General features: G+C 34.8%; 1 long non-coding RNA gene across 3 annotated transcripts; it reads right to left on the reverse strand.

The window, feature by feature from the left end:
* Nucleotides 1–28,107: 28,107 nt before the first annotated feature.
* On the reverse strand, nt 28,108–52,701 carry LOC118146704 (uncharacterized). Of its 3 annotated transcripts, XR_008476116.2 has the most exons (5): nt 52,588–52,686; nt 35,086–35,395; nt 30,078–30,177; nt 28,498–28,639; nt 28,108–28,288 (listed from the first exon to the last, which is right to left on the reverse strand). It is a non-coding gene; the product is annotated as an uncharacterized LOC118146704 (long non-coding RNA). The 3 variants fall into 3 exon arrangements; XR_013525369.1 differs by lacking the exon at nt 30,078–30,177 and having other exon boundaries at nt 52,662–52,701; XR_004732542.3 differs by lacking the exon at nt 30,078–30,177.
* Between the last annotated feature and the right edge of the window lie 19,388 nt (nt 52,702–72,089).

A 72,089-nucleotide genomic window follows, 5' to 3' on the forward strand; every position in this document is an offset into this window, starting at 1 on the left:
AAGGTGTTTCTATTTCTCCACATCCTCTGCAGCATCTGTTGTCTCCAGATTTTTTAACGATCGTCGTTCTAACCGGTGTGAGGTGATATCTCAATGTGGTTTTGATTTGCATTTCTCTCTGAAGCAGTGACAACAAAAGCCAAAATAGACAAATGGGGTCTAAACTTAAGAGCTTCTGCACAGCAGAGAAACTGTCAATAGAGTGAACCAGCAACCAACAGAATGGGAACGAAAATTTCACAACCTACCTATATGACAAAGGGGTACTATCTAGAATCTACGGAGAACTTAAATTTACAAGAGAAAAACAACCACATCAAAAAAAGGATATGAACAGACATTTTTTCAAAAGAAGATAGTTATGCAGCCAACAAACATGAGAAAAGTTGATCTTCACTGGTCATTAGAGAAATATTTATACTTTTTAAAATAAAATCTTGAATCCCTTTTTTTTGGAAATCATTTGGAATGCAGTATTTCTCTTGACAGGCAGTGCAGAAATTGAACAGATAAGCCTATAAGCTTTGGAATAAGTTAGTATTCTATAAAGAACTCCTTCACATTTAATAAACATGCAGGGTAGGCACGTCATTTTACATGTTATACATGTTTTCTCATCATCAAAATAGAAACAATTAGCCCGATTTTCAAGATTCTTGTTCATGTATCCAGGACATCTTGCTACATCGTAAGCCAACAGCACATGTTTAAATTCTGTTTTACCGAAAATGTTGCTAAGTATCTTTATAGTTAAATCTATGCTTTATTTTAAATATTACTATGCCAAAGTAATTAATGTATCATCACTATTAAGAAATGTTATTGACAAATTCACCTCCAGCCCACCCTATATGTGGTCACTTTCAGCTTATCATCAAGTGCAGGAGGCCCAGTTATGCCTCACTCATCAGGTCACAGGATTCTAAGTAGTGGCCTATCCTTGCCATTTTTAAAATTCATATAACAAATTAATTAGTGACTAAATGAAGAAATGTGAAATGATTATAAAGCAGAATATCAGAGAGAATATTAGTTGTTCACCTTTTCCTCATGGTTTTATGTACTTTGACTTGTTAAGTTTTGTGTAAGCTAGGCAACTTTCAAACCAGAATCTACTGATTTAAATGTTACTGAAAATTGCCTCCACTTTTGCTTTCTACCAACTCGTTGCTTCAGATACTTCTTGGAAGAAACAGACCAAAGATTTCTAAGGTTTACATGAAATCTATTTGGGTGAAATCAATATCAAGTGTCTTTGACATCTTCTCCCTAAGGAGACTCAAGATGAAAAAAAATCACAACATTCCAGCCTGGACTTCATTATGCTTCAAAGGGTCCATGATAATCCTTCCAAAATTTATACAGACTAATTCAAAACCGTCCTTCCTATTTTATCACATATTTCACTGTGGATTTTTTTCAACCACCTACTTTCCAAAATACAGTTTAAGAAAAAAAACCTAGATTATTCAGCATAGTCTTCAATATCAAAACTTAGCAGTAAGGAAAATAAATTGACACAAAATTCCTAACTCCAGACAAAAAATAAAGGTTAAAGAGACAAGTGGACTTATTTTACTCCAAAGATGTGGCTCAACACACACACACACACACACACACACACACACACACACACGCGCATACAATGCCTAGTTGTAGGCAGAACTAGTGTGGTGTTGGGGATGGTGTTTAGAAATAATTATGTAACTGTGTGGTGTATGTTTTGGCATTTTGTGACCCATATAGTCATGGTCAAAAATGAGTCAAAGATGGTCAAACTCTAAAACTTTGGGACAATGCATTTCCTAGCATGGGTAGGGGCAGAAACGCTCCACTTCCATCCTCTTGGGGTCCCAGCTGGGTCTGAGGATTAAATGACAAAAAATAGATTAATAGGAGAAAAGCATAATGCAAGTTTTATGTGGCATGGGAGCCCTCATAATAAAATGAAGGCCCAAAGAAGTAGTGAAAGTCAGTTACTCATATGCTGAATTGGACAGAGCAGCAACTTGCAAAGAAGCAACTAAATTATGCAGGGAGGCTTAAAAAATAAGAGTTATTCTAACAAAGCCTATATAGTATTCTCTCAGTTTCAATTTCTCATTTTCGAAAATGATGATATTGCATTGATTTAGTATTAGAGGGTGTCTTATGTGGGGGAATTGTTTCTTCTTTCTCTTAAAAACAGTACAAAGATCAAAGTGATCATTTTGCACCTGCTGTTTTCCAGGTACCTTTAACTTAAATAGTCAATGTACCAGAGTAATGTATTTTAACCCCATCACACCTGCGTACATTCCTTTGCACCACAATAATAAAATCCTCCATTACTGCCAACAAGTTTGGTTTTGAAGTTATTTTCAGGAGCTCAAGCACGTAAAAGTTCCCCAGCTATTGTCTCTGTATCCTGGACCTTCTCCCAGGAGAACACCACTCTCATAGGGAACTCACCATGCTCTCTTTTGCTCAACGCTCAGTGCAATTGCTAACTAGAGAGAAAATCATATGAACTGGTGCTTTAAGACTAATCAAAGTGTTTTTCTAACCTTTATGGATGTGTTTATTTCAGTCTCTTGACTGAAAGAGTAAAACTGTACAAAATTTTATGCCTCTGACTTTACTGGGGAGTGGAGGAGGGGAAGGGAGTAATACAAAATATTTTCTTCCTTACTACACAACTAAAAGGTTTAGCCAGATGATGTACCTTAGAAATTAATAGGCTTCAGTAGGATCACTATAATACTGATCATGATTTTATTTTCAACCACTGCTTGAAGAAATTTGATAAAAATAACCTAGCAAAAGTTGTTTGCTCAGTGATCTTTAAATGCCCTTTGATTTTGGACTGATTGTGAGTATGAGCCAAGTATGTGAATAGTACATAGAGTCTCAATTAGTAATGCTCTTGGAAATTTTAGCTTTTACTACTATTCAGCGTCAATGAAAGCAGGTCTGTTCTCCTGCTTACACAGAGATATCAATAGATAAAAAAGGATTATATTTTAAGACAGCTCATATCCTGCCTTAATTTAATGTGATAAAGATTTTAAAACACTCTAAATGAATTGAGTAAATTTCCTTCAACAAAAGAGAAGAGATATAAATATCCTCCTTTAAGTTACTGTGATCAACTTATTAATGTAAAGACAAAATGTAGCAAAAATGTCATTCTCAGTAGTAACATCATGAAAAAATGCTAAATATGAAAAGAAAACTCTCGCATTTGACATACCTAGTACAGAATTCACCCAACCAATGAAGATTGGTCCAGATAAGCAATCCTTTCATTTTAGGAAAAAGAATCATTATACTTCTCACAATATTCTGTCAGTCTCACCTCCCACTTGTTTGATTTTCCAAGGCATGAAAATTTGTGTTCATTAGCAACCAAGATAGTAGGTTTTTATCATAAATACTTCAATTGCTAACTCTATGGATTTTATTTTATCATAAAATATTCAAGTTAGGATATGCATTTATTTCTGTGCTCCACAGTTCAAAGTCCTAAGTTGCATAAAATTTCATGGTAAAGAAAAATATTTCACAAACAAACTAAGTTTCCTTTTGCAGTAATCCATTATTCAACATAGAAGAAAGCATTTCATTGGAAGAAATCCTAAGAATGGTAACATTTCCTAGCATAAAATAACAATAACTAGACATTTAAAAAGTGTTCCATATTTTACCTTTGCCACATATTTCAACTTGATTCTTTGAACAGTAACTATTTGAGGATTATTTCCAATTAGATATATTTTCCCAAATGATGGATACTAAAAACCTAGCTTCAGCAAACCATTGAAGCTTTTAACCAAAAGCCTCAACTGACCTTGGTTGCACTGTTATAAATTAAAACGACAATTTTGTAAAAATCTGGTATTTAAATTTCAAATAGTTACCCAGAATATCATTATCATTATACCATTATATAATGATATCATTATATCTATATCATTAGATCATGTTGTTAAAAATCACAACTGAATTTTGTCAACAAAAAGTACAATAACCTTTGACTACAAATGACAGTACCTTTACTTGCCTTCTCCTGTTGATGCTGAATAAGGATAAAATAATGGTTTTAATTTGTTATTTTGCTCCTGGCTCCTTCAGCTCCAAACACGATATTAGTTAATCAGTGCTTTCAGTATTTCATAATGAATTATTCGTGCATATGTGTATTAGATCAATGTTAGGATTTTTCCAGAAGAATGTAAAAGTAAAAACATGCCTCTCACTAAGAGACCTGAAAGAGTGTTTTGCAAATCATGTGACCTACAGTATTAAATTGATGCATATACAATATTAGAACATTTTCTTGCTTCTCTCAAGTGGTTATTAATATTGGAAAGCATGAACGTTAATATTTTATTACCACCAAAATGTGAAGAAATCTCTGTCATTGGTAAAATTATGTATTGTACATCATATTTTTTTAATATTTGGATTATTTTCTAATACATTTAACATGAAAGACTATGACAATAATATTTATATTTAAAAATATATTTAACTTCTTATCTTTTCCCCATGACTAGCTATGTGGATCTGAAAAGGCTTTCAGCCCTTTTAAATCTGCGTTGTTGTTTTTTTTAACCTGTGTATGGATGGGGAATAATGACTGAAACTTTTCTGATTCTTATCCGTGTGTCTTAATTCATGACTTTTGACAACAAACGACTTTCCCCTGTACCCACACTGCTTACAATCTGGGGAATTCTAAGCATGTGCAAAATGTTAGCATTATATATACCAATGTTGAGCCGTTCAGTAAACAGGTACTGGTTGTATAGCAGCTAGGTGCTAGTGGTAACAGTAAATAAGATGAAGACTACTTATGGAAGTTTTGGGGTCCAAAATCTGTTTTCTTTTGAACTCCATCTGCCCTTTTCAGACCAGCCTGTTATAAATTTTGAAACTTTGTGTGCTTCATTGATACATTTGTTTCTGCTTCCATAAAGGTAGTGAATACTTTTAAAACCTAAACCACTTTTAGGTAAGAGAATAGGTACAGTGAGAAAATACCTTTAGGATTACCAGAATTTACCTGGTCTGTTTTAAAAGGTTTATGAGGTACACGTGGGCTTAAGACTCTTAGAAAACCCATTAGGTCTTTCTGAGGTCTCAACAAAGGGTCTTACAAATATATCCCTGGGATCTGTATCTGAGGCCATTTATGACTTGGAGAAAGCTTTTTTCAGAAAGAAAATGAGGATGAGAAACAGTTTTATTTTCAAACCTAGCATGTCTTCACTTTTTTATATTTCCTCTCAATTTTCCATGAAATCTGTACAATTCTGTCTCAGGCTGATCTCTATGCCCTCATATTTTATGACAGACAGCTAAAAGAAATGATTTGGCACTGTCTTTTTCTTGCAAATATTCCCAGTCAAATCATAAGACACCTTTTTCTGTTTACCCTACCATTGATGGTAATCATTGGCCTAACTTTCCAGCAGTATAAAATACTCATTTTTTTCCCCAGCCTTCAATAATATCTGCACACTCTCCTTTAGCTTTTCCCCAACAGTCTCCTTAAGTCTGTCCAGATTCCACCATGAGTCCTGTTGAGTTTCTTTCAGCTTCTGTTTGCCTCTTAATCCCAGTGTCAATGATGTTGTATTATTTCTATCATTGCTGTATTCCACTTCTGGGTACCATATTCTGTTCTAGATATCTATTGATAACAAACCACCACAAAATAGCTGACTTCTTATATCTCGTGCATTAATAAGGCAGGTTGGAGCAGGTCTCAGCTGTACAAATCTTCTGTTTGACGTGGAAATTCACTAGGGTCACATGGCAGTATTCTCCTAGCTGTTCTAAAGAGTTCGTAAAAAGGTCATAGTTTCTGTGTACCTGCAATCTCCTAGCGCAGGGCATTTTTTTTTTGCTGCAGGTGTTTATGTCTAAGCTGACCGCTCCACTGCAGCTCTAAAATGATGTGCTTTTCCTGTAAAAGCTTGGTCATCTCCAGATGATGTGTTATCTGAAAGGACCTGTGCCACTTTTTTTGTTTGATTTTCTGGTTTTTTTTTTTTTTTTTTTTTTTTTTTGTGTGTGTGTTTGTTTGTTTCCTATAATCAGGGTCTCTCAGTCATATGCAATGGTAATAGTTCAAAAGCTGATTTTGTTTGTTTGTTTTAATGCAGTAACTTTAACCCAGAACCCCAGGTGTTTACTTTGCAATTCTCCTAATTAGACTTGCCATCAACTCCACCTGAAATATTTCCCAACCCGACATATCTTTAGTATATCATAAGATCATCTGGTTACATCGTCTACATGATGGAGATGATTTTCTAATCCAACTCAGACTTGTTGCAGACAATTTTTCTTTTTTTCTATTATTTTTATTTTATTTTTTATTTTTATTTTTTGAGACAGTTTCGCTCTCGTTACCCAGGCTGGAGTGCAATGGTGCGATCTAGGCTCACCGCAACCTCCATCTCCTGGGTTCAGGCAATTCTCCTGCCTCAGCCTCCTGAGTAGCTGGGATTACAGGCACGCGCCACCATGCCCAGCTAATTTTTTGTATTTTTAGTAGAGACGGGGTCTCACCATGTTGACCAGGATGGTCTCGATGTCTTGACCTAGTGATCCACCTGCCTTGGCCTCCCAAAGTGCTGGGATTACAGGCTTGAGCCACCGCGCCTGGCGGTGATTTTTCTTTTTTATCCTCTCTCAAATGTGGTAATCTTCTCTATCACGTCGCAAATGGGTCAAAAAATATAGGCAAGTCTAGAATATGTTACCGTTACTGCATGATTTAAATAGGCTTATAAAGAATTGTTCTTTCTTAATAATCAGATGAAATTACTTGTCCTTTATTTGGAGACAAGGTTTTTACTTGCACCAGACTTCTGAACTACTGCTACTAACTTCATGGATACAACAGGCCCCTTGAATTCTGTAAGGTTTTCTCCCACTCTCTGGAGCTTTTTGTTTCAAAACCATCAATCCATCAATACCTTTGGGTCACTTTCTGATCTTGGGTTCATATCTGCTTGGTGTCTTTCACAGAGTAGATCCTTGTGAAATCTTGTGGTGGACCCTCCCATACAGATCATCTCTCCACTATCCAACATTGTTTTCTGCTACTTTCATTCACATAATTCAATTTTATATAATCTCCTGGCTCCTACTGGTACCTGTTGGCTAGGACCTGAAGCTTCGTCAGGATGTATTTAATTTCCTCCAAACACTGTATTGGTCTGCTGCTCATGAAGGAAGTTCATAGTAGATCCTGAGCAAGACACAGATGGTCTTTCAAGACAGAGACAGTTTGATTGTCTTCAAGAAGGGCTGGCATAGGGAGGAGAGGTCATGTGCATGTAAGGACGAATGTGCTATTGTGTAGGTCTGATAGATTCTAGGAAATCTGTGGTTTCAGTGTTTTAGGATGCATCAACTCAGATATCCTTAAAACTTCCTATGTTTTATTCCTTCTCAATCCGGGATCCTTATCTAGACCTACGAATTTTCTGGAGTTGAGAACTGTACCTTCTCAAATTTTAGTGCAAAGGATCACTCCAACATGAGATGTACAAAAATATATACATCAAAATCTATAAAACTTTATTGGGAGAAAGTAAAGTGCAACTGAATAAAGGAAAAGATATATCTAATTTATGATGATATGCTGAGTCAATATCGATAAAATGTCAGTTCTCCTCACATACATCTATAGATACACAGATGGATAGATATCTTTTTTGGTAGACATCTACAAAATAATCCTAAATTTTGTATGGAAAGTGCCTAAAATAACAAATAACTGAAAACATTGTAAAATATAAACACAGAATTGAATAGTTAAAATGATCTTATTTCAAGACAACAGTCAAGCAATGGTCATCAAGAGCTTGTGGGATTGGAATAAAGTTAGTTCAAAGATCAGCAAAACTGAATAGCACTTCTGCACTTATATCTATGTGAACAGTTCATTTTAGATGAACAACAATGCAATATGGTAGAGAAGGAATATGACATTCGGCACATGTTTCTGAAAAACTGAACGTTTATGTGCATGATAATGAATTTTGATTCATGTATCACACCTACACAAATAAACTCGAAAATCACAAACCTAAATATAAAATTTAGAATGCTGTTTTTTTTTTAAGAAAAACCCATAGCTTGGTATAGAAAAATATGTTGTAAGTATAATACCAAAAGCATGATTCTTAACAGAGAAGATATAGCAAATTAGATTGCATCAAAACTAAAAGCTTCTGCTCTTCAAAATAAAATAAAAAGTTCTGCCAGAGACTAGCAGAAATATCTGCATTACATACATATGATAAAAATGAACCTATAGTGTGTAAAATTCAGTAATAAGTAAGCAAACAACCTAATTATTAAATAGGCAAGAGGTTTGAATAGATATTTTACCAAATATATAAGAATAGCATATAAGGACACAAAAATATGTCTTGACTTCATTAGTAATTACAGGAAGGAAAATCAAAACCACAATGAGATGTCACTAAATCTGTATAAGACGAGCTATAATTAAAAATACAGACCGTACCAAACACTGGTGAGGATACAGAAAAAGTGAAAGCCATACATGGCTGGTGAGAATGTAAAATGTATGAACTACTAAAAACAGATGGACCATATCTTTTACAAAACAAAACGAAACAAAAACCCAAACGTGTGACTGCCATGAAAGGGCCACTACTCCGGGTCCATGTATCTAAGAATAATGAAAGGACATGGTATACCAAGACCTGGGCAGAAATGTTCAATGCAGCTTTACTTGTAATAACCTGCAAACAATAAGTGACCAACAAAAAGTGAGTGGATACACAGTTATGATACACCTAGACAATAGAATACTATGAAGAAATAAAGATGGTTAAATTAAATTATTGTTACACAAAACCTGAACGAATCTCAAAATAGTATGCTCCCTAAAAGATGCAAGACAAAAATATATAAGCTGTATGATTCCATTTAAAGGAAACTTTTAAGATTGAAATTAATCCGTAGTGGCATATGTTTATTTCTAAAAGTGAAGTAAAGAAAGAGAAAAGGATGGACTTCATACAAGAACAAAAGAAAATAAATTCGTGTGATGAATATTTTCATTTGCTTAATTACAGTAATACTTTCACTTGTGCACATGTGTCATGTGTTTAATGTCAATTGTATCTCCATACATGTATTTAAAATGTCAGAAGCCAAAAAAAAAAAATACTGCCTACATGAAATATTCTATATTTTTCATCAAAAAGTTTACCCTTGTCTCTTCAACACTTAATTCAAAAGGTGTCTTTTTGAGAGGTTCATATTAACTGATTTTTCTGATACATTCTACTTAATTTTCATGGAAACAATTAATTCTTCTGGCATTCATAGTTAATAAGCTTATAAAATATTCAGCTCAACTTCAAAATAGCAATAACACAGTCAGCTGACATAAGCAGGTTTTGAACAAACACAACTGAATCTTGGTAAGCCTGTAACTCAACGGTTATTTTCAATAATATATACACATTCTAGAGAGTTATGTAGATGCTCTAAGAAGTCAGTCTTTCTTAGGCATCAGTAAGCATATTTTACATACAGATTGATGATAAAGCAACAAATAATTTAAACGAAACACAATTGAGAAATGTTCTATTATACTATGGTTTATAGTCTCATTAAATACAGACTTAATACTTTCATTAAAACATTGACAACGTTTATGATGCAACACTTGCTTCTATTGCTCATTAATCATTTTCACCTTTTTTTAATCATGAGAACAAATTCATCATAGTGGTCAACCGATCAAGGAAAATTCTAGATTATCTCTAATATGTATGCATTACAGAGTTACTATTTAGAAACCATATCCGGTCAATTTTTAAAAACCTATACTATTACACGTGGAATTGGAAATGAGGGCCATACAACATTCCATTTTTAACATACTGCTCAAAACATAAGGAAGAACCATGTATGTTAAAATAAATTTTTGCAAGCCAAGTAACTTCCTGAATTACTTAATTTCTTAAAAATTCAACTATGCTTTGTACAAATTAATGTTCATGATTAATTCCCTGATATGATTATGCTACATTGAAAAGGAGCAAAAGAATAATTTTTAAATCACCCATATTCTTTAAATAAAAATGCATATTTCAGTGCTTTTCTACCATTTTCAGTTTTCCAATAAGAGTTGCCAGGGGAACCTCATACTAAACAAAAACTGCTGTCAAATGGCATCATTAAAGTGAGCTAACATCACCCCTGGGATTCCTCTCTTGGAGGCTCTATTCATTATTTTCTAAATCTGTAAAGCTATCATTTACAGGGTTTCTTTTGAGTACTGACATAAAAAGAAACAATCATAATTTGTAAGATTGTCAGGGGAAAATACTCTTCTCCTCCAAAAAAGTGATGTTCTCAAAGAAGGGAAAGATTACCATATGCCTCAACTATCATTCCCTCAAAAACCTGGACATATATATTGTTGCTTATCAGTTGCTATCAAAAGAAAAGAAAACATTTTGAAACTAAGTCCAAGAAACCTTTTCATAACTGTGGACAGCATTACCTATTGATCTGTAACAAAGGAAAAGAACCAAGATGAAATTTTTTTTTCTCATTTTATTACTCGCTTCGGTGGTTTGAATTGTCTCCGAGAAAAATGCTGAGTCTGCAGGAAACTACAAATTGCCCCACTGATAAAAACTCAGAGCTGTAAAGCAGTCCAACGTGCCACTAAAGAAAAGCTTAGAACAGGGAAAAAGAAGAGTCAAGTAAGAGCATGTCATTTGCTGTCTTTGATCTAATATTCTGTAACTTCCAAGTTGGATACATAAACGAAGAAAGTTGAAAAGGTGGTGGAGGAATTTAGAGAGGGCATTGTTGGGACACAGACTTTGAAGTCCGACTCAAAGTTCAAGTTATCAGGTTCATATTTTCTAGATCACTTTATCTGAATGTCTGTAAATGTTACCTTTCTTAGTCTTATTCTTTAAATTTCAAGAATGGGGATAATAGGGTTGCTGGACAAGTAATCTCCCTAGGGAATAATATAGTGACTCCAAGCTGAAACCAAGTAAATGTTTAATAACTGGTAGATGCTACTCACATTATTAACATCATTGCCAAAATGTACATTAGACAGAGAAAGGATTACTCAAAGTAATCCCTTTACACTTTAATTGAATAATTTTAAAATGTTAAAATTGTTTAAGCAATAATGTCACCATACTAATTTATGCAATTAGGCTCTTCTGTAGCAAAGTACTTGAAGTGATAGTCAGTGCATGTAAAGCTGAATGCTGCCTTGCAAGGAAAGAACATCTCATGGGGATGTGGATACAGCTATGCGGAATCAGTACATTAAAATGTTCTTTGGATTGTCTCTCTTTATTACTTATAATAAAAGATTTTAGTGCAGAAAAGCTTCAGATCACAGAAAATTATAATAAAGCTAAAATTATTTTTCTCCATCAAGGTACTTCCTTAGTCTGACCATTGCCTAGCCCTCCAGCATGGTCACTACTAAGTCAAATACTATCTCCACAATCTGCATCAGGAGGAAATTCTCACGTTTTCTATGTTGTACTTGAAAATGAAGTATTCGTTAAACTTCTTCGGTTTTGATAAGATCATTTTTAAGTGAGAACACTGAGAAAACAGAAACGACAGAACTGGGAATTGTGAGAAGCTTTCTTCAGAAAACAACCATATGCTCCAAGAGATAGAATGCTCTCACAAAGTGAGAGAACAACAGTAAATGGTGATAGGAGGGTAAGTTAGCTCTAGCCCATCACTACTGCAGATCTAAGCTCAAATAATGCCCAAGATAAAACCAAAATTCAATTCTTTCTTCTGAGAGGTTTGGAAATAGATATAAATATATAAAAGTGACTTATTGTTTAATACTTCTCTGTATATTTAAACTCAGGTTATCTACAACTAAAATAAAATTGTGCCAAAGAGTAATGAGAGAAACCTTTATTATATTGTGACTCCTGTTTATTTACATTTAAATAATTTTTCATCATAGTCATAAAAATATGCAAAACCAAGTCAGACAAAATGATATATTAGTGTGCATAGTTCCACTTTTAATGTAATTGATAAAACTTGTTCTTAGTATTAAAATCATGCATATAGTGATGTTACTAGTCGTGGTAGTGATTTGCACCATTTCCATTGCTCTCCCATCTGGTTTGTCAGTAACATGCTTCTAACCTGAAGTAGTGGCTCCACTATTTCCAGCTGGCCAGTGGCCACCCACCTCTCTGTTTTGGTCAGAATTAAAGGCTAATATGAACAAAAAATTGTTTAAAATTTTCAACACAGAAATTTGTAATTTTTTGCATTTTCATATTGTTTAAAACTTCACTTTATTTGCATATCATGACTTTCCTAGATAAAAAGCATTGTATTATTCATAGTCTGAATAAAAGCTCTCTAAATACTTCAATTACCTTTTCAATTATTTTTATAAATTCCTTCTTTATTCTCATAGTGTGTTTAATAAGAAAGAGCTTTTCTGCAATAATTTTATTTATAACGAGATTATCTGTAAAATGAATAGAAATGATTAGTTGTTTCAGTTCTTGAATTTTTAAAAGAAATTAATTGATATCATATTATAATCAAAACCAATATATTTCAGACCTTTGATAGCTTTTGCTTGTAATGGTCATTACTACATTTACTAGTCTATAATAATTCCAAAGTAAACCTGTGACTTGAGGAATATTTTAAAAAAAACAGAAAAAAATATAAATGCACAGTCCAGGAAAGCACGCAATTAATTTTTTCTTCCTTTTACAGTAAACTATTTTCCCAGTTATGGTATTAGGACATTAGAGTAAGGCAAAATTAAAGGTGCAATAAGTAAAAGAAATTAAGAATTCATTTTGTAACACAAATATAATTTTAGTTTAATTTAGTTAAATATAATGAAGTTAGTAAAAGTAAAGTTTTAAAAATATTAATTTAGGTAAACTTTATATTCTTTGTATTTTGCCATAACTGTAAAATGGAGAAATAAATATTTATTAAGGTTTACTTAGTTACATATATTTTTATGTAAAATGACTTTGAGAGTTGCATAGACACCTATGAACAAAATGATTCCTGTGAAATACTATCCCATTATCAAACTTGACTCTGTTTCCCAATCCTGGACACACAAGGCAGCTCGCCATTATGAGAACAAGCTCTAGATTAGACCTCTGAGACTTGACTCAACATCCTGCTCATTATCTGTAGGATTTGGAAAAATAATTTAACCTTTCTCTGCCTTAACTTTTTAAAATGGAATCATCATATTAACAAAATCTAGCCTTTAAATTTGTAATGAGGATTAAATTAGTTACTAATTAGATAAAGTTCTTAGAATGATGATTGATTAGTAGTAAGCATTTATGGCAATATACTGTAATTAACTTCACTTTAGCCCAATCTTAGGACAAGTCAGATTATTTATTGAAAAAACATTTCTAGAAAACCTGTATCACAGTAAATGATAAGGAAAAAATGTCTAGAATTTGTATACAAGTATCCATTATTACCAGTGGCAAATAACACTGCCTGTTTCTCAATATTCTAATAATATTTTATTTATTTTTAATATTAGAAGAAAATAATTTTATTATACTTGCATTTATCAATACAGTTGAGATTTTTGAATAATTTTAATACAATTATCTGATTTGCCCTCCTTTTTCTTGTCATTTTGACAGCTTTTCAATTGATATCTACTTTTGCTTATTTTTGAATGATTTTTAAATTACAGCTGGACCTATATTTATCTGACTTATTTTTAAAGACTCTGAAGACCTTATCTTGCTCACATTTTAAAATTTTCTTCATACTGTATGCTGTGTTTTGGCATGTGGCTGTGCTTTATTTCACAGAGGTAACACTGTTACTCTTATGCTATTCTGTCTTTTCTATTGTACACATTAAACATTCTTTAATGAAATATTATATACATATCTACTTGCATCTATTTCCAAATAATATTGGTTTATCTATCTTTATTTTTCATAAGTCTTTATTGGATATATTGTTGTATTAGTCTGTTTTCATGCTGTAAATAAAATCATACCTGAGACTGGGTGATTTATAAAGGAAAGAGGGTTGACAGCCTGACAGGTTAGCATGGCTGGGGAGGCCTCACAATCAGGGTGGAAGGCAAACGAGAAACAAAGGCAGGTCGTACATGGCAGGATGCAAGAGAGTTTGTGTAGGGAATTCCCTTTATAAAACCATCATTATCAGGAGACTAGCACAGGAAAGGCCCTCCCCCCATGATTCAATTACCTCCCACTGAGTCCCTCCCACAATATGTGGAACTACAATTCAAGATGAGATGTGGGTGGGGACACAGCCAAACCATAATAATTATGTTCAATATTTTGAAAGAGATAACATTTTCTAGTAGAATTTTATAATAAAAAATGGCCAGTTGTCTAGTCACTCTGTGTATAATAAGCCATAGAGAACAATATGAAAATTATAAAACAGCAAAGTCAAGCAGTTATTCTGTAAGCACACTTAATAACTACAAAATATATTGATATAACCATACTAATACATTAAAATGTGAAAAATATATTTATATATGGAATATTTTGAAAAGTGTCTTCTGATAGATAATAAAATATAAGTTAAAATGTTTATGGCAATCATCTAGAAAAAATAAGTATCAGTCCTAAATAGTGCACCATTAGTAATAATAGCATTGCAGACACCAGAATCATTGTCGGAGAGAGGGAAGCATTGTGGATGCATGCACTGCTCACGTTCTCTAACACTTGTACATTTCTAATACTTAAAAATTTCTCGTGATTCTAAAACAAGAAGAAAAATGTAAGACATGAGGAAAAGTGGACAGTGTTGTGCTCATAAGGAAGGTATTGACTCTGCTTCTTCTGAAGGCAATTTCAAGAGCAATTTCAGCCAAAAAATTCCGTAACACTGTTATTCGGGACAAGCCACACCAGATATCATGCCCTCTCAATGGTGTCACAATTCATTATGTGAGCCACAGGTCAGTGTCATCAATAAAACTTACCATCTGTCTTTCCATCCTAACTAGATTCTTTTTGTGTTAACTGGCTGTCGGACTCATTTGCCTGAGTGCTGCTGAAGGAATGTATTCATCCAGCAGCCATTTATCTATCACCTGCTGGGAGTCAGTCACTGATTTAGGTGTTGGGGGAACAGCAGAAAACAAAATGAACAAAAATCCCAGGCTTTATCTTATTATGGGTGAAATGAAACAAACAATAATCAAAAAGGAAATTCATGGCCTATATTGTAGCCTGAGTGGTGATAATCATATGTCTGTGTTGCAAAATAGAACAGTAAAACTGGTAAGGTTGTGTGGTGGAGGTTGCAATTTTACGAACGTAAATGAAGGAACACAAAGTGGAAAGGCAACATTTAGGCAAAAACTTGAATTCTTGGAGATAGAGTTATGTAAATCTGGAGTGGGGAATGGGTATATTTTCTGGGCTTTTCATAGAAGGACATGAGACATAGTTACATATTTATATAGACATACAACTAAGTCAAAGGTTCATGAATTACATGTTTATTTCCCCCTGCCAATGTCTATCGGTATCTGAAGATCGGAAGAATCTCTGTGGTTTTTTTGTTTGTTTGCTTTGAGACAGGGTCTCACTCAGCCTCCCACATAGCTGAGACCACAGGTACACACCACCAAACTCCGCTATTTTTTTTCTTTGTAGAGAAGGGGGTCTGCTTTGTTGCCCAGGCTGGTCCCAAACCACTATACTCAACAGATCCTCCTGCCTTGTCCTCCCAAATTGCTGGGATTATGGGAGTGAACCACCATTTCCAGCCTGAGTCTCTGTGTTTCTCTGTTAACCATACTTTCCATCATTCTCTTCTGTTGCCCAAACAGCAGAGTTAGCCTGTTGCCTTAGGTATTAATCAGGTTGGTTCTTATGCAGGGTTTCTTTTTTATTCAATATTATTTATTCAGTATTTTTTCTGTGGTAGACAGTATTCTAAGTGCATATCCTTATCCTCATACGATTGTAACAATCTGATGAGGGGCAAATTATTATCTTAAATTTGTAGATGAACAATCTAATTGTCTTAGATATTCATAACTTGCTCAGCTTCTAGACTTTTGTTTTCTACAACAAATGTTATCACAGTGCAAACGTGCAATGGCAAGGTTAGCCCTAGAGATTGGTGTGCAATCTGTGTTAACCACACATCATTTAAGTTATCACCAAACTAGAAGTTTAAGCATCGGAGGCAAATGCTATTAAGTTTATGAGGTTGTGAAAGAAGAAAGTAAGCTCTGAGGACAATGTAAGAATATTACCGAACATTCGTAATAAATATTATAATATTGCCGAATAGTGAAATGGGAAACATTTTATCATAGAAAATACATATCACGTCAGTTTCTGCTACCCTAATAGCCAAAATGACTGTTGTCAACAAAAGAGACTGGTTTCAGTAAATACAAGAACAAATGCTCTCTCTCTCTTTTATTTATCTCTATATATGTACACACATATGTACATAATGTGTATTACATATAGATAATATATAATCACATATAATTTATAATTTCTATATAATCTATATATCTAAATATATTATATATTTATAAACTATATATACATATAATCTAAATAGATTATATAATTATATAGATTATATATAAATACATGAAACATACTATATAAAATATAGACTATCTTTAAACATTTTTAGTGACTTGTACGTTTCTGGAGATGGTCTAGGGGGACTGGTATTCAACGACTTTTATATTAATTCCTGTGGCATTCCAGATAGCTTCCAAACTTAAGTCTAAGTCTGAGCAAAACACTGTGCAGGAAACAATGAAATGAATTACATATTTATGTCACACACACACACTTTACACTGGGAGCCATGCTCTCATCAAGGATTTTTATACGTGTACCCTTATTTTAAGAGTATACCTGCCTCCCACTGATAACTGAATCTGCATAGTTGAGGGGCCATGAACATTGACTGATTCTTGGTTTCTGGGTATTTCTTCAGCAAAAAGGAGAAAAAGTACAAGAAACTGATGACAGGAATGTAGCAAAAGCAAAACTCAGTTATGCAATAGCATTGAAAGCAGAGTATCTACTTGTTTTCTTCAGGCATTGTTTCTCTCGAATCTTTAAGAACGACACCAAAATTAATTTGAGGTAGCTATATTCTCTAAATCCTGCTGATTGGCTATCAGTTAACTACTCTACACTAGAAAAACAAGTGATGCCCAAACATAAACGACATTTCAATCTTACTTTATTTTATTTTCAGTTCCCTGTTTGGATTTCCCTTATTATCCACTCCCTCTTAAAAAGATCTTAGCTTATACTTGTTTATGTCTATTAATTATTTTGCTTGAGGATTATTCTGTTTTCTTTCTCTTCATGTAAACGAATACATAGTGGATAGCAGGGCCTATGAATTCAAAAGAATCTCAACGCATCCCATCAACTAATTGCGTTGCTATGTTATGGCAACTGAAAGATGTATGCAATAAAATAAGGAAATTCGAGTATTTGAGAATTGCTGTCCCAAAAAATAATTTCCACAAATGGAAATTTAAAAGATAGGTACAATCAATTAATTATCCAATATGCTTATGAAATCTACAGGAAGGTGTTCATGAAAAACTACATCTTGGCCAACGGAAAATGCCATAGCACGGCTATGGTGTCTTGGCATTTTTCAGTGGGTTACCGGTTTCTGCTTAGACTTTGATTTATATTTTTGCCTCTAATGTCACAGGTTGGGGAGCGTGGAGAGAATAAATAAATAAAATAAAATTCAAGAAATAAAAAATTGACATGGCAAAGCATAGTAAGATTAAAGGGATGTCTGCAGAGCCGAAGGGAGCCTCCGTCTTTTCCAGATGAACAAGAGGCAGTGTGCGGTAGAACCCATTTGCCATCCAGCAAATCCTCAACTTCAAGTAAACAAATATAATTGCTTAATAAGCATCAACGTTTAAGGAGTTGAAATCTAACACTCACAAAAAGTCCAGATCAAAAATTGCACAAAATTAGAATACGTATTTAATAAAATGTGACTATTGGTAAAGGCAAGGCAATAAAAATCCATGTGGAATCTGAAAAGAACAATTCTGTGTTTTATCACATTCTTAAGCAGGCACTTTTTAACCATTTTAAAATTTCAATTTTTATGGGCACATAATAGGTGTCTATATTTATGAAGCACATGAAATGTTCCGATACAGGCATACAATGTGTAATAATCCCATCATGGGGAATGGGGTACTCATCCCCTCAAGCCTTTATCCTTCGTGTTACAAACAATTCAATTACATTCTCCTAGTTATTTTAACAGGTACAATTAAATTATTATGGACAATAGTTACTCTATTGTACTATTAAATACAGGTCTTATTCATTTTATTCGACTTGTTTTGTTCCCATTAACCATCCCCAAATCATCTTGCTTTCTTTTTAAAACATCCTCAGAGAACAGCTCAAGGTAGTATTCAACATCATTGCTAACATTTGGGACCTCCTAAGAGTAATGATGACTGTGAATCCCACGGTGTGAATTATCATGTTAGCAGAGTGGCTCCATGTGTTCTTTTCCAATAGTGCTATATTTGTGCATTTATACCTTATGTGCTTTGTATTCATATGCAGAAAAAAGTCAATCTTATTTTAATTCCGATTTTCTACCATTTTCAAAAACAAACAATATGTCTGAAAAATAACAGGAGGGCAAATGCAGTATACTTCTGTGTTTCTGATTAAAATAAAATGTATAAGATAAGGACAAGAAAGAATATCTTCTGTAACACTGATTTTAAACTGCGAAAATATTAAAGGTTCTCATGTTTATTGCAATGAAAATATTATCCATACTGTTACCGTCTTACTCTGCAAATTAATGAATCTCTGCAAAATGACTAAATTTTATTTCTTTTAAGAAACATTAAGTTATATGAAAAGAGTTCCTATGGTATAGAATCTTTTAAATGGTCATATATTTATGATTTAAGTTTCAAATTTTGGAAGATGTTAAGAAATAGCTACTCTAGCCTGTCAGTATGTGATTCTGAGTCAGGCTAAGCCTTCATATAAATTTCAAACACATTATGTTTAACCATATAAAATATGGCTAACACGTTTTTTCTTTATTGCATTTATTTCAGAAGGTAGTCATGAATTTTTCCAAATGTTTAGAGTTGTTTGACGGAAACACACTCTTTTAAAAGGTTTATTTTTCAAGCCATTGTTATTTCAAGTGAGTTAAATGCCAATTTTGGTTGAGAAAATACAGCTATAAATACAAAAAGGCACATAAAGCCATACTCAAAAGCCAGATGAACTATATTGAGTCCAAAATATTATCAGTTTTATTCTTTTGAATATGTTTCTAAATATGATTTGTTCAAATATATTGTTGAAATCCAATTTCTATTTAGATGGAGAAAAAGTTCTTATGGGGAATACAATACTGCAAAATTGCTTTAAATTATACCTACTTGTATATTGGTATTTTGCTAGGAAAAATCAATGGCAGCAGCCCATTCTTTATAGTAGTTCATTAAATATTACGTCTTGTTCTAATTTTTTTTTCTAAAGATAAAAGAAAGGAACACTTGTATTTTGTTTATGTTGTTTGACTAACTACCAGCTTCAATTAAAATTCGTAGCTAAAAAAAAATAACTTAGCTGGAAACACTCACTCTAAGGTCAAGAAAATAAAAATAAGATATTACTTTTCCTGCTCTAAAGCAATAGCTGGAGTAACTGGAGCTACTGTGGTACCGTAACAGCTGGCGCATTTATATTCTGTCATTATTGTCATTCATGTATATGCAAAATTTGAAAAAAAACACATAGAACACATTTTGTTAATTTATTTAATAATTTAAATAAATAGTGATAAGAAATATATTTGCTCAGAGGTTTGTTCTCAGGCAGTCTCAATATATCATCTCACTTTTTAACCACTAAAGCGATAATTTTGGTTAGTTTTTAATTTAAAACATATATTGGATTCGAGTGCTGTTGTGGGCAATGGTGAAACCGTGTTGAATTACGTAACTGTTAAACAAATGGATTGGGCCTCTTTAAGTATAAAACTTATAATTCATATAATTATGAAATTTATGATTTCATCATTATAAAACAGCCAATTAAACAATTGGAGAAAGCAACCAATTAAAAAATTTTGCAAATAATTCTAAGATGGAAACTCTGAGAATAATATCACAGAAAATTATTTTGTGGTATAAGGCCTTCATGTAAATACCAAACATTGAGGCTGTTTGTCCTGAAGATTAGAAAGGCTGGGAAGAAATTTATCTCAGAAAGTGATGATGAGAGTGCTGAGTGTTGGAAAAAAGCCCGAGGTGATGAAGCAAGTATTACCTTAGGTTTCAGGAGAACAGAGTATAGGGCACACAGTTGCTAACGAAGGGCCAGCGAGCATAAAGAGGGTAGGTTTTATTACGGTGTGAGAAAACACTGCACAGTCCCTAGAACCAGTAAGCCAACACCAGCCACAGTAATATTTTGATCCTTAGTCAAGTGCAATTGTAATTCCAAGGAAGTTTTTGTCATAATTAAACCTGCATTTTGATAAGGGCGTCACAACAGCCATGTAGAAAATAATAGGTATCAGTCATTTGCTCCAGAGTGCTAGAGCTTCCTAGCTGGGCAGGTGACATCTAGGCCAACAGGTAACACATTCAGGCTCTGTCACTTCCCAACTTGGAATAAAAGTTGTTCAGGAGGTCTGGCTTCCCACACTGCTTCAAAAAGTGACCAGGATGCATTTTGGAATTACAGGGGATTTAATCCACATGGAGAAATATTCTGTAAGGGGAAAGTAGGGAACAGAGAGCAGCTAAAGTCACAAATTCCCTGTTTTCTCTCTTTCATGTGCCTTCCAAAAAAGTTGAAAGCCATCAAATTTTTTATAAACTGAAATCAACAACACTCGAGATACATTGCATATGGAAATAAACAGGGAGAAAGCTTAAGTGATGGGGAAGACAAAGGTAACGTAACAGACAGAGGTAACACTGGGCAGGACTGGCTTGTGGGATGTAGTAAGGACGCCTTGGACATGCTGAATTGAACGGGATGAAAACATGGATTTGGAGTGTGGCAGACAGGTCCTGGCAGGAGACACGGAAGTGTGCACCTGCATATATGCAGTGAATTCAGCCCTCATGCCTGGTGTCCCTGCTTAGGGTGACGCAGGGCAATGCCTGAAAGCACTCAGCAAGGAGTGCCAACTTGCACCGATTCAGTGCAGCCTGATGCTGCTGCACATTGTCCAGCACTCAAACAAAAAGACAACTTGATCCATTAATTAATTAAAATCAAAACAAATAAATAAAGAGAGCGCAATGGCATCTCTTTAAGTGTAAAATTAACAGTTAAGAAATTTAAGTGAAGGATATAGGGGTGTCTGTGCTTTCATTCTTCCAGCATTTCTCTAAGTTTATTTTATTTAATAAAAAAAGAAAGAGAATGTAGTTAACCTTAAAGCTTACTATTATGCTATAAATTTAGAGGCACACTAAAAATGACATCGGTTTTATATATATATATACACACACACACACACATAAACATATATATGTAGACACACACACATACACACATACATATGTATGTCTAAAATCAGTCTGGTGAAAGCAGTTTTGTTAAAGAAATGGTGATTTGTTTGAGTGTGTGGAGGATTATGTGAAAAAAGAGAAAAACAGACATTATAGAAAAGTCTTTAGAAAAGTTTGTATCACAAACTTTTTCATTATAGTATTTACATAAATATCTTTTAGAAACTAGCAAATTAATAATTCAATGTTAACAGAAATATTGTCACACATCATAGAAAAGACAATTTGACGTTGTAGCCTAATATATAAATGTTTTAAATCTGTGAAATATTTTTGTATAGTTGGCAATGAAAGCAACCTTATCCAAAAAAACAGAAAAGCTACATCATTTGTATTATATATGCCCACCATACAATACATAGCAGACAAACCTTTTAGCGAAGTTACAAAAGCCTAATATATTCAAAGTAAAATTAATTATATGTTAGAAGACTTACTGTTAGAGTATCCCAAAGGACAATAGCTTTTGAGAAGAATATGATTAAGAACCTTCATATTAATAGACCTCAGAACTAGCTGTTTAAAAGACAGGTCTATTCTAATAAAGATACCAGTTTCAGTTGGTGTCTGGTCAATGTCTCACCACATATTTTAATAGCTACTTAATGAGTAAAATAATACAAAATGTCTTGTAAGCCTTGGGAAGCAGTTGCTGTATTAAATGAAATACTTGCATTTCATTACAGTGAAATGTAATGAAATGGCATTTAGAAAACCTGTCAAAATTAATATAAAAGGCATTGCCTTGTTCCAGTTCTTTAATAAAAAATTAATCCTCATAATCAAATATATTTTTATTCAAATCATTCAAACAAATTATTCTGAGCAATGGAACATCACACACTTGCTAATAGTAAACCTTGACAGTTTAAAAGAGCAGTGTCTAAGTATTCCTTCCCAATCAGGCAATGAAACCAAATAGCAAAATTAACGTAAAACCTTCATCTGTCAAAGACATTATATTTTGAATACAACAGAAAACATCTAAAGAGAAATTATTCATCTGGAAACATGTATTATAAACTTCCTTATCTCTCCACTCAATATTTATTGTGTAAACCAAAAGAGTTTAGAATTCTATAGATGCAATTAGCATATCACCTTACAGTTTTTACCAGGTTAAGCCTTGTCTGTCGTTTATAACACCTTGAATAAGCATTAGTATAAAGAAAAGCCTTTTATGCCAAAATTGTCTGCACTAACAACCTCTCACTCATTGACTAAAGACTCTAATTTAAAATAAATGTAAGTCAATAACTATGCAAACCTAAAGAAAAATTCTAGTCACCACCACCCCCACCAGCCATCTGAATGGACACCTTCTCTTTGCCAAGGGCATTCCAAAGTTAACTGGAAAAATATAACTATTGGATACTGGGCTTACTACCTGGGTGATGAAATAATATTTACAACAAACTTCAGTGTCACATGTTTATCTACATAACAAACCTTCACATGTACCCTTAAACCTAAAATAAAATTTTTAAAAAAGAAAGAAATTGAACAAGCTTCATTATACCCTTTTCCCTTTGGGAATTCAGGAAAAGTTAAGCAGCATTAACATCAAGAAAGCTATTAAGTCTGATTAACATCTACAATTTATTCTCCCTGAAGCCTGTTACTTGAAGGCTTCATGTGCATGATAAAACCTTGGTCACCACAACCCCTTATCATACTCAGACATTCCATTCTATTGATAATGTTCCTCTCATATTTTCTAATACGAAAGTACAATTAATGGCCTAGCTACTGTACTCAGATCCATCACCACCTTCACATCAAGGTCAGGCTTTGTATGAACTGTTCTCTAACCAGTGATTGAGCACATCAGGTAAGTAAGGCAAAGCCTTTCCTGTGAGGCAGAAGATTCCTTGAACATGGAGCTTTGGCTCAAGGACTCTCACAGCTTTGACAAAATTGTTCTAGAACTACCCTGCAACCTGCAATCCCGCTTAGAAGTCTGACTGCCATCCTGGTCTGACAGCTAATGCAGCCTGCTCCACTTCCTTCCCTGTTTAATTTCCTAGGGCAATACCCAAACATATTTCTTGCAGCTTAATTCCATCTTGGTGTATGCTTCTTGGAGGACCTGTACTGGCATTGCACTTGTGACATAGCATCATGAAACATTTTATAACTGAGACTCGTAGACCTACAAATCATTTTAGAAATTATTCCATTTTACACAGGTAAAGAGAAAAAAAGAAGAGGAGGAGAGGCTGAATAAATTTTCCAAGTACTTATAGTTATTGAGAAAATCCAGGACTAACTGTACTGATTGACTATTTTATTTCAAATCTGGTAACTATATACTACTGCAAGGAAAATAAAAATTGTGTCCTAAAGCTAAGAATGATGTCCATATCATCTCTGGAAAGAAAACCCACTCTCATTATTACAGCATTAGGGATTGCTTTAAGCATTCCTATAACCAAGTTACTAATATGTCACTGCCCAAAGGACTTCATGAAGAACTTTATGAAGACTCTGCTTAGGGACTCTATTCCTTCTTAGTTAGATCCTAAATAATGGAACCTTATTTTTTCTTAACACCCTGAATACATTTGCCACAAGAATTCTGTTTTATTTCAACACATTCATTACAATACAGTCATTAAATATAAAATTTTCTCATTAAGGCAGTTTTCAAATGGATACTCTCATTGCCTCCTAAATAAATACTGTAATAAAACAAACATGAGTCTTCTAAAAACAATGATGCCACTATAAACCTGCTTATATTGACATTCATTCACTATTACCTCCTTGAGTCCAACCAAAATATGAGAAGCTAACTTCAACTTAACTCTTTTTCCCTCTGGTGTTCAATATTCATTTTAAAGTCTAATTCTCCTTTCAACGACAAAACTCCACAGAACAAAGAGAGAAATAAGTCACTTTTCTGGAAACTAGCTACTTTTCTCTATGACATGCACTGTCTTATTTCCAACAGTTTCCACATACATAAAAAAAGAGGAATACTTTTTATGTGTTTTATAAAGCCCTTTATTCAGTTTTATTCATGAGAATTGCAACAAAAAATCTACTTAATTAAAATATCCGTACTTTCTGGATAAGAACCATATGTTGTGTAAAGTAAAATAAGAAAAAATATATATTTGATACCTGTCAAAGAATATCACTAATGGTTATAATATGAGATCTAAATTCCATCCCACAAAAATTAACTTCTTATTTTGAAGTTTAACTTAATTGTCAGTCATTTCTTAGGCATAAAATGGAAAAATAAGGAACAGATGAAAAAAAGCCATAATATTACATAAAACATAGTATACATCCTGTAAACTATAATACTTTAAATAAATACATAATTATAATTAAAACTATAGTTCTTACAGATAATATGTATAAGTTTGAACCTAGAAATGGTTGTAAATAATACTAGAAGGAAAACTTCTCACTAACTTGAAAACATATCTGCCTATTTTTTTCCTAATAATTTTGCCTTAATAACTCTAATAAGTTTGGCTTCCTAAATTTTATTTAATAGAAAATAAAGAAACATATGGGTTATCGAGAATTTAGTGTGCATCATACACTGAAGTGTGGATATAGGTTATTTAGCTAAGTTCACACAGAATCCTATGATAGAGATAGTACCATATTCTTTAACAGATAAATACAACAGTTATCAAAGATTTAAGTATCTTGCTCCAATTTATGCAGTTCCTTTCTTGTGTGGTTTAGATATAAATGCATACATTTCTGATTATATGCATATTTGTCCCAATTTAACAGTGATTCTAAGATTGCATTCTAATGATGGACTATTGTTCTTCTAATAGTTCTGAGAATTTTTAAATTGTATGCTTTTGTTTTGAGTATAATATAAAACTGTTTAAGCATATTCTGAATCATGGAAATGACCATCAAATACCTTAATCCTGATACATTAATCTGGCCCTTGTGTTTACACCTGTGTTCGTGATCACAGTAAGCCAACTGATTCTAGATCATACATGTTAGCTAACCTGAAAATGCCATAACGGCATTTATTGTTCAAGTGATCATTTCACATCAAGTAAACATTAGGCAAATAATGTTAAATTTGTAGCAGAAGAAAGACACCTGCTCATTACAAGAAACAGGACTACAAGAACAATGGCAGCAATGTTAACATTTCATGAATACATTTTTTATTATTATAAAATTCTTCTATGCTGTGTATCAATAGTTAATTTTTTTATTACTGAGTAGTATTTCACTGTATGAATATGTTGGTGCTGGTGAATCTATAGGGGTCTGTAGCAACCTCAATTCTTGCTTCCTCAAAAAAAAAAGAATTCCACTGAGGAGCGTATGCAGAAAAAGAGACCGACTACAGGTTTTAGAGCAGGAACCAGGCTTAGTTAAAAGCTTTAGCCAGGCTCATGCCTGTAACCCCAGCACTTTGGAAGGCTGGGGCCGGTGGATCATTTGAGGTAAGGAGTTTGAGACAATTCTGGCCAACATGGTGAAACCCTGTCTCTAATAAAAACACCAAAAGAAAAAAAAATTAATTGGGCATGGTGGCTCATACCTGAAATCTCAGCTACTTGGGAGACTGAGGCAGGAGAATCACTTGAACCCAGGAAGCGGACGTTGCAGTGAGCCTAGATCACATCACCACACTGCAGCCTGTGCCACAGAACCAAACTCCATCTCAAAAAAAACCCAAAAACGTTTTAGAGCAAGAATGGAAAGGAAGAAGTAAGGGTACACTTACTTGGAAGAGGGTCAAATGGGCAAGTTGAAAGACAAGTGCGTGGCTTGACCTTTTGACTTGGGGTTTTATAGGTTGGCATACTTCTGGGGTCTTGCATCCCTTCTCCCCTGATTCTTCCCTGGGGTCAGCTGCTCACATGCACAGTGATCTGCTAGCACTTGGGTGGTGAGCATGCAGTGTGTTTACTGGAGCTGTACGTACGCTCGCCTGAGGTGGTCTTCCCTTTACTGGCAGAATGTCCCTGAAAGGTCATATACCAGTTAAACTCTGCCATTTTGCCTCTTAATACACATGCTGGAGCCCACTCACCCAGGTACCAAGATCTTATCATGAAGCTGCTGATCACCAGCTTCAGGTGTTTCTAATCTCTTGGGGAACGACCTTTCCCTGGGGCCAGCTGCAACCAATTATTATTTTAGAGAGACAGTGTGGCAACTGCCTGACCAACACTTGATAGTCCCCTGACATTCCTGGTGTGGTGTGGCGGGGCCCTCTCCCGCCCTGCTCATGTCTGAAGAGCTAACTACTGTACCAAATATACCACTTTATTCGTCCATTTAGTGGTAGACACTTGGATTGTTTAAAGTTTAGAATTATTATAATAAAGCTACTGTGAACATTAATACACGAGTCCTGGTGTGGAAATGATGGTTTGTTCAGATTTTACTGATTGTCTTTTTAGTAAGCTTGAGGAAACACCTTTTCCCCCTCATATGACACTCTGTGCTTTCAGTCTAATTATTCTGGATAGTCATTCCTCAGTGGTGTCATTTTCTCCTCTTGGACACCTTTCAAAATGTTGAACATGAGTTTCTGAAGCTCTAGAGACAAGCCTACCGCCCATTTCTTTTCTTGCCCAGATCCTGAAACACTCTCTCTATTCTGATGGAAAACAGGCAAACAAATTTTCTAAGCTACCCTGTTTCTATGCAAAACCTAAATTTCTCAGTGAGGCTTTGGGAAATCTAGCAGAAGTCTAGCCACAACACCATTGTTTGCAACATCAACTGTGGCAAGGGACTAAAGATGAGGCTGCCAGTTTGAAGAGAATAGAAGAAAAATTTTTTAAAAAGAAAGAAAAAATCTTTAGAAATGTATGTAAAACATTAACTTAGCAATATTGGAGCAGAAGTTTTAAGAATTAGTAGTTTGTACCTAGTTTTATACTTGTGAGTTTTGGTTTGTTTTTTCAGTTAGAAGAAATTCATCAATTACTTTTAACTTTCTTAAAATTTAAATTTATTTGGAATCATCTCAAAGTATTACAGGAATTCTTACGGTTACGGTTCTTACATTCTTACATTCTTTTAAATTTATTATTATTTTTTAAGACGAAGTCTCACTCCATCACCAGGCTGGGGTGCAGTGGTGCAATCTCAGCTCACTGCAACCTCCGACTCCCTGATTCACATGATTGTCCTGCCTCAGCCTCCTGAGTAGCTGGGATTACAGGCATGCACCGCCACACCCAGCTAATTTTTGTATTTATAGTAGAGATGGGGTTTCAACATGTTGGCCAGGATGATCTCCATCTCCTGACTTCCTGATCCTCCCACCTTGGTCTCCCAAAGTGCTGGGATTATAAGCATGAGCCTCCATGCCCAGCCAATTCTTAAATTCTTAAGCAAAGCTTTTGTTAAGGAATTTATGATCTGGAGTTAGTATAAGTATATGCCTTGTCTAAGGGTAATTACAGAGAGATTATAACATATTTCTTTCATTGCTTTATTGATACAGCTTAGGATAGTGTGAGTCAGTACTTTTATCTGATTAATACGGAGAGATGCTCATCCATCCGAATATAGTTTTTTAACTTCCAGGCTATCACGACATGACCATTCTTGTATGTTTCATATTACCTCCTGGACTTGCTCCAGAATAAGTGGTCATTCCTGAAAGCAGAAGAATAAATTCATTTTTTTCACTTTCAAGGTTTCAAAATACATTTTTGTACGTCTGTTATGTGGCTTGAAAATTGTCTCTCTTAAATTTGCTAATAAACCTAGGGCAGATAGGATGATTTTGAAGTTTTTAATAAATCATAAGGTAATTTGGAACTGGGATTGTCCCTTATAGAAGAAAAATGTCTTATCTTGGATACCATCTTCTTTTCCTCTTATCCAGATTTCAATTTGCAGAGAGTCTTAAGCTTTCAGCTTTCCTCCGATCCTCTGTGTTCTTTTATCGCTATTTCTCACGGTGATGCTGAGCCGCGTAACAGGTGGTTTATGTAGACTCAAGATCTTTCAAAAGAGCAGTTATCACATTTTTCAACAGCTCAGGTAGTATGAATTTACTTTTCTTACAGTACCTTTCTTTTTTAAAAAATGTACATTTTTGCCAACTGTAAATGGAACTCAAACCCCCGAGAGTTTAAACTCATTTCTAGGCTTGGAATCTACATTACTCAAGTGTGTTTGAAACATGCCAACATCATTTTCCTGTAGCTCTGGGACGTCCAAGAGGCTCCGGAACAAGATGATTGCCAGGAACAGAGAAGAATCTTTATATTTTATTCCTTCCCACTGTATTAGTCATATTTGTCCCGTAGCCTTAAGTAATTTTCTGTACCTCAGAATACATGTCATGTTTTTTAATGATTTTCATTGTTAAATCTATTTCAAAACTTCACTAAAAGAAAACTTAAGGTTATTCATCTTAATTTGAACACATAAAGAAATCTCGAAATGTGGTAACAATAGCATTTCCTATTTCATCTAATGTTTATCAATATTTAAAATTATGATTATTTTCAAAAATTTACACCTTCAAATATCTTTCGTTAAATCATCACAAACAAATAAGCTTTAAGATAAATACTATTTGTGTTGTTCACAGGACTAAAAAGGTACTGCCTGCCAAATAATACTTCTCTATATAAAAGAAAAACACTGGCAAATATTGCCAAGATCAATGTTTTCAGAATTATTAAAGCTAACCAAAGTATTGCAAAATATTAACCAAAGGGCAAGAAAAGACGACTGAGCCTTACTAAGAGAGAGAGCTTTGGTGGCAGTTCAACTCGCCCTGTCTCCGTAACAGACTCCCCAACTTAGTGGTAGCATTGAAAAGCATCAGCCTCCACAATCACAGTGAAATTAGCAGCCTTGCAGCCACCTGAAGGGGACAGAACAAGGTCCGGGTTCTTCAAAGCCCCACTCACAGTTAATTGTAATAATATGACCTAAGGGCAGCTTCCCGGAAAATCCTACTCATCGGCTTCTTTTTATTTGACATGACTCAGAGCTTCCCCATTGTTTGTGAACAGGCTTTACCCAGGGGATTTGGAGAAAATAATCAGTAGCAATTGTTTGTCATCAAGGCTGTCTGAGGTTGTGCGTGTCACCTCTTATCCCATGACCCAGACACTAGTTATTTAAAAATATATACGTTTTATTTGTTTCACCTTTATATTGTCCTTTTCATTTATCAATATGTTTTCAAATTAAGAATATTATAAATAAAATGTTTTATAAATAAAATCTATTTTATTTTTAATAGAAACGAGAAAATGTGCACACTTAAAATTTTAATCTTCAAATTATTTTAAAGACTGGTTTTTATTGTTACTATAGATGCACTTAATTATTGTTATATACATATAATCTTAGTGTTTACATTAACTAGTATTTATGTCATTTGCACTTATATTTTACCTTTTTCAAAAATTACTGTATTTACCTTAAATTAAGTCATGACTATCTCCAATCAATATATGCCACAATTTCTTTGCTCTTGAGTTCTTCAGGGTCATATATTATTTGATTGCCTGGAGCATTTCCTTGAATTGTGAGGTATTTTTCCATTAAGAAGAAGAAAATACAGTTTTTTTTAACTTTCACATTCTAGAAACAAATATTTTTAGTGGAAAGGGTTTTGTGGTTGTTGTTTTGAGATGGCATTTTGCACTGTCTCCAGGGCTGGAGTGCAGTGCTGCCATCTTGGCTCACTGCAACCTCTGCCTCCAGGTTCAAGTGATTCTCCTGCTTCAGCCTCCTGAGTAGCTGGGATCACAAGAGCCTGCCACCATGCCCAGCTAATATTTTGTATTTTTAGTAGTTACGGGGTTTCACCATGTTGGCCAGGCTGGTCTCAAACTCTTGACCTTGTGATTCTCCTGCCTCAGCCTCCCAAAGTGCTGGGATTACAGGCATGAGCCACCATGCCTAATCAATGTAAAGTTTCTAAAAGTTACAATGCATACAGAAAACTCCTAAATATAAGTGTGCAACTAAATTAAATAAACTCATCCATTTAAACTCCTTCCTTCCTTCCTAAAGTAACCATACTCCTGATACCTAAAACAGCCAATTAACTTTGTCTGTTACTTCAGCTTTATAGAAGTGGAGAGAATACACTCTTTGGTATCTGATTTTATTCCATGATGGGTTTAGAGGGTTCCCCAATGTATTGCTTGTAGTTACCATTTTTTCATTCTTATAGCTATGTAGTTTAAATAAACGGTTTTCCAATAGACTTGATGAAATTCTAACCAATATTTCACAATGGTTTTGGAAGTTAACAATCTCATTCTAATACTAACAGGATGTATGAGAAATGAAAATGCGAAGTAATCTTGAAATAAAATCTAGAAAACTTACAATATTTCAACACTTACTTCAAGCGATGATATTCATGAATATACGGTAACAGTTTAAAGACAGCCGGAAAGACCAAAAAAACCCAATAGGGAGTCCAGAAATAGACATCTGATTTTTGCCAAAGATTGTATGATAGTCCAGTGGGATAAAGATGGTATTTTTAATAAACAATACTTGGTAATCGGTTAAGTGTGTATCCACATGCAAAAATAAATTTTTATCTTTTCACGGGATATGCAGAAACTTAAATCTTAAGTGCTAGGATAATAAACAGGGTTTGATATAAATGTAAAAGATAAAACCAGAGTTAGGGGAGAAAACATAAAATATGACCATGATTTGGGCAGGTAAATATTTCTAATCCTAAGGCATATAATGACGCTTCTGAACTTTTCTGAATATGATCATTTTAGTGAGCAACAAATTATTGTATCACAAATATTTTCCTTCAACCTTGTAACTATTTTGATAACTTAGAGAAATCTTAGGTGAGCTTACATTTTCAATCTGTTCTTTTTATGTTTGACAACTAAGAGGATTATTTCCTTATCCCTGGATTCAAAAACAGAAATCACTGGTAGAATTTCTCTCAGAAAATGCCGATTAAAACCTACTAATAGAATATTATATTTCTAATACCTGACAGCAAGAAAAACAAGGCAATAAAGAATAACTTATGATAACCCTCAACATTAAATATACAGAATAAAGGGACAAAAATATGTGCAATAAACCATTAAAGCTTTCGGAAAAAAAAAAAATCCAGAAATATCCTTCAAGGACAGACAAGGTAACATTTTTTGTCTCTCTTTGACTCCCTAGAAGCACTTTTGATGAGCTAATATCACGAAGTTGCTCATTAGTGTTTCTAAATTTGGAGTTTCATAGACAGAAATATAATTTTACCTCATGCCCTTACCTACCTTGCCTAAAGGATTTAAACATGCCTACTAGGATAATATAAATTAAACATGGGATATTAATAAATTTATCTTCGTATCCCAAATGAATACATAAGCATCAGGAATACATATTAAATTAGTGAATAAAATGCAATTCCTTTAGAATTTTGTAGACTTATTCCAATAGCAGAAGTATTAATTCTTGTTTTTACATATAATTTTAAAAGAAATAAAAAGTTCATCCAATAAGATTTATAACTGTGTCCAACTGAGTTATCTCTCTCTCTGATATTGCATACCTTGAAGATATGGAAAAAGAGATTATCAAATTGTAATTTAGAAAGAAAGATAGAAATGTCTTTTAGATAAGTCTTCAGAAGAGTCAATAAAAATTATTTGACCATATACATGTGTTAATAGAGAAGTCTGACAGAATTATTCTCTTCATTGATAAAAATGTAGGGAGATACAGGAAAAATATGAAATTTATGCAAACATATCATGGTGAAAATGGCAAAATAAAAAGTGAAAATACGTAAGAAATAAAAAGGAAGGAAACAAAAAGACAAGTGAAAAAGATAAGGGAGATAGAAAAATACAGATGACGAATCCATTCAGTATGAATATGCACCTAAAATAAATGAAATTATCAAGTGTTTAATGTCATAAAAATAATTGAATGATATCAAGAATGAAATAAATACTATCTTGTGTAGCTGCATTGTAATAAAAACAATAAAAATGATAATTTTAGAGCTAAGGAAATTAACAGAAGTCCAAAAAACATTTTACAAATAAAAATTAATAGAAATGACAACTGCTAAATAGGCAGAGCTGTTTTAATTGCTGAAATAGAGAAAACATTCAATATAATCTCAGTGAAAGCAGAGAAAAGACAAAACAATGAATGACATTGTGCAAAAGATAATAGATACGGAAGAAAAAGAAAAGTGAATTAGGGCACAGTTTCTGTTTATAATGCAACAAACACATAAAATAAGTAAGATGAAGATTTACATATAAAGCAAATGAAAGCATCTGGAATGGAAATAATAAATAAGACTCTATAGATTTAATGGGAAAATGCTACATATCAAAAAAGAAACATAGAGTTAAGTAATCAACACTTAAACATATTCTGATTAAAGTATAAAAACTGTAGAATAAAGATCTAGCTCCTTAGCGTCTTTGTCAGTTTTCAGTTTCTCAAGTCATGAAGCAAAATCATATACTTCTTGTGTGTGTATGTGTGTGTGTGTTTTATTATATTTTATGTTCTGAGACACAGGTGCAGATTGTGCAGGTTTGTTACATAGGTATACATGTGCCATGGTGGTGGTTTGCTGTATCCATCGTCCCATCATCTACATTAGGTATTTCTCCTAATGCTGTCCCTCCCCAATCCCCACCCCCTGCTATTCCTCCCTTAACCCCCACCCCCAGACCCCAGTGTGTGATGCTTCCCTCCCTGTGTCCATATGTTTTCATTGTTCAACACTCCCTTATGAGTGAGAACATGTGGTGTTTGGTTTCCTATTCTTGTGTCAATTTGCTGAGAATGATGGTTTCCAGTTTCATCCATGTCCCTGAAAGGACATGAACTCATCCTTTTTTATGGCTGCAGAGTATTCCATGGTATATATGTGCGACCTTTTCTATTTAAAGTGAGAATTAAGAATATGATATAGCTCTGTTATTACTAGAACATAAACACAAGAGCAAAACATTCATAGAAATGCAAAAAACTGGAACTTGTGTTTGGTGGGTGTTCCATTTTGTGGCATAATTTTGTCTTCATTTGCTCCTTTGTTTAAGGTTGCCTGACTATTTGGTGAGAATATTTCAGATATTTTTAAAACAGACATGTCCAGAGTGCTCTGACTGATGAGCATGTGCTGCAGTGGTAGCTGGGGTGGAAATGAGAAACACAGCCCACACCAGGGTCACAGAGATTTTCTTTTCTTCTAGAAGTTTTACCGTTTCTAAATGTGTACTACACTTAGATATAGATCTACTTTGACTTACTTTTTGTCTAATGTGTGAGTTCTGTGTTCAAGTGAATTGTTTTGCACATAAGCATCCAATTGTTCCGGCACCATTTTTTGAAAAGACTACCCTTTATTCATTGCCTTGCCTTTGTGCCTTTGTCAAAAATCAGTTGATCACATTTGTGAAGGTGTGTTTATGGACTATATGTTCTGTTCTATCAATCTGTGTGCTATCATTTCGACAATAAAATGGTGTGTGATTACTGCATTATTTATACCAAGTCTTAAAATTAAGTAGTTCAAGTCCTCTAACTCCATTCATCCTCTGCAATATTGCACTGGTTAGTTCAGGTTACTTGCATTTCAACATACGTTTTGTAATCAGGTTGCCAGTAGTAAAAAGTCCTAACAAACAAAAGTTTACAAGGATTTTAAATGGATTGTATCATAGCATACTTTTTATAAGGATGTGTGTAATGAGTCCTTTCTAGTGTTCATTGCCAGAAATAAATTTAGCATCTTTTCAGAATGTGGAATATCTTTCAATAAAATCTATGCAGGATAAGGTGATTCCTTTTTAATATTGGCATCAACGAAGCAAATAAATTAATCATATTTAGAAATAAACCTGGTCTTTACTTTTTTGTATAGTTGTTAATTAGCTTTTTATTTTAACACCCGAGCCTGCATACAAGTTTACATGCATGTATTTGTATATATTGCAGGCCTATTAGTAGTAGGTCAGATATAAGTTTTAAGTAAAACTAGAAACTAGATAAACATAAATATACAAAGATAGAATAAAAATAAAAATTTAAATCCAAATATCAATTAAAATGTTATCACATTTTGGTTCACCAAAATCTTATATTTTGCATCAATTTGCTCTTCATATTAAAAATAATAGTCACTCATTGAGAACACGGGTGGGAACAGCACACACTGGGGCCTGTGTCGGGGGTGGAATGGGGGGAGGGAGAGCATTAGAAAAAAGAGCTAATGCCTGCTGGGCTTAATACCTAGGTGATGGGTTCATAGGTGCAGCAAACATGACATACATTTACCTATATAACAAACCTACACATTCTGTACATGTACCCTGGATCTTAATATTGTTTTAAATTAAAAATAATAATAGTTACTTTTTTTTCTTTTTTTCTTTTTTTTTTTTTTTGAGACAGAGTTTCGCTCTTCTTACCTGGGCTGGAGTGCAATGGCGCGATCTCGGCTCCCGGCAACCTCCGCCTCCTGGGTTCAGGCAATTCTCCTGCCTCAGCCTCCTGAGTAGCTGGGATTACAGGCACGCGCCACCATGCCCAGCTAATTTTTTGTATTTTTAGTAGAGACGGGGTTTCACCATGTTGACCAGGATGGTCTCGATTTCTTGACCTCGTGATCCACCCGCCTCGGCCTCCCAAAGTGCTGGGATTACAGGCTTGAGCCACCGCACCCAGCAGTTACTTCATATAGTTTGCTTTACTTTTGTTTCAAGTGATTCTGTAATAGAACTGGAAAACACAACATAAGTAAATGCAAACTCCGTTATGATACATAAAAGAAGAGAGCAAGAGCAGGATAATTTGCAATGATGTTTTCAGTTAGTGGAAATGAATCTTTTATTACAGTTAGAATTCAAATTTATAATTTAAAAAAATCTTTGGAAATGCACTGAAGCATTATCAGGGAAAAAAAAGTACAATGAGCCCTAACTTTACTTAGAGTGTTTGAGTAGATGAACATTTACAGAACAGAGAATTTGAGGATGGATTAACAACACTACGGTTACATGATTTCCCCATGTTCTACATAGAACTTATCTAGTATAGTCATTTCTCTTAGAACTCAGTGGCAGAAAGAACTACTCTGGTTTTAAATGGTTAAACTACTTTTTCTGGTATACCTTTTGTAGTTCATGAAAAATATTTCACAGGATGCTGGCTCTTTCCTTTGTACATAAATAGCACTTTTCATCAATGCCCTTCAGCAGGAGCAAACAATAATTGTTGAAAAGAAGCGTGCTTAAGAGATATCATGTATATAAAGCAGTCACACAACTAAGAGTAGGACACAGAAATCTTACAAAGTTTTTGTGTTCATAAAGTATACTACTTTTTTTCTTACTGCAATGTGTTTGTGACCTTGTCAGAAAACTAACATAGTAACTCCAATAATGGTTTACCCCCAGAATCCATTTGAAATTTCAAAATGTCATCTACCCAACATCTTCACAAATCTCACCTACGCCTCGTATTTAGTGACTGCACATATAGTTACACTTTGCTTCCCACAGCCACCCCTTTGGAGGGGTTCCTGCTTAACTCTAGGTACATCTGGGATTCTAGTATGCTGCACTTTTAAATCCTACGCTTGTACGTTGGCATCTACCTCTAGACCCTAAGGAGTTTGATAAAAGTGTGCATATGATCAGCATCTTTTTCTTAACCAAAAAAGCATATTAATTACCACTACAAAGTAGTAAATGTCTAATGGCACTGGGTATTTTGTTACTTGTGTGGCTTCTGGACTGTGTGGATTATTAAATTGAAATAAAATTTTCATTTATAAAATTATTTATCCATTTACATGTTCCATGTCTACCATGTAAAGTCCTTTGAGCTTACTTCAACTTCCAGTCTATTGCTTTCTCTCCTGAAATATTTTTTATTCATTACTACTCTCCTTTCTTTATTCTATTAGTTTTTTCTCACACAGCTAATAAAGACATACCCAGGACTGGGTAATTTGTAAAGGAAAGAAGTTTAATGAACTCACAGTTCCACACAGCTGGGGAGGCCTCACAATTATGGTAGAAGGCAAGAACAAAGTAATGTCTTACATGGTGGTAGGCAAGAGAGCTTGCACAGGGGAACTCCCATTTATACAACGATCACATCTCATTAGACTTATTCACTACCATGAGAACAGTATGGAAGAAATTGCCCCCATGATTCAATTGTCTCCCCCTAGCTCCATCCTTTACATATAGAGATTATTAAAATTCAGTGTGAGACTTGGGTGGAGACACAGCTAAACCCTAGCATTTACCTTCTTTTCTTTCTGGAAAATTCATGGTTCCTTATTCAATTATCTCCTATTCATATCCTAAAATTTCCTGCCTCTTGATCTTTGTTCCTAACTGGGTCAGCTTAGATCTTCCACAAAGCAGAAGCCGAGCCCAAATTGGAATTAGATGTAAGAGGTTCCTTAGGGTGAAGAAAAAAGGGGGTGGCCACAGGCAGGGAAAGGCTTTATGCCTAGGTGCTCTCACTATGACTGTGAGAGGAGAAAGGAAAGGAATGTGAGAGCAGAACATGAAGACTCAGGATCAGGACAGCTTTGACAAAGCCGGGGCCCAGGCAGACCAGCAAGAAATCCCAAAGCAAAGATTGCTGTCAGAGTGAGTCCCATAGGCAGCACAGCCCAGCTCCAATGTCTTCACCATGCTCTGTCATGGCCTTGGCATAAAGGCTGAATCCCAAAAGTACCCCAGCAGAAAGTGGGCACCCCACTGCTCCTTATAGATTCTTCTGAAGAGATCTGAGTGCTGGATCTCTACAGCTGCTCCCATCCATCCCTTCCCCTGACAGACCTGATGCCTCACCCACTTTCAAAGAACGCACCCTTCATAGTTCCTGTGGGTCTCTTCATAGTGTAAAATAAAGAAGAGAGAGACTTTTGGGACAAAATTCAGTTTCCCTCAGTGTCATGACCCATATTCAACTCATTTCTCCTCCATTACATATTTTTAACTCCTTAACCTCAGCCATCAGCTCTTGGTGACTTTCCAGGTAGAGTGACCCAAACCTGGGTATTCTTCAAATGTTAATTGAGTTATAATTGGTAAGGAAGGAACCTGAAGTGACTATGTAAGCCAGTTGGGTTCCACATGCATCCTTCATGCCCTTGGAGTCCAAGTGTCCAGGAGGCAGCCAGAGTAGACCACTTGCCTGTCCACTGATGAGGGAGTACCCTCATGGGGGACCACAATGAATAACCCTTTAGAGTCCACAGTTAGATGGACAGGAAGTACAAGTCATGGCATTGATGGTGAATGAGTTTTCATACCCCACATTTTGGTTCCTTGGGTTCCATGGGTCTTGGTTTCCAAACCCAAGTATTCTTTGTTATGGAAAATCAATATGTATTCCATTATAGGCATGGAGAATCCAGAATTTTTAATTACGTTAGAACTGAGTGCATGGAAATTAACATACCTCAGGATAATGTGAGTAAACCTAAGTTGGTCAAGTTGGTCCTGTCCACTAGCTAGGTTACCAGAAGTCACAAATCCTTACCAGATAGAAATGTTTTCTATTTATTTATTCAAGATTTTCACAAATTAAGAGAAAATCAATACACATTTTTAATTTATTATGAATCAAGTATAAGACAAGCTTACGATGTGTGAAAGTCAATAGAAAGAACAAACAATATATTTTAATTATAGAACATATTAAGGACAATAAAAAAGAGCTTTATTAGAGAGATAGGCTATGAAATAACTATCTATGCTATATTTGAAAACTCAAATTACAAAGAAACAAAAAGGAGGTTATAAAAATGGTGTTGTATATTTCACATTTGCTAATGATACCCACAATTACTGATACTCTTTCTCTGTTCTAGTCTAATTTATTTCTGGAAAACCCAATTAGCTAGATGTCTATTTGGTATTGAGTCTCTGTGGTATTCTTGATAGTGAACGTACAGGAGATTATTTTTTTCTCTCTGAATGTACATGAATCTAGTTTCATTTCTTTTCATCCCTAAAATAAAAAATTGCTACATATGTATAACTTTCTTTCTCTTTTTCAGTCTTAGGTAAAATGTTTTAGAAAGTCTAATGAGCGCTTTTCCCCTTTTAACCCCTGTTAAGGCTAGCAATAAGAATCTTTATTAAACTCTAGAAGGCTTACCTCTCTAGGTTAATAAAGATAACAACAATAAAATCTTCTGAATTGAAAAAGAAGAAAATGGGAAAAATGAATACCACATGTAAATGGGAGGGAGAAAATGAATAAATAGATACTATAACTGATTATGGAACACCCACATAAAGACACTAAACTACCGGGTGTAGAAAAATAAGGCATGAACATTTAAAAATTAACATATTACCAACTAGGTGATCATTATAAGTCATAAAATAATCTTGGTTTAGTTTTCTTTTATTTTAATTTTTGTCTAATTAGTATTTCTTAAGTTCTCTTCATCTCAAGATGTTTCTACAGTGTCTGATATTGAGCTATCCTTCTATAATTTTTCACAGAAGTAACTTGCTTTCAAGAGGTTATATAAAAAATTTAATTTTGACTTAAAACCAGATATTAGAAAACATATGATACAGGATAACTCTTCGCCTCAAAGAATCAATTGCACAAGTTCTATTATTATCTTACAACCTAAGTCCACTGAAATCACTGTAATTAATGTATAAAAACATTCATGTAACTATATTCATATTGTGGTATGATGGCTTTGAATAAACTTGAGATACGGGAAACTACTTTTACCTGACTTTTTTCAAGTTCACCTGTATATTTCAAACAAACTAGAAAATATGTATATTTATTTAGAGAGCATGGATAAAACAGAAGCATGTGCAATGGGCTATTCATTTCTCTAGACTTTTACTCCTGGCTACAAAATAGGATACTGATATGATTCTGGTGCTCTTTGAGACTGAATGTAGAGAGTGATGAATTATTGTGTTAATAATGACTTATCTTCTGCTATTACTCTTCTGAGAATATTCATGCATTTTCTGAGATGAAAAAAAAAAGCCAGGTGTTAAGGGGAATTGGAATAAAACTGATTCCAACCCAAACATCATCAAAACGATAAAAGCTTAATTCTATTGTATTCATTTTCTGCAACACATAGACGTTTTCTAAAAACAAACCCAGTTCTCTCCTACTCTTAGGACCACCACCACACTCCTGTCCTTCAAAAAACCAATACTTCTTGACAGTTCCTTTGCTCCTAAAGTTGTTATCCCAAAAGAACCTTTCTATCGTGAGCTTATTCCTGCCTAAGACCCAGTCATAATATTAAAACCTAATTCTTATTGACTCAGCTATTTTTTCTTACCTAGGGAGCCAGAGTTTAGTAATATGCATAAAAGTATTTCTCTGTTCACATAATAATAATCAGTACACATTTATATTGTATTATTGTACTCTATATCTAATTTAATCAAATGTATTTTCATTTCTCTCAAAAAGAAATTTTAATGCTTTATAGTAAATTGTACATACTTTGACTGAAACCTGCTTTACTATTTTTAGTTATCAAAAACAACAACTAAGGAAGGCTGATGGATAAGAAAATAATTTTTAAGTCTATCATGTACTCTTTAATATGAAGAAATATTTAAATACCTAAACAGAATCACTTACATTTTGTTCCAGATAATTTGAAAAATTCCTTTTTCTTTATTATTACCAAATATTAAGAGCTAGTTTGTTCAAATGACAATGTCTAATTTGGGAACATTAAAAGTAAAATAAAACACTAACATACAGGAAAGTGCTAGCACAGCTGGACAATGTCACTGTTATTCTCCCTCCTTTGCAAAATAGCTTTTTCATATTTCATGTGAATATGTGATGATCATTGCATCTGTAATGCTAACCAATCATTTAGTAGCAGGTAATGGGCAAGTGTAAGCCTACTACTGGGATAAATATGGACTAGAACTTGTTATTATGAAACCATGTGCATAACAATGGACTCAAAGCTAGAATAATCAGGAACACGATGACATACACTAAAAAGAAATACATAAAAATGAACAATAAAAGATAATTACTTTTCTCCATTTCGAAAAGAGTATTGATGAAAAATGAAAGGCCATATTATTGACTATTCATGTCATAAAATTATAGCAGATTAAAAAACGAAAGCTCCTTGCTCATAGAGATCAAATTCTATGGGGATACACACACGTATATATTTACATGTGTGTACATTTGTGTGTGTTTGTGTTGTGTATGTGTTTGTATTCTTTCTTAAGTGATGCCTTTAGATTACATAAAAATAATTTTTATACTCTCCCGAAGGACTTCATTGTCAGACTCACATAAAACTAAAGTCTTACTAGACAACAAAATTTACTCATGAAAGGAAAGACAGTGAAGCAATACACCCTGAGTTCACTGGATGTAGCTTTCTAAAGTCCGTTTTTCTGAGTGAGGAGATAAATCACATACTGTAGAGTCTGATACAGGGAAGCCACTTAGTTTGGGGTCTTTTTGTTTTTGTAACTTGACAACCATATTACTATAAACTCCATATACTATATCCTTTCTTCTGACAATCGTACCTCATAAATCCAGAAATTTCAAATTTATTTATAATAATCAATCTAGACTGAACAGGAATGACTTTCCTAAAGCATTTTTGATGAGTACAGACCAGCACTTAAACCCTTCACAATTATATTCTAGACAGCAAATTCTAACTGCATGTTTCCAGGAGATGCGGTTAGGTTCTGTGAACACAAGTTCTCTTAAAAGGAATTTGGAGGAAAGACTTTACTCCAGTGAGCAGTTTGCAAACCAGGGAGATGTAGGCTCTGGTGTAAAACAAAGGTGACTTCTAGAGTACAAAGGGAAGGCAGGTTTTACAGCAAACCTTTCCTTTCATGTTCCCAATCAGTCTGCTTGTGCAAATGAAGGATGGAAATTTGCTTAATTCTGATTGGTTGAAATAGCTGAGTTCTGATTGGTCAATACAGCTGATTTCCGATGGGCTAAGGTAGATGAGCTCTGATTGGTTGGTTCAGAAGAGTTATGAAAGTTCCAACGATTACAAGTTGTGGGTTTTCAGGGACCTCAGAGTACATGTGTGACCCCCTAGTCAGCAAACGGTCACTTGGCCTTATAATGGCCACTGGGCTCTAATAATCCACTCGGGATTCATCTTGAAGGGTTGTCTCTTTCAGATTTACAGGTCGTGAAAGAGCACAGGCATATCTGAACTCATAGAAGGTATTTTACTAGTTCAGATATGCCTGTACTCTTTTACACATATGGGAAATATGGGAAGGGAAGGGTTGGCAAAAGAGCTGACCCTTCCCTTCCCATATTTCAAGGTAAATCAGTGTCACAAGCTAATTGCAACAATGAGGTTTTATATTAAATCTAAAGCAAATTTACAACTTACCATGTAATTTATTTGGGGTTGAGGGGTTGGACATTTAACCACAGGAATAATCAACATTCAAATATGATTCATAAACATTTTGTCTATAAAATACTGATTTTTAACTCAGCCATTAAAAAAAGAGAGAAACATAAAATGATAAGAAATATTTAACTAAAATAGTACTGTACATGTAATCAGAAAATCTTGTGGATAATACATAAATGTGGTTATATGAGACTGAATATTTCTATTAATTGCAGCAAATACAACAAATTATTACTAAGTCCTTCCTAGTCACACGATAGACAGCATTTCCACTAAAATACATAAAATAACAGTATTTCATCTATTAGTAGAAATACTGGGATTATTCTGATTGAGAACCTGAAAGGAAAGGTTTCAGTAAACTGAAAAACTAAGGTCTCCTTATATTTGTCAAGGAAAACATTCCTTGTGTATTTACTGTGGCTCTTGACACTTCACAACTTCCTACGGAGGTCATCTGTAAAGAAGGTAATTGAGTTGAGTTATTTAGTTGCAAAAAGAAGGGAAAATCAAATTAAGCACAGTTGAAATATTAATCAAAGGTATATTAAAAAGTTGAGATTTTAGTGTTATCCACTCAATGTAGATATGTTCAAGTGATGTTTTTTCATATACAAGTGATGTCTTTTGTTTGTTGGTTTATCCTGCCAAGTTTCAGGATGCCAGCATATAATACTCTTTCAGGCTTCTTAATAATACTTGTTCTAATTGTTTATTAATCTCAAAAATTATGCATAGTAAAACCACATATGCTTTATTTGGGATTGAAGGGTTGGACATATATGCTTTTCTATGGATAATTATATTTATTTGGGTACAAAACTAAGTGGAAATTGTTATAAATATTTATAAGGTAAACAACAAAATTTAGCAATAGATTTGAATATAGTGTTTAGACAAACAAAATTAAGAATGACCTCTAGGTTTTTATTTAGCTAATGAATTTGAAAAAAATAAAAATAAAAAGAAGACATAGAGCCTTTTATTGAGTTGGAGCACACTGAAGGAGGAGAAGTATAAAGAGATGTTCTTAAAGTACATAATATTGGCAATGCTCATCAAATATACAAAGGTAAATTTTGAAAAGACAGTGGAAAATGCTAATCTAAATCTTAGAGAAGAAATTGGTCCTGCAGAACTTTCTAGAACATGAACTACATTTTTTAAATGTAAGAATGGATGTGATCACATAAGACAAAGTCAGAAGAAAAAGAGGAGATGTTTGTGCCCTTAAAGTTATTAGCATGTGGAGTCTGTAGATTTAAAGTACAGAGAAAGTTCCAAGCATTGAAACGATATTGAGGAAACTGTGGCTTCCAAAGTAATCAAACAAACAAATAAAATGAGAGTTTTGTGAAATAGAGAAGAGGTAGGCCTTGTGAACTATCATTGAGGGCCTAAGTAAATTTAAAGTGCATTCTAGACAAATATGCATGTGTTGCATTTGAAAATGGGTTTATTGTTAATAATTTTGGCATGAAACCTTTTGGCCAGCGATACCTGAAACCAGACATGACTGAAGCAGTGTGGTCTCCAAATAATTTTATTATTGAGATAGATTTTTAAAAACTAGGAAAGACTAGCTTGAAACCCGGAGGCAGAAGTTGCCGTGAGCTGAGATGGCACCACTGCACTCCAGCCTGGACAACAAGAGGAAAATTCCATCTCATACAAAAAACTTAGGAGAGACTATAAAAAGATTATGAACTAATAGGTTGTGGCAGATAGAAGTGTTCAAAAGAGAGAAAAACTTTGCTGTCACAGAATATATAGAGAGTAACAGTCTATAAATTCCTAGAGCACATGAAGTATTCTGTTTGTGACCAGTTCAGATTAGAAGGACCTGATCTTGAGAAAGCTCACCTATTTTTACAGGAGGGAAAGGTTGTTTGATGGTGAGAGTGCATTTGTAAATTTAATGATGAACGAAACAGGGGTTTCTACTCCTCATGAAATATGAGTGTACCCAAGTGGGTGACATCTTCTTGCTTAGGGTATGAGCAATCATAAATCCATGCTGAACAGAAGCCTCTTCTATTTTTTCCTACCGAATTTCTTCAAATTATAAGAGAAAATATAACTTTCTAATTTATAATCATGAAACACAAAAGAAAAACATCTATAATATGTAAAAGTCAGTTGAAAGAACAAACAATATATTCTCACCATAGAACATACCAAGAAGTATAGAAATGGAATTTGTTATACATTTTAAAATAAAGTACTATATAGCCAATATTTAACAATTAACATATAGAAAATCAGTTGGCTGTAAGCATGTGGATTTATTTCTGTGTTCTCTATTCGGTTTCATTCATCTATGATTCTATTTCTATAACAATACCATGTTGTTTTGGTTAGTATAGCCTTGAAATATAATTTGAAATCTCCTAGTGTGACACCTGCAACTTTGTGCTTTTGATCAAGATTATTTTGGTTATTTTTGCTCTTTTTGGTTCCGTACATATTTTAGAATGTTTTTTCCCATTTCTATGAAAAATAGCATAGGAATTTTGGTAAGAATTGCATTGAATCTGTATATTACTTTGGGCAGTATGGTTATTTTAATGATATAAATTAACTCATTCTGTAACTATGGGATGTCTTTCCATTTCTGTGTCCTCTTCAATATCTTTCCTCAGTATTTTGTAGTTTTCTTGTTAGACATCTTTCACATTCTTTTTAAGATTTATTCCTAGGTGTTTTATCTTTGCAACTATTTTAAATGGGTTTGACTCCTTGGTTTGAGCACCAGGAACATAATCTGGGGAAAGGATCCCCTCTTGACTAAGATGTACTGGGAAATTTGGATATTCACATGCAGAAAAATACAACTGGATCAGTCTTACAATACATACAAAAGCCAACTCCAAATGGATGAAAGATTTAAATGCAGTATCCAAAATGATAAAACTACTAGAAGATGTAGGGAAAACACTTCAAGGCATTGGTATAGGTGAAGATTTTATGGCTAAGATCTCAAAAGCATAGAAAACCATAACAAAAATTGACAAATAGGACTGTAGTAAACTAAAAACTTCCATATAGCAAAGGAAACAATCAGAGTGAAGAGACAACCTGTTTAATGTGAGAAAATTTGCAAAATATTCATCTGACAAGGGACTTGTATCTAGAATACACAAGGAACTACACTCAAAAATAAATAAATAAATAAACCTATTAAAAAGTGGGGTAAGAACATAAACCGATATTTCTTAAAAGAAGGCACAAAAAAAATCTCTAAAAAAATTACAAAAAAAGAAGGCACAAAAATAACTGACAGGTATATGAGAAAGTGTTCAACATGACTAATCATCAGAGAAATGCAAATCAAAACCACAAAGAGATATTATTTTACACCATTAAGTTTGGCTGTTAATAAAGTGACAAAATAATAGATGCTGTTGAGGATGTGGAGAAAAGGGAACTCATATACACTGTTGGTGGGAATGTAAATTAGTACAATCGCTATGGAAAGCAGTATGGAGATTTCTCAAAAAACTAAAAATAGATCTACCATATAATTTAGCAATCCCGCTACTGGGTATTTACCCAAAATAAAAGAAACCAGTATATCAAAGTGGCATCTGCACTTGCATGTTTATTTCAGCACTATTCATAATAACAGAGCTGTGAAACCAACCTAAGTGTCCATCAACAAACAAATGAATAAAGACAATGTGGTATATATGGACAATGGAATACTATTTTGGCATAAAAAATGACATTATGTCATTGGCAGCAACATGGATAGAACCAGAGATTATGACGTTAAGTGAAATAATGCAGGCACTGGAAGACCAACACATGTTCTCACTCACATGTGAGAGCTTAAAAATTAATTTTATACACATTTTATGCATGTAACAAATACTCACATGTATCCTATAAATATGTAAAATATATCTCAGTAACATAATATTTAAAAAGATAAAATTTTAAAAATTAAAAATAGTAAAAAATTAAAATATTGAAAATCACTAAAGAAAATATATTTTAAAAAGTAACAGATTTTTTTGAGCACAAAACAATGTAATTCAAAAAACGAAAATAATGTTTAGATTAGACAATAAATTAGGAAACTGACAATTCGATTTGATGAAACTTTCAGAATATTTTAGAATGATTAAAGTATTAAAATAAGGTTATGGGTAAAATGATTAGAATTCAGACATTTAACATAAAGTTAAGTAGAGTTCTAATTGATAATTTAGATTGGAAGAGAGGCATTGTTTGAAGCTAAAATGACTAAAAATGTTTTAGAACCAACGGTAAACAAGAGACTATAGGTGGGGAAGTGTAATTAATTTGAAGAAGAATAGACTTTTAAAAAGTTGTACACAAAAGCCTTGCATTAAAATTCTGAAATGGCCAAAGATATAAAGAAGGGCTTAAAAGTAACAAGAGAAAATATCATCTAAAATGTGGTTTCTAGTACACTTCTTGGTGGCAACAATAAAATCCAAAAGACAGAGTAATAATATTTTCCATGTTTTGGAGAAAAACAACTGTTGACTTAGAATTGCTCATCATGAGAAATTGTGTTTTAAAAATAGAAGATGAAATAAAGACAATCCCAAAGAACAAAAACTGCAAGAATATACCATTATTCTATTCTCACCAGAGGAATGTAAGTCAGATATACTTTGCCATGAATTAAAGTATCACCAGAATAAGTGCCTGAGATGCAAAAATGATGAAAAAGACTATGCGTAACACAGTAAATAGAAATACACGTGCTTACTATAAAAACAGCAGACAAGGATGTTGCTCCATTTTGTGATGAAAAGGACATATATACAATGTCAGTGAAAAGAACATGTATACTTGCAAACTATGTTAGGAAGTAGTGTTGCAGCGATTTATGTTAGTCTGGGAGGAAATGAGATAATCAATAAAGTTACACAATGTCAAATACGTATGGCAATATTTCACGAGTAACCACCAAAAGCAAAAGTATAACTTTCACAAATCTGAAATTGTAAATAAAAATAGTGGAGAAAACTAATAAAGCAGAAGATCAACTAAAAAAAAGCAAAGGAAGAAAAGAAAATGACGATAGATGAGATTCATAAATGATGCCTTAGGAATCAACAAAAACCATCACAATCACAACAGACACCAAACGTACCACCTAGCTGCCCTGTAAAGAATGACTTGCTGCCCAGCTGTGAGGAGTGTGGCAAGCAGACCCAGCACCCACTAGCTTTCAGTTCATTTGGGCCTGATATCAACTGCAGAGAGCTGCCAGCCTGAAGCAGCACGTTTCTGGGATGGCCTCATCTGCTGCCTGTGAGAGACAAATGTGGAAAAGCTCAGCCATTTCGCTGGTCTCCAATGCTGTCCGTCAGATTGATTAAGGATTGAGGGGCCTGAATAACAGATTTCCTCCTTTTTTTTCAAGAAGGGAGAGAGCCCACACTGCAACCGCTGGTCCTGGCAACGTCTGAGAAATAGGCTAGAAGATGTGGCTTTGGAGCTAGATAATGAGTGGCCAGTTTGTAATGAAAAGCTCCATCACTGCAGGTAGGTGGAACACATAACCGCCGTGGAATGAAGCTGTGGTCCCATTGTTAAAACCTTACCAGTGGTGAACTGGGAGAAGCTTTCAGTAGAAATGAATGCACTAGCAGGATTTTAAATTTTAAGAAGGAAACAGTAGATAGATAATGGGATGTGGTACCTCTTGTTAATCATCACTGGTACTACTCTTAAAGATAAAGAAAGGCTGAAGGTAAATTACAGCAATTGAAAAGCAGTTGTGAAAACCAGAAGGATGTTTTGTTACAAAGAGTGCTCATCTCCTGTGAGGGCACAGCAAAGAAAGCCAAGGATAAATCCCAGTATTTAATAATCCTAGTGACTGGTGAAATCCCTACCAAAGCAAACTTTTATGGCAAATCTAGGGCTCTGATTTTAAAAATCTGGGATGAAGACATAAGAGATGGACATACCTGGACAGATGCCCCCAGTTATTTTAACTCCTTGGATTCTCCTGAACATTTTCAGACTGCAATAAAATGATCCACACTTCTCTAATAAGTGACTATTCTGGTTCCTGGATAAACCATTTGATCCCTCTGGTATAAATACAGACTGATCCGAAGTCAAATTCAAGCAATCCCATTCACCAGTGGCTGCGGACATTCAGTGCTGACACCTTGGCTAGAGTAGGAGTAAGATGATCTCAGGCACAGAATATGCAGTCATTGAACTAATAAATACATTCTGTTTACTTCATTCTGAAAAGTAAGTTAGAAATAGTTTGCATAGACCGGATGTGGTGGCTCATGCCTGTAATCCCAATATTTTGAGAGGTCAAGGCAAGCAGATCTTTTGAGCCCAGGATCACTTGAGCGCAGATCACTTGAGCCCAAGACCAGCCAACATGGCAAAGGCCCATCTGTACAGAAAAAAATTAGCTGAACCCAGTGGCACACACGTTATGGTCCTAGCTACTTGGGAGGCTGAAGTGGGAGGGTTGCTTGAGCCTAGGAGGCAGAGGTTTCAGTGAGTCGAGATCGGGCCACTGCACTCCCACCTGGATGAGTGTGAGACCCCTTCTCCCAATCCACAAAAAAAAAAAAAAAGAATAACTGGTTTTTATAGACACGGAATGGACAATCATATACATTTACAGTTGTGCCTACATGATATCCTGTCACCATAGCCAAGAAAGAAAGCCTGTTGTGTATGTTGCTGTCCATTCCCTCTCTATGAAAACAGCTTCTGACCCACTTCCCAGATTAAGAAAGAGCAAGAACAACAACAGAACAGTGATTCAGCACACTGATGATAATATGTGGAGTGAATTAGGAAAACAAGACACAGCTAGCATGCTAGAGATGTTGGTGAGAGACACGTATTCTACGTGGTGGAAGTTAAACTGTACAGAGACTCAAAGGCTGAACACATCCATAAAATGTGGGGGATTCTGGTGATCAGGCATATGTTGAAATGTAGTTCCAAAGTAAAATTAAAAATACTGAGTTTTACTTCTCCCACTGCAAGAAAAAGAAATGTTTCTTCGTGCTTTGAGGGCAAGACATAACACATCTAGGAATACTTTTACAGCCTATAGGCCAAGTGTTGTGAAAGAATGCCAGGTTTCAGTGAGGCCCAAACAGCAGGTGACAAAGGAAATAAATTGGAAAATTGTTACATTAAGAGACCAAGAATAATCTCCAAATATGTGTAAATGAGACAACCGACATTTAAACAACCCATGAGTCAAAGGAGAAATCACAAGAGAAATTTTATGGTAGTTTCATTTCATTAAATTAAAAACACAGCACATCAAAAATGTCAATACAGCTAAAATAGCACCTATAAGGAAATGTATAAACCAAAGGCTTATCTTAGACAATAGGAAAGATCGCAAATCAGTGTTGCAAGCTTTCCTCTTCAGATAACATAATTTGAAGAGCAAATTAAACACAAACAGCATTTATAAGAAAGCAATAAAGATAGAAGCTGAAATCAATAACATCAAAAACAAATATAAGATAAAAGTAAATAAATACAAGTTGTTTGTAAGAAACTTTAAGACTTTGATAAACCTTTAGCAAGAGCCTTTTTAGAAAAAAGAGAGAAGGTAACATTTACAAACATCAGAAATAAAAGAGGAAATCTCACTCTAAATTTTATAAACACTCAAAAATGAATAAAGAAATAATATGAATAATTCAAAGCACAAAATTTTAGACACTTAGATGGCCATAAAGTGTGCCAATTTATCAAACTCTACAAATTACCAAAACTTTTCTAAGATGAAACATGTAAGTTGGCAATCTTAGAACTATTAATAACATTGAATTCATGGATAAACTTTCCAAAAAATGAATCTCCAGTCCTGCAAATTCTAATGGATTTAAAGAATATCATCAATTCTACATACCTCTTCCAAGCAGTAGGACACTGAATACTTCCCAACACATTTCATGAAGTCAGAATTATTCTGTATATTAGGCAGACTTCTCTAGAGAAACAGAGTCAGTAGGCTATATAAAGATACGTAAGAAGGGATTTATTATAGGAATTGCCTCATATGCTATGAAGGTTGAGAATTCCCATCATATGCCTTCTAAAAGTGGGAGAATCAGAAAGATAGCAGTGAATTTCAGTCAAAGGTTGAAAGCCTGGAACCCAGGAGCTCCAGTGCTTGAGTGCAGGAAAGGGAAACAGCTCAAGAAGACAGAGAGGATTTGCCCTTTCTACATCTTCCTACATCTTGTTTAGCCCTCTGTGGATTGGATTATGCCCATCAACACTGGTGAAAATTTATTTTTTAATTGGTCTCCCAATCCAAATACTAAATTTTTCCAAAAACACCCTCACAGACACACCCAGAAATCCTATTTACCAGCTATCCCAGCATCCTTTAGCCCACTCAAGTTGACACATATAATCACCCATCACATTCTGATTATAATATCAGAATAATAATAATAAAAAAATCACAGCTAATATCCTTCATGAACGTAGAAAAACTCAATGAAATAAAAGCAAATCAAATCCATCAATATTTAAGAAAATGTATTACAATTAATTAAGATTCCTCTCAGAAATGCAGGTTTATTTAATATTTTCAAATTAATCAATTTAATTCATCCTACCAGTAAAGTCCACATGATCTTATTAAGTGATCCAAAAAATGACATTTTTTGTTATAAAATTTCCCAGCTGATAGGTATAGAAGAGAAATTCCTCAATCTAATAAAGGGTGTCACCCCCCCCCAAAAAAAAAACCCTACATAGAATCTAATTTAATAGCCAATGACTGAATTGCTTTCCCCAAAGTATACAATGAAGATAAAACTATTCACTCTCATCACTCCTATTCAATTTGGGACAGAATTCTTAGGTAGTGCAGTAAGGCGTAAAAAAGAATTAAAAGATGTATTCATTATAAAGAAAGGATTAAAACAGTCCCTATTCACAGTAGACATGACAATTTTTATGTAAAAAAAATCCAAGAAGTGTATAAAAATTCTGCTAGAACCAATCTGAATTTAGCAAGGTTGTAGGATACAAGGTCAGTGCACAAAAATCAATTCTACATTCAGATATTAGAGATAAGTCATTAAAACATAATTTTAAAAAGCAATATCATTTAGAGTTTAAAAAAAAATGTAATGATTTTCCATATATCCAGTGAAACATGTACAGGGTCTGTATTCCCAAAAAACTGCAGAACAGTCATGAAAGAAATCAGACCTGAAGTGTTCAGGAATTGAAAGATTAAACATAGAAACGGTACAGAAACTTTTCAAAGTAATACATTTAATTCAATTTCAAACATAATTCAAGCAGATTTTCTTTATACAGAAGCAGTTTCTAAATTGTAATGGGTAGGCAACCAAATTAGAATAGCCAAAACAATTTTAAAATAAGTATTAATTTAAGGAGTCACATCACCCAATATTAAGACTCACTATGAAGCTATTGTAATCAAGACACTGTGATATTGGTGAAGGTAGAATTGAATAGATTCTATTCAATAGAACATAATAGAGTCCAAAAATAGGTTCACACAAATATAGCACATAGCTTTTTGGCAAATTTACAAAGACATTTCAGGGGAGAATAGATTGACTTTTCAGTCTATGGGTTAGAAAAAATGGACCTTTATCTACAAAAACTAATGATAACTTCAAGCTTAATGTCATAACATATACCAAAAAAAAAAAAAACCCTCAAAATGGACTAATAATCTGAAAGTAAAACCATATAACTTTTAGGTAAAGAAAAAAAATTATGTGAAAGAAATACTGTGGCCTTGATTTAGCCAAAATGTTTTCAGATGTGACACCAAATGTGTAATCTACAAAGGGGAAACAAATGTTAATAGGACTTCATTAAAATTAAAAACCTTTGGTCTATAAAAGACATTATTATGAAACTGAAAACATGAGCTACAGATTGAGAGAATATGTTTACACATCCCATAGCCTAAAGAGTATTTGTATAAAAACATATACTCAAAAATCAGTGGTACGAAAAAATCAGTATTAAAATATAGGCAAACGACAAACAGAACTTTCAAAAAAGAGAATATAGTTGGCAAATAAGAACATCACATTAAAATCATGGTGAGATACCACTCCAAGTCCATTAAAAGCCCAAAATAACAACAAATTCAAACTGCTGACAAAAATGTAGCACGAAAGGAATTTTCAGGTAGTATTTGTCAGAATACAGAGTGTTGCAGTGACTCTGGAAAACTGTTTTTGTGCAGGTTCTTATAACAAACATATGCCGTACTACCAAGTAAGTCAGCAATACAACTCCCAGGCGTTATTTCCAAATAAACCTAAAACATGTTCACACAAAAACTTGTTTACAACAGCTCCATTCATATCCACCAAATCTGAAAACAACCCCATCGCCCTTTGACAAGAGAATGAATACACAAGATGTGCTGTGTCCATCTAATGGAATATAGATGACCTATTCATAGAGTGAAATACTACTTAGCCATACGTGAGAATGTTTCATGGATTCTTACAGTACAGATAAATCTCACGGAGGTTATGAGGAGTGAATTAATCCAGTTATAAAAGATTGCATATTTCATCCTACCATGTTGATGACATTCTCCCAAAACAAAGCCACAGGAACTGAGAGCAAATGAGGGGTTGCCAAGGGGCTAGGATTGTGACAGCACAAAGGAGTATTTTGGGGGTGGTAGAGATGTTCTGAATGCTCATTCTGGGGATGGTTGCAAGAATTTGTACTTGTTTTAATACTGATAGAACTGGACACGTGAAGGGTCAATTTTACTCTATGCTACTTTTAAAAAGTAAAATGATGGCCGGGTGCGGTGGCTCACGCCTGTAATCCCAGCACTTTGGGAGGCCGAGGCGGGTGGATCACGAGGTCAAGAGATCAAGACCATCCTGGTCAACATGGTGAAACCCCGTCTCTACTAAAGATACAAAAAATTAGCTGGGCATGGTGGTGCGTGCCTGTAATCCCAGCTACTCGGGAGGCTGAGGCAGGAGAATTGCCTGAACCCAGGAGGCGGAGGTTGCGGTGAGCCGAGATCGCGCCCTTGCACTCCAGCCTGGGTAAAAAGAGTGAAACTCCATCTTAAAAAAAAAAAGAAAAAGAAAAACAAAGTACTTTGTATAATTGGGATCTTGTAGTGTTTGTCCTGTGCCCAGTTTATTTTACTCAGCATATTGTCCTCAGGGTTACACCAGGCTGTTGCATGTGTCAGGATTTCTTTATTTTTTAAAGTTAAATGATAGTCTATTGTATATAAATGCCATATTTTCTTCATCCATTCATTTGGTTAGTAAATAAATGTCCTGTTTGCTTTATTCATTCATTTGGGGTGTGCGATGATGGTTCCAGTGTGAGAGATTTCCCCATTAGCCCCTTACTATTCAACAGATAGGAAGTGTCAGTTGTACAAGATACATGATTTCTAGAGATCTGCTGTATAGCATCGCATCTACAGTTAACACACTGTTTTGTATGCTTAACAGGAGTACAACACAGCAGTGTGCTATTAATCTATGAGATTCATCTAGGTTGCACGTGTATCTAAAACCCGTGCTTATGTATTTTGCTAAGCAGTATTACCCTGTATGGATACAGCCCAGTGATAAGAGGGTAGATCTCACGTTTAGTGTTTTTGCCACAGTTAAAAAATAAATCAATACAATGAAAACCCTTAATGCATGATAAACACACCCCAATAAACTCACCATTCAGGTTGCATTTGGGGGTATCAGAAGAAGATCAATTTATCTTTAATCTTACTGAACAATCAAAAGACTAAGATTTAGAGAACTTGAATGATTCTCCCAAGTTATAGAATTGGTAAGGGGCTAGATGCTTTGCCGGTGATGAACTTTTGAGCTTCTTCTCATTTTCTGCTTTTCTTGCACCCAGGAGACATTGGCTCTCTCAGGACCTCCCCTGTTCTACATTCCAGCTTCTCTTTCACTTCATGCTTCATGCGATTTCAATGCCCAGTAGATCAACAATTCCCTGAATTTCCCCTGCTCTGACCCTAATTTACATATCCTCTCCAAGGTTTCCATTCCTATACTTTCCCAAATTAAAATTTAGGCATTAGGTATATTAATTGATGAATACCTGTCATCCCTACACCGTAAATTCTTTTTTTTTTTTTTTTTTTTGAGACGGAGTTTCACTCTTGTTACCCAGGCAGGAGTGCAATGGCGCGATCTCGGCTCATCGCAATCTCCGCCTCCTGGGTTCAGTCAATTCTCCTGCCTCAGCCTCCTGAGTAGCTGGGATTACAGGCACGTGCCACCATGCCCAGCTCATTTTTTGTATTTGTAGTAGAGACGGGGTTTCACCATGTTGACCAGGATGGTCTCGATCTCTTGACCTCGTGATCCACCCGCCTCGGCCTCCCAAAGTGCTGGGATTACAGGCTTGAGCCACCGCGCCCGGCCCCCATGTAAATTCCTTAAAGATTATCTGGGATTATTTCAACATCCCCAGGACCTAGCTTGATATTTAACTGATACAAAAGACTCGAGAGAAATACTTTTGATATAGTTAAATTTAATTTTATTTCCAAATAAGAAAGCATTTTATATTATTAAGCAGGATGCTGCATTAGGATAGATTTTGCAAAAATGGCTGGCAGTTAATTTATATCTACATGACTGAAAATTCCAAACCAATAATTCATTCTCCAAAATAAACGTAGTGTTTTTCTCCAAAAGACATTTAGCTTACATTCCAGATTGAAGAAACTACTGTGGTTTGAAGAACAACACTCTTAAAATTGTCACAACTATATGTATTACTCTGTGTGTTTTTTCCTCAGAAATATGCATCATTTTGTTCCACAATACATTTTATCACTTAATTGATAAATGTTCATCTTTAGAAAAGTGACGGGCAATTATTAATTGCGTAGATGTGCCAACTTTAAACGTACAATCGGTAATTAAATCTCCATCTCTTATCTTAATAAATTATGATCAAAACTGTATAATGCATATTTTTGCCATAATTTTAAGTGTGGCTGAATTATTAGATACAGAGTCCTAGTAAAATTGTAAATATTTTTAATTACAGTATGTTGATGTATATTACCAAGAGACCTACCGGGAAAGGTTATCGGCTTTTATTCGCTGCAGTTATTTACCTCATCTATAGATCCATGAAACACAACATTCAATATGTACTAATATAGCAGGTTATATTAGTTCAAGTATCTTAGGAATACCAACAGGGTTGAAGAAGTTCTGATTTTATAAGGCAAACGATGTCAGTTTCTAAACATTACCACTTGTTTTTCTCATACTGACTAAAGCCACATATATAATTGTATTAATCAGTGTTTTCCACAGAATCAGAACAAATAGGCTCTGTATATAGGAATTTATTATTTTTAAATCACAAATGCAATTAGGGAGTCTGGAAAATTTAAAATATGTAGTTCAAGTCCAGAGGTCATCCAAGACAAAGCAGATGAAGCAATCCAAGTTTGAAGGCGCCCGCTAGCAGAATTCCCTCTGCTCAGGGAATATCAGCCTTTTGTTTTATTCAGGCCTTCAACTGATTGGATGGGGGCCACCCACATTATGGAGAACAATCTATTCTAAATCTACCAATTTAAATGTTAATCACATCCAAATATACCCTCCCAGAGACATTCAAAATATTGCCTGGCCACATATCCTAGCACCATGTCCCAGCCAAGCTGACACATAAAATTAACAATACCAACAATATAATATTAATGAGTCAACATCTAAATGTAATTGAATGTTGGCATTCCCAGTCATTTTTATGCTCATAGGTTTTCAAAAATGAAGCAACGATAGCTAACTTTCAATCACTGAATAATAAAGTACATTTTAAATGGAATGTATAATACAGTGCTGATGGTAATTTCAGTCTTCAAAACTATTTAGAATAGTACAATTTTATTTTTGGAGGCTGCAATGAACACTGTAATGTTTGATTCTATTACCTGATTCTGACCAACTGAAACCAAAAACTAACTTGTGAAAAATAGTTTCAGGAAGTCTGTTTCCTTGGAAAATTTTGAACATGAAATACATTTTGATCTGCGCTGGTTTCCCCCCCATTTTCCATTTCAAAAGTTTTAGATGCCTTTTCATGTTTCATCCCCATGGCAGGCAGCCTCAGATGTGTTTCGTTTTAGAATTGTAATGTCTTTGAATAACATTATTCAAAGTAAAATGGAATGAATTGGAGAGTTATCAATCAACATAAAGTGAAAAAAGGGCATTTCAGAGGAAAACCTGTGACAACTTTTTCCCAATTTTATTATTAAAAAAAAAAAGTAGACAACCTAAGTGTCATGATCCCTCCTGTGCACAGGACCAAATCCTGTGAATCTGCACTGAGTCCTGTGAATTTACACGTTTGGCTGTGGAAGGCTCTCCAGCAGAGAAGCCTGAGCTGACTGGCATTCTATTTAATTGTCTTGAGATTTTCATGTCAGTCCTGCCTCTGCACCAAATGTCTCTATTATGGCAGACAGGGTAACCACTGAAATTCAATTTAATTAACCAAACTACATTATAGTATTCATTAATAATAGTGCCTTGGATGTACACATTCACTTTTAACAGTGCAGACACCTCAATATGAAACAATGCATGTCAAATAATGGAACACGTCAAGCTAATCAAGAAGGTGTTTGTCCTCTTTGCTATATTAATACAGCTGATTACAGGGCTTTTTAATAAGTGCAAGCAAGCTACAGTTAAGTTGCCCTGTCTAAATGTGAGTAATGCCAGGCTGAATTACTGGCATGAGTATAAGGAAATTGGCATTGGGAGAGGGGCTTTCTGGAGCATTGTTGCAAAACACTTACAAAATGAGACTCTAGAATAAGACTAAGGCTTTTTAAAAAAAATTTTATTTTCTTTTACTTTAGGTTCTGGGGTACATGTGCAGGTCATGCGGGGTTGTTGCATAGGTGCATACATAACCAGGTGGTCTGCTGCCTCTATTCCCCCTTTGACAATATCGGCATTTCTCCCCATGTTATCCCTCCCCACCTCCTGCTGTCGCTCCCCCAGCACCCCTCAACTGCCCCCAGTGTGTGATGCTCCTCTCCCTTAGCCCACGTTTTTCTCATTGTTCAACACCCGCCTATAAATGAAAACATGCGGTGTTCAGTTTTCTGTTCTTGTGTCAGTTTGCTGAGAATGATGGTTTCCAGATTCGTCCAAGTCCCTACAAAGGACACGAACTCATCATTTTATATGGCTGCATAGTATTCCATGGTGTATATGTCCCACATTTTCTTTGTAAAGTCTATCATTGATGGGCATTTGGGTTGGTTCCAGGTCTTTGCTATTGTGAACAGTGCTGCAACGAACATGTGTCTTTATAGGAGAATAATTTATAGTTCCTTGGGTGTATACCCAGTAATGGGATTAATGAGTCAAATGGAATTTCTATTTTAGATCCTTGAGCTATCTAAGGCTTTTTAAAAGTGCAAGCAAGCTACTCTTAAGTTGCTCTATCTAAATGTGGAAAACAACATGTTGAATACTGCATGATGTAAGGAAATTGGCATTGGGAGAGGAGCTTTCTGGAGTTTTGTTGTGTGGCATTTAGAGAATAAGACTCTAGAGTGGGCAGTATGATATTTTGCGACATGATTAGCCCCAGATATGGAGCAGCTTCAGGAAATAGGGAGTTACATTTACATGAGTTTCTGAGGAACTCAAATAGTCAAAATATACTATTTCAATGTCCAGGTAAGAACGTGGGACCAGTGAGTGTTCTTGAAAAAGTGAGTATCATCTCTACTTTTTAAGTGAAAGATAATATTCTGGTGTTCACGGGACCAAAAGCGATGTAGTGGTTTGAGCTTATTAATAATGTTGATGGTACTAATGATAATCAGAATGCCTAACATAAACTGAATGGCTAACATATAATGAGCACTGTGATAAGGGCTTTATACGCTGAAGTCTCTCTCACAAGAACCCCACAGCAAGCACAAATCATCGTCTCTGGTGGGGAAATTTGTTCCCCTGAAAGAAAAGCCAGATTTGTTCAGGCAGCAAAGGAGACCCTTTGGTTCCAGGAAGAGTGTCTAGTCTCGCATGATTAGGCTGAGCTCAGCATAACTTGCTCCCATTGACAGCTCTAAGGGGTGAGCATGTGACCAACTTCCACTAAAAGAAATAGAATGGAAACTCTTATGGGAATGGTTTTTATTCCAAAATGAAAAGAAAAAGCCTCAGGAAGGAAGATTGTTTTGATTTATCTCCTCCTTTCTTTTATAAACATGGGCCAGGTGTCTGAATTGGCAGCAGCCAGATTCTTAAACAGTGAAGCAGTAAGACCACGTGGGACAGAAAAGGACCTAGAAGCAGCCTGGGAACTTGGTGCAGGTGAGGCGCTGTCGGATTTAGATCGCCTTCCCCTAACTTGTCTGTATGTGAGAAACCAGACAAACCCATGATTGTTTGAGCAACTCATGCCAGATTTTCAATTACTTGCAGATAAAAGCATAGTTAACGGATACAAATCCCATGACCTTCATCTGTCAGTAGAAGTGTTATGGCTACAAATAACAGAAATTATCACTAAAACTATTGTACAGTAAGTTAGTTTTTTTATCCCTGATGATATGTAGTTCATAGAAGAGCTTCCAAATGGGGCAATGGTGCAACAGTACCTCAGGGCCCACGATTGTGACACAAATAGACTATGCTGAGGGGACTGTCTTGTCAGCCGTGGGACAGCTGAGCCAGCTGTGGGCACCTGGTTCTACTGATCTGGTCACCAATGTCAGTGTGATTTACAAATACTGTCATATCATAGCTATAGCAAAGGAAAAAAATTGCTGGAAGCACAGATTTGGTGGGAGAGACTTTTAGAAATGTTCGACTCAGAGACTGAAGAGCTTGGGTTCTTTCTGTTCCTCTACTCTGCCACCTTAGATGCTGGCTTTATCCTCAAGACAGCACCAAGTGTTAGTATCACATTCAGACACGAATGGCTTCCTCCTCTGGGATCAAGAGATATTTCCCAGGACAAGTCAGTGACTTCCTTACTTACGTTAAATAGAAAGTCAACTTTCTGGTTGATTAGACATCTATAATATTCAACACAACTATAAAATCTTTCAAAATTATTCTTACATCTCAATGCTCTTTCTGATTTAAATCTGTATCTCTTTGTATTTATATTCTAGCCTATGTTTCCATGGAAGCTCCTGTTATACATATGATAATATAGTATGTTTGTCTTCTAATGAGTTCTTGCCTTCATTTCTTCACAAGGAGAATATTTGATTAAGAAACTTAAAATCTCCCAGTGTAATTGATAAGAAAACTGAATATCAAATAAAATTCTTCTTAGTCTTACACTGTTTTGTCTTTTCTTCGAGTGTCTGTAGGACGACTTTCTGTGTTTAATTATAAGCAACACAGACTGGTCTGAGCTTGCATCACCTATTGGACACTAACCTGATGTATAATCCAAGGCAACCACTTACCTGTACTTCGGATTCTTCACATGTAAAGTAAGTTTCTGTGGCAAAGAAATGAGGTTAAGCATAAAGCAAATAAAAATTTAGTTACTTTTTTCTTAGAATAAAAATTTCTTCCGCAGAAAGAATGCCTATAGTTGTATTTTGTACGGTGTCCAAAGCATTGCTATCATTTATTAATGTGATATTATAATAACCTCTTTTATTATTATAATATTTTCCAGTGTCAGCCACAGTATTGTTGTTATATAAAGCAAAGCAATAATCTTGCATAACTAGTTTCAAATATCTCCAGTAATAACACATTTTCTCTTCATTTAAATTAAAATATCCAGAGCCCCTTAGCCATCAATGCTAAAATTAGAGGCTGTTTATTTTTTCATTATTTTACAAATAACATCTAACTACATCATACTGTCTTTTCTTAAAGTATATATTCTTTTGTAGAAAATCAGTGAATTTCAATGAGAATTTTAATAAGTCCTAAGTATTGTGTTAGATTTGCTTTTCTTGGCATTTAGTGTGCCCCACGAGAGGTGTTAAAAGAAAATACGTGGATAGATTCTTATCAAGTGCACTTCAGAGATTGAGGCATACTGTGAATTTGATTCATTATTCCTGTTTTAATGTGCAGTAGTTTTACATTAATATTTTCTAAACCATTTGTAGACATTTTCTAATTTTCTTTAATCTGCCAGAGATCTGATAGGGGTTGATAATCTCTTGAATTCATCAATTTGGTAGAAAAAATATGATTGGAGTAATCATGAAATACAGCATCATAAAAATATCTGTTTGCATAACTTTATAAATGTACCCTATTTTGAATTTTGGTATTAACACCATTTTTCCTTTAGAGTCACATAGCATAGTAAATATCATTTAAATACTATAAAATTTTTGAAAGTGTAGCAAAACAATCTGCCCCATAAAAATCGTGGTGTATAAATGTATACCAACTATAATTTCTCTATGAGAAATATGGGACTGCGAATATGACAAAATGAGAAGAAACACAATGTTCGAATGCTTAAATATAAATGAAAATTGTCATTTGTATAAACATTTGAATATATATTATGTAAATATACCTATCAATTTGGACATGAAGATAATCAAGTGAAGCCTGAACCTTGTAACATTTTTGGCGAAAGGGAAAAATGTGAGGTACTATAGGAAGTCTGCTACAAAAAACACACAAACAAAAAACACAATACGTTTTCAAGACCGAGTGAACTAAACAGTAGGAAAATCAAGGGAGAGAATGACATAAGGCATAGCAGAGTAGGGTAACTAAGTTAGGCTGTGTTTCTCTTTTAAAGAGATGATGTGGTGGCTCACGCCTGTAATCCCAGCACTTTGGGAGGCCGAGGCGGGTGGATCACGAGGTCAAGAGATCGAGACCATCCTGCTCAACACGGTGAAACCCCGTCTCTACTAAACATACAAAATATTAGCTGGGCACGGTGGTGCGTGCCTGTAATCCCAGCTGCTCAGGAGGCTGAGGCAGGAGAATTGCCTGAACCCAGGAGGCGGAGGTTGCAGTGAGCCGAGATCGCACCATTGCACTCCAGCCTGGGTAACAAGAGCGAAACTCCGTCTCAAAAAATAAATAAATAAATAAAATAAAGAGTTGATGTGAACCAAATAGAGTTCTGTGATGTCCGGGGCATACATTTACCTCTGTGTATAATAGCTCTTAATCAAACACTGTAGCATTAGGCTAAGTTGAATCTGAATTTCTAAGTTGTCTACTTTGCTGCTCTTTTGCTGACTTCGTACTAAAGTATACTTTATATTAAAGTCAGCACAAGATACAGCCTTTGCCAATAATATAAATAATATGGTCAACATTACTACATCATAATTTGACTCAAGTACCCTGCAGTACTTTTCACTTCTTCACCTAATGAAGACATTTATATTGAGGTTAATGTTGAGATTTATAAAAAATTGTTATTCCTTCTGCAAAGTTAGTAACTAGAAGAAGAAAAGGAGATAGTGCAACATATGATAAATTTGACAAATGGTGCTTTTAGACCAGTTTGCTGTTTACAATGGAGGTTATCACTCATAGGTACTGAGCCATATGCAAATGCATAGTACATGACAAATAACTTTTACTGTAGCAGGTAATAGGTGCTTCAGGGAAATCACGGTGTTAGTTATTATCCAGGATGTGTGTGAGTGTAAATGTGTGTGGCCTTGAAAGTATGTGTGTGTCCTTTCTATCTCTTTATACTATACTAAGAGGGAAAATAATTACATACATAAAAATATAACTCCAGTAAGAAATGGTAGTCATTTCTTTAGAAGGTTAGCATATTGATACACATAAGTTATTTTATTAGAGATTCAATTGGTCTTTATTTCATTTACTGACTTAAAAAATAAGTAAACCCCTCAACTTTGAGTGTTTTCCTTTGAGTGGAAAATGCAATATTACTGGTTTGTACATATTGCATGAGAAAATGAATAATATTTATATTCTAACCAGACACTCTGTTCTCAGAATGCAAAGGACAAGAAGAGGCATACATGACCACAATTATATCATAGGGCATGTGCTTTTTGTTAAATCTACTAATTAAAGTTATAGAACATCGTAAGTTACCTTTCCTTCACATTCACAAGAAACTAGAAGCTAAATTGTCACACAATCACCTTCAATATCGTCTATGGCTAATCAAATCCAAGAAAATGTTTTTGACTTCATTAGCATGATTTTTGTAATTCATTTCAAATTTATCACAGTCATTCTTTCTGCTTTACCTCTGGGCCCTGCACCCCTAGAGAGGCAGCCAGTCATGGAGAAGCAGTTGCGTTTCTCAGACAACCCGTGGTTTGCTCACCTTCTTGTCTCTAATTCTACTTTTTTTCTCATCCTCCAGTTATTTCTCCAACTTCTTGGACTGCCTAAGTCATCTTCCAGGATTTTTACAAGTTTGTCCTAATTCCTGCTATTCAAGAGAAACAGACTTTTCTTTGTTACATGTGTGTCTATTTTCTGCATAAGATTTTGGATGCAGGAAGAGAACTTCAAGCCGGTTAAGGTAAAACGGAAATGAGCTAGAAGGACACTAACTGAATAACTCACAACTGGGTTTGTCGTTAGTGTCAAGGGAGACCCAAACAAGGGATGGCAGCAGATACCTTTTGCTTTCTTGTTCTCACTATCTCTTTGTCTCTCTCCATATGGTATTTTGTCTATAAATTTTTTGCATCATTTTTTTCTGTATTCCCTCTTTCTGAAGACAAATTTTCCTCCAGATCTCTCAGCACATGGCCAAACACTGACTGCACAGACACTGACAACCTTTTAATTTATGAGCTCATACTAGACCTACAAAAGTCCCCGAGTCCTCATAAAGACTCCAGAAGATTGAGAACCCAATCAATTTGTCTTGGGTCAGGTGTCTATTCTGGTAAAAATAGCTTTGGATATTTTCAGCACACATTTAGGCAGATTTGTTAAGCTGAACATTTGAAAAAGCATTCCTGGGAAATTGGATTGAAAATTTCCAATATACTTGCTAACTATTTTGATTATGGTTCTTAATGCATTATATTTAAATAAGGTATCTTTTCCCAACAAACTGTGAGGTGTGTAAAAGTATGCATTATGGTTTTTTCTTATTTTTTAATATTTTTGCCCAGAGCAAGCTTATGGTAAGTAATCTAGAAGTGCTAAAAAATGAACTGGAATGAATGCAATGTGCTGCCCTGAAGATTATGCCATCTGGGGTAGCATCATGAGAACTTACTAGACATGTTTTGCAGAGGGGATTTGTGACCTTGACTTCTACTTAAATGTCTGAATTTAAAGAAATATGCCCTATGGCTTTGATAAATTATGGGATGCTCTGAGGGAAACCTTAACTAGACTCCAGGTTGTGAGATTTGAAAGCTTAAGTAACCACTTGGACTTAGTTTTTACTAAGAACAAAATATTAACACACAAATAACAACTTGCTGTTCTAGTTATCTATTGTTGCATGAACAAACTGTGCCAAACAGTGACAAAAAAGAATATCCATTTATTTTCTCATGATTCTTTGGGTCAGGAATTTGGACGGGGCAAAGAAGGTTACTCTCTGAGCTTTATGAATTGAATCAGCTGGATGATTCAAACGCCTGGAAGTTAAATGGAGGGTAAGACTGGAATTATATTTCCAAGATCTTGATTCTGGCTGTCTCAAATCTTAGATTTCTCAATTCTTCTCTACATATGACCTTTGTATTTCTCAATTCTTCTTCATACATGATCTTCGCATTTCTCAATTATTCTCCATCTATGATCTTTCCACATGGTCAATGTGGTCTTCCTCACAATATGGAGTTCGCTAGGGATTTGGATTTTTTACCTTTTAGAAATCCAGGAGGAAGCTGACAGTCCTCTTAAAGGGTAAGCCCAGAACTACAAGATTGCAATTTCTAATGCTCTGTATTAGTAGAGATAAGTGAAAGTGCAGTCCAAGGCTAGGAAGAAATAGACAACCCCCACATGCAGGGAGGGAAGAATGGGAAAACGGCCATCTTTGGAGACTGTCTGTCAGAGACACGTCATACATTTACATACTGCTTTAGCAATTCCATTCTAGGGTCAGAGCAAATGCTGTATATAATCGATTGATCTTCTGTTTTTAGTGTTTGTGTGAATTTAGAGTCTCATTTCTAATTTCCTATATATTTCTGTACCATTATTTAACTTTCACTTCTTTTCACTTTCCAAACACATACGCCTGAATGTGGGCATACATGGCTGAAAATGAAAAGCCTAGCACTAGGCTTTGGAAGCACCCAGCACTCTCAAACTGTTTTCCAAGTATTAGCAGGAGAAATGCGTAAACTGCCATATACCTCTGGCTCACTAAGATGATCTGACTTTTCCTAGATAATTGTAAAGACAATTTTAGTGCTTTAGTGCATTTTTGCTAACACAGATTGAGACTCTAAGAAACCTAGACATGTGGGGTTACCCAGTTCTATTGTTGCTATAACAATAAGTTCAAGGTTATGTGACTAGAAGTGCTCATATCGTCAGTACTTCCCATTTACTTTCATAATCATTTAAGAGATCTCAGAAATTTTCAAAATGCCCAAGATTTCATGTAAATGTGTTTTGTATTCTAGGAAAGCTTTTTATAACAGCACAGCTAATAAGGTCGATCAGGTGCTCTGGCCAGAGTTAGCTGACCTCTGTTCTACATCATATTCAGTATGAATTCTGTTCCAGTTAATATTTAGTTCAGCTGTGAATAATAGAAAACTCAAACAATTAGAGGACCTGTTTTCTTCTACAAAACTAACAAAATGTTCTGTAGGTTTGAAGGTCAGGGCTTAGCAAAGTAACGATGCTACCAGGGACCTGGAATTTCTCTTTTTGCCCTGCCATCCTGAGCATGTGGCCCTCATCCTCTGTCTCAGTCTGCTAAAATTACTGTAAAGAATGCTATAGACTGACTGGCTAGTAAACAACAGGAATTTATTCCTCACAGTTCTAGAGGCTGGAAAATGTGGCTTAGAGACAATTGGTTTCTCACTGTGTCCTCACATGATGGAAAAACCAGGGAACTCTTGAGGATCTCTATTATAAGAGCACTAGTCGACTCCCAGAGACTATATCTTTGAATTATTATAACAGCATTAATCACCTCCAAAAGGCTGTACCTTTGAATACTATTATCTTCGGGGTTTTATGTCTTAACATACGAATTGTGGGAGGACACACACATTCAATCTAGGGCATCCTTCTGGTCTCATTATGAATGCTACACCTTTAGGAGTTGTTCACACACTTCAAACAGAAAAAAAAATGTTAGAAAATGCTTAATACCTTTTGCTGTGAGTCTTTGTATGCTTGATAAGAAAGACAGCCTACCTCAGAAATCTTCCCTTAAAGCTATTCAGCCAGGTACATTTCACATGACCAATTCTATTTGGAAAAGGAGTCTAAAAAGCTGATTGACTTAGTTTTATAATTTGTATAGTAAGTAATGGCAAGGGGAAGGCACTTTGAATGGGTTCTGTGATCTAGTCTGCAGGACATGCTACTCTAATCTTCAGATTCTTTTATTCAAGTACAATTGACAGAGAAAATTTCAAGTAGTGATGCTGAATCTTGATGTATATGTTTACGCTTGAGTTATAAAATTGGAGCAGGAAAACACAGATTTAAGTTGTCACTCAGCTATTGAGAAGGTGGGTGACCTTAGACATACTATTATTTTATATCATATCATTCAACCTGCCATTTATAGATCAGAAAGGAGGATATCAAAGGAAGAAATATAGAGGAACAGGTAGCACTTCAAAAGGAAATGAAGCTTTCCCATTTTCACTGCACATGCTAAGAAATTGAGAAAACAGATACAGGTTTTCACTTACACCTCACTGGCCTGAATTGTGGAACATGACCAGAACTGCAAAGATGTCTGAGAAATTAAGTCTTATTTTGCTAAAAACATTACCACCATAACCAATTATTTCAAGAAAGGAAGGAGGAGAAAATGAATTGTGAGTATTCAGCTTGCTGTATGTATCACATCTGCATTTGGGCATGTGTAGGTATGACAAGAATCAGATATTCACTGATTCCTTAAATCATTGTTCATACGTATGTATGGATTTTCTATGACAATAATGTTTTGTATATACTTAAAATTGCAATGATCAACAGAAGTGAAATATTTTCATTGTGGTACTTACATTATAGTAAGGAAAGAGACAACAAAAATGTAGGCAAAAAATTACATTGCAAATCAGATAACTGAATGCTACAAGAAAAGTAAAACTGAAAGATAAACTAGAGAACCTCTGGAGATGGAATTGGGCTTTCATTTAAATGAGACTGGTTGGAAGGCCTCTCTGAAAGAGTATACACGACTGACACTTAATATATGAGTAGGAACCAGAAATACAAAAGAATCAGGAAAAAAAGCATGTGAATATTGAGCAGAATTAGGGCGGAAAAAAACCCATACGAATAGGCTTACTATGTGGGAGCTGCAAGAGTGCATGGTAAATGAGATGGGTAGGATGCCATTTGGAATAAGAGATCTCTGCTGACTCAGGTTTCCTTTATGCCACTTTGGATTTTATCCTCATAGTAATGCAAATCAGAGGGGCATTTGAAAGAGTAAAATAATATGTGAGTTTTATTTATTATTTATTTATTATTTGAGACAGAGTCTTGCTCTGTCACCAGACTGGAGTGCAGTGGCATGATCGCTGCTCACTGCAACCTCCGCCTCCCAGGTTCAAGCGATTCTCCCTGCCTTAGCCTCCCCAGTAGTTGAGATTACGGGCACAAGCCACCACATCCAGCTAATTTGTTTCTTTTTAGTAGAGACGAGGTTGCACCATGTTGGCCAGGATGGTCTCGATCTCCTGACCTCGTGATCTGCTTTCCTTGGCCTCCCAAAGTGCTGTGATTATAGGCATGAGCCACGTGCCCAGCCAATACGTAATTTTTATTGGTAAAAACTAGATTGTTGATGAGATTAGAATCAAACCTTATGTTGCATATTTTGCATATGCACAGTATTCAAATAAGAATTAATGTTTTTCCAGCAACTTTTCCAAATGTTATATTGAAGACAAACCAAAAGTACACTAGAAAGCACTAATACTGGTGACCATCAGATTTGGAAGTACTATTAGAGATAATTGATTGCTGTTTTGTAATCTTAAGATTTGCTGAAAATGTTAGCAAAACAAAGTAGTAAAGGCAGCATAATTAAGATGTCCACACAGGCATTGTGTGCTAACTCGGCAGAGGGCACATGGTTCATTACTGTCCCTTTACATTCAGCTCATGTCTAAACTTCTATAATCTTCCTGGGTCTGCACACTTACTAATACTGTATGGCTGTATCCCTCCCACCCCTGACAAATCTCAATTTGAATTGTGTCTCACAGAATAACCACATGTTGTAGGCGGGACCCAGGGGGAGGTCATTGAATCATGGGGGCCAGTCTTTCCCAGGCTATTCTTGTGTTAGTGAATAAGTCTCAAGAGATCTGATGGGTTTGTCAGGGATTTCCACTTTTCCTTCTTCCTCATTTTTCTCTCGCTGCCATGATGTAAGAAGCACTTTTTGCCTCCCAGCATGATTCTGAGGTCTCCCCAGACATGTGAAACTGGAACTGTAAGTCCAGTTAAACCTCTTTTTCTTCCCGGTTTCAGATGTGTCTTTTGTCAGCAGCATGAAACTTGACTATTACAAATTACATTTCCAGATTTGCTTGGTTAAGTTCTTGCTGAAGATCTCCACATGAAATTGGAGGTGAGAAGAAGGTCAAGGCCACTCCGATTTCACAGATAGCTTTATCATCTTCTCCAGTTGCAGCTGAGCTTGTGTTTCATCATGAAGGTAGTGTTCCTATCAGGAGGCATGCTGACTTTAGAGCTCCTGCAGCATTCATTCATAGCATCAGGCATCAGGAGCCCTGGCTTTTCCTCAGCAGCAATAGTGCCAGTTCATATGTGTGTGTGTGCACGTGTGTGTGTGTCCATCGCATTTTCAGCAATGGTAAGTTCATAAAGATGGACTTATTGAAGTCTGAAAAAGAGTTTGCTTCTTTAGCAAAGGAGCTAAAATGGAATCATATCCCTGAGAGTCAGAAAAGCAATGGTTCGTTTTTGCTTTTCTTACTCTACTAATCCTGTTGTAACCAATTCCTTCCCAAATATCCATCTGCAATCATAAAAGTAGTTTCCGTTTTCATAACAGAATCCTGATTCATAGAAGTCTTGACAGCTTACATTGTAATATTGTTGCATATATACCAATAAATACTTACCAATATGTACATACTATATACCATACATATAGTATGGCTGTATCCCCCTGACCCCACGCCAAATCTCAACCTGAATTATATCTTCCAGAATTCCCACATGTTGTGGGAGGGACACGGGGAGGTAATTGAATCATGGAGGCCAGTCTTTCTCATACTATTATTGGGATAGTGAGTAAGTCTCACCAGATCTGATGGGTTGATTAGGGGTTTATCAGAGATCTGATGGATTTATCAGAAAATCTGCACAATATAAATAGGCAGTTTTTGAAACATATAATTTTGGACCAGATTGTATATTTGAAAGTAATATACATAGGACCTGAAATTCTCTTCAGAAATTTTAAGTTAAACTATAAAATAAATTTTAAATATAAAAGATGAGATATGAATACTTACAACTTCAAGTAGCTAGATTTTTATTTCAATGAGTTTTGTCTACAGATTATGTTCTATTAAATTCACTTTCCTCTTATTATTTCCTCATTTCTAGAACTCTTATTGATTTAAATTTAGATAATTGATATACAGCTTTTGTGATTTTTAAATTAAACATTTAAAGCTATAAATTTATCTCTAAACGCTGCTTTAGCTGCATCCTATGTATTTAGAAATGTTCTGTTTTTTGTAAGGTTAAAATATTTTCTAATATTTTTATTCCTTACCTGATGGATGAAATGTAAACATATGCTGCTTAATTTTCAAGTACTTGGGGGATATTTTGATATATTTTTCGTACTGATTTCTAATTTATTTCCATTATAATCAAATGAAAAACTAAAAATAATTGAAAATGAAAGCAATTTAGCATCTTAACTTGGTAAAGACAACAGTGCTTGGTCATCTCAATAGATAAGACATTGAGAAGTTTCAACTACCATTTTGATGAAAACAAAAAGAAAAAGTAAAAGTCCTCTTACTAAACCAAGAGTAGAAGGATTTTCATTAAGTTAATAAATATGTTATCCAAAGAAACCTACGTATAACATCTCACTTATTGGTCAAAGAATGAACCCTTTTCTTCTAAGCAGCAACATGAAAGGGAGGTTCACTCTCATCACTGTTCTTCAGCATTGTGATGGAGGTCCTAGTGAGTGCAAAAGGTTGGAGAAATAACATGAAAGGTACAGATATAAAGAAGAAACTGTAAGTGCTTTATTTGCAAATTACTTCATTATCTACATAGAACATCTTAATAAATAAATAAAAATGAAGGAAGATAAAAGTAGCAAGTGAATTTATCAAGATCTCGAGAAATGAGGCAAATATATACAGACACAACCAAAGAACAATTGAAATGCAAAATTTTAAAAATTATATTTGGATGGCAAATTTATTATTTAATATTTAGGGATTAATTTAAGAAAATATGTACATTGCCAGTACACTGACTCAAAAAAACCTAAAGAAATAGAATTCAATGAAAAACATATATCATGCTCATAGATTGAAAGGCTTAGTATTATTAAGAAACTATTATAGAGCTATAAAAGAACACAAATAGCCAAAACAATCTTGTGCAAAAGGAACAAAGCTGAAGGCATCACACTACATGATTTCAAAATATATTACAAAGTTATAGTAATCAAAACATGATGGTGCTGACGGAAAAAAAAGACACATGGGCCAAGAGAATAGAATAGAAAGCCAAGAAATAAACTCAAGCATAGTATCAACTGATATTCAGCAAAGACGTCATAAGCACGCAATGAGGAAAGCACAGCATCTTCAATAAATGCTGTTGGGAAAATTGGCAATCCATAAGCAGAAAAATAAATCCATATCTCATTTCATATAGATGAGACAACTACAAACAGATCAAAGACTTAAATATAAAACCTGAAGCTATCAAATTACTAGAATAAAACATAGGGAAAAAGCTCCATAGTGATGGTATAGAAAATAATATATTGAATATGACCTTTAAAACACAGAGAACAAAAGCAAAGATAGACAAATGGGATGGCAACTAGTATAAATTTTCTGCAGAGCAAATGAAACAGCAAAGTGAAGAGACAACCCACAGATTGTGAGAAAATATCTGTAAGGAGGCAATATCCAAAATATATAATGAAATCAAACCTCTCAACAACAAAGACAAAAAAACAAATAACCTGATGTAAAACTGGGCAAATCAACTGCAAAGACAAAATAAGACATACAAAAAAAGAGCTACCAGATGTATAAAAATATTCTCAGCATCACTAATCATTAGGAAAATATAAAATAAAACCACGATATCACCTCAATCTGTTAGAATAATTATAATAAAAAAGATCAGACATAAGGTGTAATGGAAGATATGTAGAAAGAGGAATCCTTGCATGCCGCTGGTGGGAATGAAAATAAACCATCATTGTCAGCAACTGACACAAGAACAGAAAATGAAACACCACATATTCTCACTCATAGGCGAGCGTTGAACAATGAGAACACATGGACACAGGGAGGGGAGCATCACACACTGGGGTCTGTTGGGGGGAAATAGGGGAGGGACAGCAGGGAGGGGGGAGTTGGGGATGGATAATATGGGAGAAATGCCAGATTTAGGTGATGGGGAGGAAAGCAGCAAACCACACTGCCATGTGCGTACCTATGCAACAATCTTGCATGTTCTTCACATGCACCCCAAAACCTAAAATGCAGTTAAAAAAAAAAAGGAAAATTGCTACAGCTCTTTTATGGAAAACAGTATGGAGGTTCCACAGGAAAAACCTACATGTTGAATTTCCATATGTTCCACCAAGCCCACTTCTGGGTATTTATGAAAAGGAATTAAAATCAGGATATCAAAGACATATCTGTATTCCCATGTTTATCGCAGCATTAGTCACAATAGCCAAGTTATGGAAGCAACCTAAGTGTTTGCCAACTGATAAATGGATAAACAAAATGTGGTACAATACACACTGGAATACTATTTGTTCTCAAAAAAAAAAGCCTCTGACTTGGGACAACATACATGAATCTAGAGGACGTTAAGCTAAGTGAAAGGGGATAGGCACAGAAGGCAAAATACCACATGATTTCATTTGTATGTGGAATCTGAAAATGTCAAATTCATGGCAGTAATGGAATGGTGGATAATCAGAAGCTGGAGCAGGATGGGGAAGGGTTGATGGAACTAGGAGAGATGTCAATCAAAGGGCACAAGTTTCAGTTAGGAGGAGTATGTTCTATTGATCTATTGTGCAGCAAGCTAACTACAATTCATGATAACATATGATGTATTTCAAAATTGCCAAAAGAGTAGATTTTATTTATTTTTTATTAATCACTTTTTTTAACTTTTATTTTTTATTTCAGTAGTTTTGAGGGTACAGGTGGTTTGTGGTTACCTGTATGAGTTCTTTAGTGGTAATTCTGAGACTTTAGTGCGCTTGTTAACCAAACAGTGTACCCTGTAGCCAATATCTAGTCTTTTATCCCTCACCTCCCCCTTTTCCCCTGAGACAAAGAGTCCATTATATCGTCCTTAGATCCTCATATTTTAGCTTGCACTTATGAGTGAGGACATACAGTGTTTAATTTTGTATTCCTGAGTTGCTTTACTTAGAATAATGGTCTCCAACTCCATTCAAGCAGTTGTGAATGCATTATATCATTCCTTTTTATGGCTGAGTAGTATTTCACAGTATATATATCACATTTTCTTTATCCACTTGTTGGATGATGGGCTTTAAAACTAGTTCCATGTTTTTGCAATTGCGAATTGTGCTGCTATA

The sequence above is a fragment of the Callithrix jacchus genome, chromosome 13 (assembly GCF_049354715.1).
Source record: "Callithrix jacchus isolate 240 chromosome 13, calJac240_pri, whole genome shotgun sequence".
Taxonomy (NCBI): domain Eukaryota; kingdom Metazoa; phylum Chordata; class Mammalia; order Primates; family Cebidae; genus Callithrix; species Callithrix jacchus.